Here is a 71181-nt window from a genome sequence, read left to right as displayed (position 1 = left end):
TATGCTCATCAAAATACTGTTTCATGTTGAAGTCTTTGCCACACCACTGGCACATGAACTGCTTGTGTCCAATGTGAATGCTCATGTGGGAGCGCAGCTGGTACTTGTACTGGAACCGCTCGTCACAGTTCTACAGCAGAGACAACAGAGGCATTCAGATAACATGTGCACACCAGGTCAGTACACAGGCATGCAAACAGAAACACAACCATAACTCCAGACACACATCAATATCTAAAACTTGAATTAGGCGAAACATCTTCCAAATACTCTTCTTACTTTAAAAGAGTCATTATGGGGTTTAAAAGACTAACAATTATGTAGATTCCCATTTCTTTTGAGGATTTAAAAAGTACAGATGTGTGTACACTGCTGTCATGCGACTGCTGTACATAGACTACTTTACATGCACAAAACAAACCAGGTTACCGGGACAAGTCAGGTTGGGCAGTAAAGTATGCAACACTTTTATGTGTATTTCAATTGAGACAATTTAGCTTTAGTCATACCTAACAACTGGATATAACCATTTTGCACACCAGGGAGCCCAGCCCAGGATACGTGTATACATGAGAAACAAGGTTACTGCAGCAAACCAACAATAACAGGATTATTTTTGTGTATGTGACCACACTGTATATTTGCAATATGAGGCTTTCTTTGTCAGGTATTTTCTTGAAATGTGTTATTTACAACCCCCAATGACCCCCCCCCCCCCAAAAAAAAAATAAAAAATAAAAAAATAAAAAAAAATCTAGCAGTTTCCATATGGCAATACGCTGAAAAACCACTCAGGAAGGTCTTTATATACACCCTTAATAAGCATATAATAACACGTTACAGTGTAGGATGACTTCAAACATTTGATTAGAGCAGCTCCACCCATACACATGTGCTCCCTGTGTGCTGTCCATTCAAGTGGTTGGACATTTAAAGACCTCGGGTGGGAGTAAAGCACCCCATCTGTCAACCTCCTCTGAATTAATGAGTCAGGACAGGGTAACGATATCAACTGCTACTGACTCTGTTACCAGAAATAAGCTTGGAAATCTTGATGCACAATGTGACAAAATTGAATCGATGAAAGAGATTGGTCAAAACTCCAAAACACAAACTTTTAGCTCTACATTTATTTTACGTTATAGTTAAATGGTGAACACTGTATGCGTGGTTTGACTTTAGCTTCTCTGTACAAGTCAGATAACAACAGTCAAATGAAGGTTCAAAATACATTACGATGGTATGCCCCCCGAAAGACATCAACTGAATATAACTGACTATTTTGGGTTGTTCACAAACCACAGGGCACATCTGCTCAAACTAATGACTGAAACTACCTTGAGGCTCCTTTTGAGGCACACAAGGGAAAATTCATCAAAACTATAACCTTCAGTCTTTCCACTCAAGACAGCCAGTCACTCCTTGAGTACTGAATTCAGCTAAAAATAAATACATTACAAAAGGACAAGGAAGAAAGACGATGACATTTATGTGTCTTTGTTTATGACAAACAACATCTAATGAATACCATTACTCCAGTATATCAACATTATATAGGTTCTAACATAATTGTACACAGGTATTTTGGGCAGGGCAGTAAATTACACTGGGACTGTGGGGAGAAAAACTCCTCATTCAAGTGTGGAATTTGGGCTGCATAGAAAGTGCAGTGTGTCTGGCTGGGAACTGTTGTGGTAAAAGGCTGAGTCATATGTCTTTCATGCTATGTGAATGACCTTCACAGGAAAACACATATTTCAACAGCAGCGGCATGCGAAAGGATGATGAAAAGAAAAAGACAAAACAAGACAAGCAAGCCCCATTCAGCTATACAGGCGTACCTCCAATAAGAAATAAATAAATAAATAAAAACAAAACAAAAACTAATAGAAGATAGTCTTTATCTGACGTTTAAAGCCAGGGATGTTATGTACTATGTTCATACTGAGTAGCTGAGTGTGAAAAAAATGCATCTGTGAACACACTGAAGGACAATTTGTACACAGCACAACAAACCTCCCAAATGTTGTTTTAGCTGCTTTTATCCCAAAAAAAAAAAAAAATTTTTTTAGTCCATGTCTAAGGTGAGGTAATCCTATTCCTCAACTGCATGGCCTAGCATAAATGTGTATTTTGTCCTTGTGGCACTGGCCTTAGTTTTAACAGATACAATCAAACGAAAACAAAAAGCAGGTATCTGATAACAAGCGGTCACTCTTGATGTAGTTGTGTCACATTTTGATGCCTGTTGTGAACTGAAATCTGTCTTAAATAGATTTCAGCCCAATCTGGATTTACCTGAACACAGGATATCATGTTTGTGCAGTGCCACAATGTGTGTATCTTACCTCACAACGGAAGGGTTTCTCTCCAGAATGCTGGAGTGAGTGAACTTTTAAAGACATGCTGCGTTTAAATGACTTCCCACATGTCTCACATGTGAATGGCATGTCCTTAGTGTGAGCTGGGTTTGGGGGAAGAGATGGATGAAAGAGAGAAAGAGGAAAAACAACACTTAGAAAACTGAATGGACCTGATTAGGTAACATCGAGGTTTCAAATAGGATAGCTGTGTATGATAGAAGACTACTACTAAAATTAAAGAAAGTTCATCTAATCATCGCATGAAAAAATGCCATATAAGCACCTTTTAAAAAAAGAAAAAAGGTAAGTGTAAAGTCACATGAAAAATATCTATAATATAAAACATTATTTGTTGTGGTTCAATTGTATTGGACTGAGAGCTATGTGGTGGCTCACACCACTAGTATGATATATTAAGGTGATGAAGCATAATAGGAACTGTGAAAAAAAGGCTCCCACTTACCAACCATGTGTTTACGGACGTGAGCCATAGTGTAGAACTTCTTCTCACAGATTTCACATGAGAACTTCTTCTCTGCATAGCCGTGCACAATCTTGATGTGCTCATGCAGTGACCACAGCTTCTTAAAAGACTTGTTGCAGGAGACACACTGAAGAAAACATAGAAGTAGGGCAAAAAAAAAAAGAAGAAAAAAAAAAAAGGGACTAAGCTTATTGTTGCTGATAGATATCATGAGTAACAAAACCTGAGGGCCATTACATGGTTCCATTTGCTTAAATTGTTTCCTTATACTCCAGCTCCCTCTGCTGGGGTAAATTCAGCATGATTTAATTTGCTTAAACCCCTATCTTCTGATGACAGTCGATAAACCAAACTGCTTAGATGCTGTTAGGGAAAAAAGACACAAAGGGAAAATATATGGATTTTATCAATGCTAATTTATCTAGCTTTGTTGATGTGATTCCTGATTAAATTATATCAGGATTTCTGCAGTGTTAACCAAAATAAATTTAAGACTTTTTAAGACTAATAGGATTCAAAAGTTCTTTCTACTTCTGCAACGAGCTAATGTCAGCTTGTCACAGATTTCTTTATATGGTCATCTGCTCCATGCACAGCTTGTTCTCCCAAAACAGTCTACCTGAGTAGTATTATAGGGATTTAATGTACTCCAGCACACAAATAATATACAGTGCAGGTTCACTAGTGACAGCAGAATAACATTTTACTAGCAACATTAGACTGTGTATTTCCTGACAGCAGTCAGCAGTTTTCCACTCAGTTGGCATTAGTGCATTTCCCACATGTGCAACTACTAACAGGGGCATACAGTTAAAAATGTTTATACAGAGATTGTGATTCAGAGACTAATTTCACTGTTTTCAAACAATAACCAGGTAATGGTCGTAATATTTACAGAATAGAGACTGCCATAATCTTTGTTGTTGGGTGGATGCTTGTGCTGACCACGCGCATACTCTGGATCAGATTCGGGCTTGAACATGTACGGATGGATTTGAGAAGTTGGCATTTCCAATCAATTGTGTTCTGTTACTTAGTTTCAGTTACTATTTACTTAGTTTTACAGTTTGCTTTAAGAACCTCCACACCAATAAGGGGATGAGGCGGTGCTCACAAGCGCTAGATGCGGCGCCCCTTGGCAGGCTTCTGGATGTTCGGCCAATCAGTGGGCTTTTAAGGGGGCCTGAGCTAATATTGCCTGTTTCAGTCAGAGGCTCAACTGAGGAGTTGCATTACAGGCAGTTAAAATATATCATTATTTATCTCTTTTTTTTAAATCATGCAAAGCTACTCTAGTGGAGTCCCAGAATAAAAATATAGAGCTAGAAATAAGCATAATAGGCCTCCTATAATACCATTAATTTTCTGATATTTCTAATCATATTTTTTGCAATGTTTGCTACTAGTCTGAGGGTGCAGATTGAAACTCCACAAGAAAGGATCGAAAAGCCTCCTGTAGCACAATCCACTGTCACACTTGTAGTGTTGCTCTGGAAAAGATCTCATGACAGCCCAAAACCACATACAAAAAAAGACTAATAACTACTGTTTCCAGACGAGCAAAAATGTTCAAGAACTCTGTAAATGAAATTTAAGACCTCTCAATACCTTCTAAAGAGGTATTAAGAAACTTAATTCAATGCTTTGTATGACTTTTCAAGACTTGCAGATACCCTTTATATAAACTACAATACAATGTGAGGCATCTCCCCTGTGTGGACCTTGTCATGTTTCTTTCTGTGAAACTGAATGACAGTCTGGATGAATGAAAGGCTTGAATTTCAAAGTAAACTGTATGATTTTTAAAAAAAACCTAATTGATTGCAGAAGTATTCATTCCCTTTATAATCAATGTTCAGGTTAGGCACCAATTAAGTCAGCAATTACAGGTGTAAGTCGTGTAGATCAATCTGTATCAGCTTGTATTTTTCTAAAATTTTCTTTGCAAAACTGTACAAATTCTCAACTTGCAAATACAGAACATTTATATAGCTGTTTTGGAGCAATTCCTGTCTATCTTTGGTTTTATGTTTGGTGTTGCTATCTTGTCGGAAAATAAATCCAGTTCTGTGATGGCAGTTATATCATAGACTGAGGGGCCTACTGCAGAGAAGCGCAAAAAAAAAAATCACATCACGCTGCCACCAAGAGGGAAACCACAACACTAAAGGAGTTTATATGAAGGCCAAAAAGTTTAATTGTGTTCTCATCTGATCAAAGAGACATCTTACAATTTGTTTCAGAATCTCCCACATGCCTTCTGGCAAATGCTGGCCAATTTATCATGTGATATTTTTCAACAGCGTCTTTCTCTTTTCTACTTCATAAAACTGGTGATAGAGTCGAGAAATAGTTGTGTGCACATCATCTTCCATCTCAGCCATGAACCCTAAAGCTCCATCACAGCTGCCATAGGCTTGTTGTCAGCCTGACTAGTGCTTTTATTACCCAGACATTCAGTTGCTGAAGTCACCCTATTCAAGGCAGACTTAAACTGAGCCAAAATTGGTTCTTTTCTCATTAGTTTTACTATTATCTTTTGTGTTAATGATATAATTTTGACCAGGAAATTGACAAACCAGTTGACAGATTTTCAAGATACAGTCACTTTTAACACTTTGATTCAATACAAGTGACAGCCATTCAGTATACTATGTAGATTCTAAAGTGATAGTTTTGATGGTTTAGGTGCATCAGAGTAGAACGGTGTGGATACCTATGCAATCGGTTATTTTGTGTGTTATATTTGCACTTAATTTAGATGAATTTGATCATTTTTTCTGTTGATTAGTGTTTAAAATCCTTTTTTATTGTTGTTATGAATATCAATGACCAAAAAAATGTGGCAGTGTCAAATGCTACACTAAAGACACTTCAGAGCCTTTAGTCCACAGTGTGTTGTGTATACAGTCTCTGTGTTTTCTGGAAGTCAATGACAGCGACACACTTGAAGGGATTGCATAGCGGTTTCCTAGTCTTATCACCTAATACAAGCGACACACACACACACAATTTATACAGTAAAACGACTGCAAAAGAAAAGCATTTCATTCGAGTGCTGCGTACTAGGCAGGAAAACTGTATTATCAGGTTCTGCATCGGTGAATGCAATTTTCACCTTCATGAGGCTCACTGATTATTAGAAAACTTGTATTTTCAGAACTTCACGTTTTCAACTGGTTTAACCAGCTGGACCAAGCTGACAATTCTTTCTTCACTAAAGATGCAAATCAAACTCCGTAAAACAGGGGGCTAAATTGAGCTATTCAAAAACATATTACCCTTGGGCATTAATATGCTAAAATCGATTTCTTTTTTAGTTTTAGAGAAGTGAAACCATATTGGACCCACTTTTATGAGAATATAAAGGTCGGCAGTTTCAGAGGGTGTGAATCTATTCTCACGACGCAGTCTATTAATATAATTATGTTTCAGTTTTCCTTCTCAAGTATTACAAATAATTCACAGCTGGAAAATATAAAATATCATTCATATTATTAAGCAGTATTTTGACTAGAGGCATTTGACTTGCATTTAAACTGCCCAGTAACAACTAAGTTGTTACTTTACTTCACTTTTTTCTTTTCTTTCTTTCTTGAAAACACCCTATAAATCTATTTTAAATATATTAAATAAATAAGCCGTGGCAAGTGCTTAATTCATCTAAATCTATCTAGGTATCTAAACATCTTAGTATCTAACAATATTGTAGACCATGAAAATACACTTCTATTAAGAATAACATTTGCAAGGTTAATTACGGAGATGGTATGAGACAGGAGAGGTTTGCTTTACCTGGATGTTCTTCTCACAGTCAGTCTGCTGGTGTAAGGCCAGCTCACTCTCCAGGACAAACTTTTTGCCACACTTGTCACAAATCTGCATTCGCCTGTGAGTGACATTCATGTGCTTCTCCAGGTACCAGCGTGTGTTGAAAACTCGAGGGCACTTTTCACAAGCCAGCATCTCCTTCTCCTCCACCTCTGCTTTCCCCCCTGTCGTCGTGGTCGTTGAACTTGCGGACGATGGGGCTGACCTAGCTGATCTTCGCATGTTCTTTGGAGGCTCCATGCGCTTCCGTCGCCCCCTGGTGGTCATCCCAGCAGTGGCAGTGCTCAGAGCTGTCCTGAGGCTTTTCCTCCGCGGCTGGCTGGGAGCTGCTGTGCTACTTGCCCCCCGACGGGCTCTCTTTGACCTCGTTCTTCGGCTTTCAATCTCATCTTCCTCGTCATCTTCCTCCTCTTCATCAGGGCTGTCCTCCTCCTCCTCCTCCTCCTCCTCTTCCTCCTCATCGTCGTCGTCATCATCGTCACTGCCAGCTCTCTCAGAGTCATCTGCTGTGGTTCCAGTTTTGTTGTCACCCTTGGACACATGAAGAGTCTGGTTGTTCAGGTTAACTTCAACAATGATCTGCTCACGCTTGAAGCCCTCCTCTTCCCCATCCTCATCCTCACCCTCTTCTTCCTCATCGTCGTCATCGTCTTCAGTGTCGTCAGAGGTGCCGTTGTTGCCAGCCTGCGACCCCTGTGTCCCCACCTCCTGTCCTGCTCCACCCTCTCTGAAATACTGCTGATGTTGCTGTGGAGTCACATGTTGTGTGGGCAACTGACCAATGTTCTGATCTCCCATGGATGTTTTGGCTGCCATTTTATTGTCCACTAACACAGAATAAGGCTTGCCACCAACCTCCCTCTTGTAAAGTTTGCCTGTCAGGTCCAGATCTGGGTTAGGGGAGTGAAAATAGGACTGGGACACTGGCGCCCTGCGTCCTTCCTCCTGTGACATCCCGCCAAGGCTAGGGACGGAAACCTCTTCCTTGAGGCTCTGGCAGGATTTCATGGAGAGGGAAAGGGAATGGAGGGATGGAGTTGGTAGGGCCACAAGGAAATGGAAAAGATACTGCTATGGTGCTTTGTTAGACTAGCGTATTCTACAAGGAGGGGCAGGGGACGCCACACCAATCCCCCACCTTCCTTCTACTGAGGAGAAAGGAAGGAGGGGATGAGGTGAGAGAAAGTCAACCTGATTCGAAGAGAGCATCCATGCTGTCCAAGGTAGGAAATGCAGTCGGAAAGACATACAATCTGTTCCAAGTTTTGTTTCATATGCTTAAAAGATCAGACTGCAAAATCAAAGGCTCAGTGTCTTTGATGCTGAACATTTGAAGCTAAATTCCTCTCCAGTTATTATGTGAGGTGTAGGCAGGATCCAGATTCAGTTTCTCTTAAGACTGGTGCTCTGCAGGGTGCCAGTGTCCTCAAATTGCAGAGCAGGTAAAGACAAGCTGAATGCCAGACATGGAACTGCTATAAGGACTTCTGTGTCTTGCTTGAAGAGCCATTTACAGTGCATTACCTGTGAGATAAGACAGAAGGAACGAGGAGAAATATAAATGAGATTAGAAAAGGTTCTCTTCCACTGTCTAGTCTCACTTCAGTCAAACCTGAAATTACAGCCATATTATTGTTGTTCAACACTGAGCGCCAACTTCCCCACAAATGTTTCAGTATTGTGTGTAGGAGTTGAAACCACAGACTTTGAAAATGAATGTAAGAGGCTTCAACTTAAAAAAAATTGAGCAGTCTAAATATTTCCAAACCACAAGCAAAACACCTCATTAGAAATTATTATGCAGAGATGGTTTGCTTTTTGAAATGACACACAATAATACATTTTGTAAATGTAAGAGTATATTTACATCAATTAAAACGGAAAGCTGCTACTACTTCCCTGCTATGGACAGAAAAGATGTAAATATCTTTTTCAAGATGATCAGATAAAAGTTATTTATATAAGCCTCTGAGCAAAAAAAAAAAAAAAAATTGTTGCTCCAATCAAAAATGTCTCTTGATCGTAGTTAGGTTTTATATCTTTTCAGTGTAACATTTGGTAAAATTAATATAACTAATTTGCATACTTTCCAGAAAAACAAACCAACACCAACTCGATAGCAGAGCACTGAAGAAAAAAAAAAAATCATCTTTAGTTTTAAACTACACACACCTCCCATTGACAGTTAAAGAGCATAGTGTAACCACAGCTCAAGAGCTACAACCACAGGAAAAGTGTATTTCAGTCTTTCAATAAAGCATATGCACTGCACAATTTCGTACCCACAGTAATATCATCATGTTTATGCAAGTTAAAGATGAAAACAACTATTAAAACAAATGAATTTATTTCCTAATGGACTCCTTGCTTTTATAGCATTTGTCAGATCCTGACCTTTGTGTACATCTATGCAGGGGTGTCCCTGGCTGACAGTTGGATGACCTCAAACAACCTTACACCCTACTTGCCAAAATGAGTGTGCACCAGGGTGGGTGGTTCTCTAGAAAACCTCCCTAAGCAAAAAACAAAAAACACATTTCCTTCCTTGGAGACAGCAAACATCCTCTCCTGTTTATACAAAAATCTTATGCTTTATTTCTTTTAACAACTGACGTACCCAAAAGAAAACATAAATAGGCCAAGAGGTACTTTCAAATTCAAACACTTCCCACCTGACCCATGAAGACTACTTTGTTTTAATTTACAGTCATGATTAAAATGAAGGCTTTGCAAGTGTGCTAGAAAAAGGAGCAAGAGCGTGCAAATGAGAGGATCAAATGTGACATGATGAGTGTGGAGCCACGCAAAAACAATAACTCTGATTATTTTGACAACTGTGAAAATTTATCAAAATTAGCTCTTTTAGGTTCAGCCACCAAAATAACCCACCTTTCTTTCTCTTACTTTTTCCAAGCAGCATTTGTCACCTAAAAAGTACTGTTTAAAATTTGCGGCGTCTTACTTTTACCACAGTCCTTACTACTTCTTTATAATTGAGAGTCAATTGCAACTCTAATTCAAACTGAACAGAAACTGTACCTGCTCAAAATGATCTGTAATAAAACCAGAATAATTCCAAATTACAGACCTACTTTTGAAAGCTAAAAAAAGGTGACTTGCAAGTATTTACTCTTCAACATTTTTTGAATTTGTTCATTGATTCATTTTTTAAAAGATGTTCTGTGTATCTCAATATTCAATCTGAATTTAAGTTCTGGTCAAAGTGATTCTCAATTAATTGCTACAATCTGTCATGGTAAATCCTAAACTGATCTTCCTCCTGTCACTTCATTTCAGCAGACTGTAACAAAAAGCATGCAAGAATGAAGGCAGATGTAAATCGAACTTCGTTATGATTCTTAGGTTTTTATTAAAGCCAAACATACATCAATCTGTTCTACCGGTTTGCAAGTACAAGTGAAAGCCATTTATGCAGAATTTCCTTATCCACACATACAAGACACACCTGTCTTCCTGTGCATGCTGTCTCTGATCCTTTCTGAGAATTGGACAGCAGCTCTGAGAGCATTAAGACCACAGGGGGAGGGTGAGCTCTGCACTAACAGCGCAACTCAACTCACATGGCTGTCTTAGACACAAAGCCTAATAGATTATCCTGCTTCTGGATGACAGAGGAGTATAAATATCATAAGAAACCATTGCCTGAACTTGACTTAAAATGAAATCAGCTGGTTCCATTCACTTTTAGACTCATGCATGTTTAAAATAATTTTTTATGGGCTTGAAAGAATGTATGACAGCTGACTTTCAGAATGTATTTAGATTTCCAATCACAATCTAAAACTAATTAAATGTGCTAATGTAACTGTCAAAAACTATCAAAAAACATACACGTGCAAGTAAACAAACACTGAACGTGTTATGGAACCCATATTGAGTAAAATCCTTCCACCCACTTATTATCAATGATGAGTCATTTCAGAGTTTCACTAACAGTGAAATAATGCAAGTCTTTGATGTGGGAATAAAGTAGATCGCAGACTTTCTCAATATCACTGGTAATTAGCCCACACAGCCACCTTGTCAGATTGGGAGGTCAAACCTACTGGAAAGATGATCATTTGTGACTGCCTTTCTTAGTTTGGATAGCTTTCAAAGATGAACTTTGCACCCTGATGCAAAAAACAAAAAGTGCATCACTGAATATCTGTCAGCCCATTCCAGTAATCCAAAGCGTTACTGATGTTCGGCAAAACTTGCCCAGAATTCAAAGTTTATTCAACAATAACCAATTTAAAGCCTTTCTTGATCATGCTTCAGAGACATAAGAGAAACAAAAAGTAATTTCGTATAGGTTAAGCCACAAAGCAAAACATATACCAGATAGATGCTATCGTGGCTTAAGATTTGAATAACACAGGATGGGAGCTGTATTGCAAAGGCACTATACAATACTTAAACCAACAAAACTAAACGGCCTGAGTGTTCTTAAGTGCTTGGCTGAACTGTGACAGTAAAGCAGATGAGACATCTGAAGCAGTCAAAATGTGTCACGTTTACCTCTTATTACGCAGCGCTCCTCAAATCCATGCTCCCTCTCAAGTCTAGACTTTAATGAGCTTTCCCTTTCGCAGCTTGTAGTGGACCGTGTGAGGGTTCACATTCCTCACTCTGTCCAAACTCATAAGACCTTAACCAGCTCACTGTGTGGTGCTCTGCAGGGGTGCTCCATGCGTCTCTAGGTATTTGGCCCTCAAGCACATAATCAGGTCATAGAGCAGTAACTAGTGTTTTTAGTCTAAGGTATCATATAAGAGTGGGAGGGTTATCATCTCAGCCATCTCAAGCTCTCCCATTTCATGTTTCTCTATTCTCATCACCACACAGAGAGACACTATCAAGCCTGACAGGAGACAGAGTCCACCCGATGTTACTACTTGGATATCTCTATTCTGAATAGGGAAAGATAACATGGAAATACTCAACATGACTTGTTTAAAATCTGATTCAGATTGTACTATGATACTGAAACATTACTAAATACAAACGGAAGGACTGAGTCCAACAAGACTACTGGCAAACGAAGTTAGATAGCGCGAAACCAACACTACAAAATTTTGGAAAGTATAACGAGATATGGTGCAACAGCTGCTTTCTGGTTTTATGGTGCCACAACTTGCAGAGGGTAATCTTTTCAGCAACAAGACTTGGAGTTGATGTTTCAGTGTGCATGAAGCAAAGAAAGGGTTATAACAAAAGGCAACATTATACACCGAGCAGCAGTAACACTGTGCAGGCCAGGCCAACTTAGGCTACTTAGCTAGCTAGCAATACTCCATAGGTACTAACCTGCACACATGACAAGCTAACTTGGCTACATTAGCTCAAGGTACAGTCATTAGATATTTTAGTGCAGTTGGGGTTACTCAGCTTGAAGAACAACCATATTACCTTGCACAAGCTATACCATCTAAAGGCTAGTATTTGCTGACAATCACGAGCTAACAACAGCTAGAGGACTTTCACTTTTTTAACCCAAAACCGCTCAGACTGGGGCTAGTTAGCTTAAAGCTAGCATTAACGTCGGATATTTAGCATTAACGTTCCACTTAATTTCGATGCCGCACTTTAATCGGGGAGAGTGACAGTTATCGGACCCACATGAAGCGAGATGAAAAGCCGATGTCACGCGTTGTTATCGACGGATCTTTCTTGTAGTGCAAGACGCAAAGCGCCGCTTTCCTAACAAAACCCAGACTGCTGTAACGTCTCTGACAAGCCCACTCAACTCGACACTGTCACAAAGTCACTGCTAGCTCCGCTCTCGGACATTTCTCACCGTAGCTTCGGCCACCGGCTACCGGCGACCTGCGTGTGCTTCTCCCAGCAGCTGCCATGCCTGTCACACACGCCAGCGCACAAATTTAAGTTATATAGCAACATTTTGTTGTCGGTTTGCTGGCTTACCTCCGTCAAGAGCGACCTCCCTCTTGCGCTCGTGCAATCAGAGTTGCACAGATTCTGGGTTGTACGCGCACTTTTCTCGCTCGCCTCCCGTCCACATTCGAGGATGTGCATTTAGAAATGACAGTGGTCTTTCGTTGTTTTTCTCCTCTGGTTTTCTTCTTTTCTTTTTAATTTTTTTTTTTTTTTTTTGCGGAAGATTATTTGTTGATGTGCGTTACGGACTGCGGAGGGTACCTGCGCTGGTGCGTCCTCAGCCCAGCTACGTGGCCCGGCCAAGCTCTCGCGCTACCACTGCCGTCCCGCGCTCATCCCAGGCAATTGAGGCCGCTGTCTGGGCAGGCGCGCGCGGCGGCGTGTCTGGGTCTCCCCTCCAAAACCAGACAGGGCACGGGGCGCGCGCACGCCGAGCTGAAATCACTGATTGATTAAATAATAATGAGCAGACCCTGAGGACCGTTTATCCTCTCAAAGGAAAATCCTGAAAGTGTAATTAATTTATTCTATTTGTACCATCAACTCTCGCTCCTCAATTTTAATATATATATTTTTTTAATTTATTGAGTTTTTATACGGTTTTAAAAAAGACTTGACATTTGGTTTAGAGCTGACAGGCATTCACACACAAAATAAACCTCAGTCCATGTCCATCTTTGTAGAAAAGGGTCCATCTTCATTTGCAATTGGGCTGTCATATTCAAAATTGGATTACAAACTGGGCAAAGCGGGCAAGTACTCAGGGGCCCAAATTTACTCCATAAAATCTGAGTCTAAGTAATTTTAATTTTCGCAAACTTGTTTAAAAAAAAGCACCACTTGAAGTATACTATCAACTAAGACGGCTCCTCCATCTTGTAGCCCTGGTCTTGTAGAGGGACTTGGGACTGTGTCAAAATTGTGAATACCTTTACTGATTTAGTTTATATTGTGCTCATTTGTTGCAATATTACATCATAGGGATTACATCATTGTTGTAATATTACATCATACGGGTAGTGTAAGGATGCAACCAAAAATAATTTTTATAATCAATTCATCTGATATTATTTTTACACAATAATTTTATTTAATAATCGGTTATACAGTGTATAAAATGTCAAAAAAATGGTCAAAATTGCCCATCATTATTCTCTGAAGCCCAAGGGAACATCATCTAATTGCAGCAATTAATCAGATTTGCAGAGGCTGGTACCAGAGAATTTTTGCTTAAAAAGAATCAACTTAAACAATGGATCAACTATAAACGTTGTTGACAGTAAATTTCCTGTCAATCCTCTAATCAATTGAGTCACTAATCAATTCAGCCCTTGAAGTACTGTTTGGCCATTTAACTTATGGGGGGGGGTCAGTAGTGGAGAAGCGAAAAACCCAGGGACCCCTCGGGGTTAATTCGACCATGGTTATATACTCCATTGTGTAGATTTGTTTTAGCCCTTGAGTCCATTGAGTTGTGTTTGGTGATAGCAAATTTAGTTTCAAGTTTATTGTTCTGTTTCCTACCAACCATTAACATAACGCGCAAGATATTCCTTGGTCTTGCTTGCTTACCTCATTAGTGGAGAATTTCAGGAAAATGACCAAATTAAAGATGAAAATATAAATAAAATACATCCATGACAATGCATAGGACAAGGGTTTAAAAATTAATGATGGATATAAGACATCTGATACCAGGAATGCATCCATTTTAATCACAACCATGCCTTCTTCAAAAATTTGTTTCATTAATCTGACATGATTTCCCCTTGAACTATGTCTCTGAAAACATTTAAACGGTTTTTCATTTTTCACAACACACCACCACAAAACTTAAAACTTTCACTCCGTCGCCAAAGCTACCAGTGACAGATAAAACTTTTATTAATTTTTGAAAGATAATGGAGCAGTTGTTACGGAAGCAACGGTGAACAGTGCAACTGACTCCTTCTCTGCTATTGTAATCAAAGAGATGGTGCAATTATGAAGCACCCTCATGCTGTGACAGTTATTACACTTAATAGGAAATGCTGAACAACTCCAGGCCTTGAACAAGAAGTCTGACCACTGGGAGGTAGAAAGACAATTTTATTGTTCAGTCGAGCCATTACTGAAACACGGGGCTTTTACTGTCTCCACACAAACCAAAGACACGGCGACAACAGTAGAGAATGAAGGATCATTATCTACTTTCTGACAGGCACATTCCAATTGAATGGGGGTGGCAATAATCATTTATGAAGACATAATTTGCTAGAAAGCAGAAATCTTATCCATCTAGCAAGTCAGAACACAGTATTTATTTCAAATGAATAAACCATCTTTATTCAGTTATGTCTTAAAGTGTGAATCCAAAGAAGAGCCTCTCTTTTGTTTCAGATTTGAGCACAACAATAACAGAGTAACAGCATTTATCGTTCACAATTTATCGGCTAATCTTTTGAAGGAATCAGACTGTTTTCTCTTGATGTAAAAAACACTGCTGCTTTCCACACATGTAGCGCTCATAATCTGAAACAATGTGGCAAAGACAAATCTTTAGAGAATTTACTGCATTGTCAATTCTATTGAAAACAAAGTACTAATATATATATGTATATGCGTGCGCTGGTGGAGCGATGGAGCTATTAACCCCTCTCCACTTCCATACACATGGGTGGACTTCATAAATGTAGCCACCTCAGACCTCTCACTTTGTCTCCCGCCACCCTACAATCAGCAGAGCCCAGTCCAGAGTTGGTTAGAGAAAGAGTGGGAGGAATGTGTGTGTGAAGTCGGGAGAGTCCTTTGTTGAATCCTCCAACCACCCCTTTCACGGCCCATGTAACGGGTGGAGACAGCACGAGTTGGGTGGACACGGTGTGAGATGTTATCACTGGGGCAACTGGAGCAGCGTGCCCTGTCCTGAGGGTAGGTAAGTGACATTGCGAGAGCGGGAGAGCTGGAAAGCGATGTCCTCGGCTGCCTCCAGCTTACGCAGCTCTACCAGACCATCGCCGGCCTCCATTAGGGAGTTGGCGATGAGCAAGGCAGCTTGAGAGTCTCCCTCTGCTGAGATGATGGCAGCCTGCTTTTGTTGCTCTGCCTAAAATGGATAAAAAAAATTACTCTGATTCAACCTTTGACTTTTTTTCCTCCCATAGAGATTGCATACAAAGTTTTAAATGCACAAGTACTATAGGGATGACGGGGATGATTTTTACATTAAAAATAATACCTTTTCTACAACAAAACGGGCCCTTTCAGCCTCCTGCTGAGCCACCTGCTTCATCTCAACAGCCTCAGTGAATTCCTTGCCAAAGGTCAAGTGTGTCTGGGAAAAAAAAAAAAAAACACAATATAATTATTTCCCCCAGTTAAGATCCAACCACAAACATAAAATGGACTTTGGTGCAAAATCTGCCAGCAGCTTCATACCAGTGAAACGTCATCCAAGATGAGGCCGAAGGTAGAGGCTCTTTCCGTAAGGTCCTCACTGACCTGGCGAGACACAAGCTCTCTCTGGGTGATTAGCTCACCAGCATCAAACCGAGCCTGTGAGAAGAAGACATGGTATTTTTTTGAGTTTATTTATCTGCTCATTCTCAACAAAAAAAAGTTTCATCTGTTTGTCATTTTGCTTTTTTGACTGATACGCACCACTACAGCCTTCAAGACCTCTGTGGTGATGGATGGTAGCACCCTCTCATCATAGTCCTCACCAATACTAGTGAAGATGCGTGGCAGCTGGCTGCTCACCGGCCGGAAGAGAATACGCAATGTGATGTTTACATTCTGCAGATCTGTGGGGCGAATGGTTCAAAAGTAACTCATAGTGCATACATTAGCCTACAGTAAAAAAGATTTTTTCATAGATTAATACTACCTTGTGTGTAGAGTATAAGTTTCAGTCTTAGTTAATGCTTACACAGTATATAGACAAAATGTAAACACATATAGAATTGTTAGATTTGGATCTTTGCCGTGTCAGCTTATAGATTTTTTATTATGAAATAAAACTAGGAAAATATCCTTAAACAACCCATACAGCCTACTGATTTTTGCGAGACAAAGAAAGTGTATAGACAGCAGTAGAAAATGGCAGAGCAACAGTTTTGTAGTTTATTGATGTACCTTTACTGCCTGTGATGACAGGCACGTTGCGTGGACGGGAGCGGCAGTCAAAAATAATAGGTTTCTGCACCCAGGGAATAAGGAAGTGGGTCCCTTCACCAACAACAGCCTCTTGCACTCCTCTAAACCTGTCAAATATCACAGCCCGGTGTCCTGCATCAACTGTGGAAACACAGATAATTATTAATCTCTCTGCCAAAAGGTTTGTGTATACAGCATACACATTTTTACAGTTTGTAGCTCTACAACTGTCCTATATTTTGTTGAGAACTTTTCAAATTATATAAATTAGATTGTTGAAGAGCTACATGGCTGCTGTGGAGTTTATAACTGACAAATTTTATGAAACACATTCATCAATTTTACCACTCTACCTCAGTATTTTTGAAACACTCTGCAAATACAGAAAACACAAATTGATAAACGCTGCAAAATTGTACATAACAGATTTGAGTTACAGCACAGTGGAGGTTTCCAGGGGACATTGAACACACCAGTAAATACTAATGTTAAATAACACCGAGTGTGTAGTCAATAACTAATTATGTCAGAAATACACAGAATGTTAAGGAAGGAAAAAAAAAAAAAAAAAAGTACGTTGTTTTGGATTTTGGGCGTTTCTGAGTTTAAAAACACGTTTTCTCTATTCTTTATGTGTTGTCCCATTTTTAATTTGCATGTGTTCATTTATTTGCAGCATTTTATCCAAATGCTGCTTATGTTTTGCAAAGTGGTAAACATATTTTCTTCGTTTGCTTGAGCTTTGTCTATTTGCATATGTTTTATTAAGTTGCAATGTGCTGAGCTCTCTTTACCACCATATGAAATTTTAAATGTACTGCCCTATTTTGAAGATGCAAAAAAAGGGTGGTACAACTTAATACAATAATATCCACAGAATGTGTCATTCAGCAGTCTTAATTAGCACGTTATGATCGCCCAGTCTTTTTGATTAAGTACTGCAGTGTTGATGTCAATGACATCAGAATCACTGTGGTAATAACTAGATAAATAGGCCCAAGTTGAAAATAGCCGCATTATGCTTGAAGACTGAATGGTAATGAGTTAATGTGCAGCCCAAGATAAAACAAAGATATTTAGTTTTCCATCAAATGAGGCTGCAACTAACTATTATTTTCATTATTTTTTAATATGCAGGTTTTTTTTTTTGGTTAATTGTTTGGTCTATGAAATATTAAAAAAAAAAATTGTTAAAAATAGTCTATATCAACTTTGCAGAACTGAAGGTGTCCTATGTCTTGTTTTGTTTGCCACACACTCCAAAACCTAAATATATTCAGTTTACTGTGATATATGACAAAGAAAATCAGCAAATCCTCTCTGGAATGAAGTATTTGGCACCGTTTCACTATTTTAGCCCAAAAAAGATGAAGAAAAACGATTGATTAATCAAAATAATTGTCTATTATTTCTCCGCCAATCATCTGATCGACTAATTGTTTCAGCTTCATAACTGCATAAGACAAAGAAAAGCAGATGTTTGGCATTTTCGCTTGAGAAACGAGTGAAAAATTAATTGATTGCTTAATTGATGTGTGAGGTGTTCAGTTGACCGGCACTCACCGTTGAAAAGGGCAGAGTTCACAACACCTCCGCCGATGGCGAGGGCCAGCCCCAGCTTCCCAATAGATTCAAACAGCTTGGCCATGACGGCAACCTGTCGGCGGTGAAGATGGGGCGAGAGGTTGAAACCATTAGCACACATTAACAACATTACGCCTACGCATTGTAAACCCTTTAAGCGTTAGTGGCGGTCTTTGTAAAGCCCGGTCAAATCCCTTCTCTGCAATAACATTTGGCTTCGGCCTTGAGCTGAGTGATGCCAAGGCTGAGGATGTTAGCTCACTAGTTAGCATTAGCTCACCAGCTAGCTGTGAACTGAGGCAGCTGGGAAGTTAAGATGAATAAACCGAGCACTGTAACGTATAACTTAGCACTATAACTTATTAAACTCCTTATAAAACGTGAGATATATTAAAACGACAATAAAGCTTGCGTCGGCCGAGTCCAAATAGCACGCCGGCTACGCATGTTACCTCTCGCTGATAAGACTTACTCAACACCCGTGATATAACGTTATTTGTGGATTACACATACAACTATAGTCTCCAGTTCGCTTTGTAATTATAGTTATACACACGTGTAACAATACAAGAAAGCCTTTTTCTCTCTGTGTCATAACTCACCTCGGTTTCTCTCAGATGTCTGTGACCTCCACCGGACGCGACGTACAACACATGAACTAGCTACTCCGCAGCGCCTGCGCACTGGATGAAGCAACGTATCCTCTGATTGGACAAGAGGCGGACCTCTTCTTCTACGGCCCGTGGCTAAGCGGTACGCATTTAACGTAACGGTGCGCTACTGTTACCTGCTGGCACTGACTGAACAAAAGAATCGTCAGAGGATCATAGCCCACAACCCACTCCGTATCCGCGCCTAGCCTACTGCGGGGCATTCAGATCAAACTCTTGCACTCAAACTTAGTGAACGAAAAGAGCGTGCGAGAGTTTAATTTCAGCTTGAATTTCGCACCTTCTGTCCCCTTATTTTTCTCCATCGTCTAAGTACGCTATTATGTCCCTGCTGTATGACCCTGTGAAATGTCAGAGAGCCATGTGGTAGAGGAAGTACTCTGATATTCTACTTGAGAAAAAAGTAGCAACACCACAGTGTAGAAATACTTAAGTATCTGAGTACTTGAGTACAAGTATTAGGATAAAAATACACCAAAGGAAAAACTACTCTTTATGCAGAATGACCCTTTTCAGAATGATATATATTACTGATGCATTAATGCATCATTCATGTTGCCGCTGATAAAGATGGGACTAATTTTTACTACTTTATGTACCGCTGGTTGGCTCAATCCATAATAATACATCTTAATTTATTAGTTGATTATATTTTGGATCAATAATCAGAATCTGCAAAGTAACTAAAGCTGTCAAATAAATGTAGTGGAGTAAAGAGTACAAAATTTCCGTCTGAAACGTAGTAGAAGTATAAAGTTACATAAAATGGAAATGCTCAATCACTTCAATATTGTACTTAAGTACAGTACTTGAGTAAATGTACTTAGTTACGTTCCATTACTGCAGAGAGCACTATCATTGCAGTTTACTGTGTGAACAAAATAACTGCATTATTGTCCATTACAATACCCACAGACAATAGCAATATACAGACTATGACAACTTCAATACCAGATACTGTGACTGAACCTGTCCCTCTGTGGAGTAACTTAGATAATTGTATGATCTTGTGTATTATCGGTTAAACTGATCAGAGAGTAGTATTTCTAAACCCACCTCGGTCCAACGCAGAGTGTGTGTATGACTGTGGTCTGTGTGCCTGCATGTGATAAGCAGGCACACAGACCACAGTCATACACACACTCTGCGTTGGACCGAGGTGGGTTAGAAATGCTACACTCTGTAGGTTATTTCGGTATTGATATGGCCGGGGGTGGAAGAAGTATTCAGACCTTTTACTTAAGTAAAAGTAGCAAAAGTGAGTATAGTAAAACTACTCTGCCCTTCAAAATCTTAGTTAAGTAAGAGTACAAAAGAATTAGCAGTAAAATATACTAAGTGGACCAAAAGTAAAAAATACTCATTACTTACCTGTTGGATTATAAGTAGTGATGCCGCATTCGAGCATCACTAATGTTGCAGCTGGTAACAGTGGGATTCAATTCAAGTACTTTATATGCGGTAAAAAGTAAAGTATTTTCCTATCAAATGTAAAGGAGTATAAGTATAAAGTAACATAAAATAGAATTTCTCAAGTACAGTAATTGAGTAAATGCACCATGACCAGAGAAACCAGCTCCTGCATATATATATATATATATATATATATATATATATATATATATATATATATATATATGTGTGTGTGTGTGTGTATGTGTGTGTGTGTGTGTGTGTGTGTATATATACACACACACACACTACGTATGTACGGTGAAGTAATGCCTTACAGTGTACAGGCTGCGCAATGGGACGGCATTCGGTCGCCCCCTCGCGCGGACCTGACGAATCACACAACGGTTTGTAGTTTCACTTTCTTCCAATGGCTCGCAAAGCGTGACGGTCTTTGAAAGATAGAGAGAGAAACCGCCCGTGAAACATTGGTAAGGTCAGTAATGTTTACAAATCTGAGAGATGGTTGACGTCCGATAATGGCAGCGTCGGGCCCGAACACACGTCCCGTCGATAGTGCGATAGGCAGAGTGTCACTTTAGATGAGTTTGATATTTTTCCACTTCCTTGACACTCGGCTCTGCAGTCCGTCTTTCTCTCTACGTCTGCGTGCATTACATTTTTTTTTTTTTTTTTTTTTTTTGACATCCTGTTCAAGTAAACATTCAACATTGTTCGCATATCTTGCTGGTCGGCTGCAGGTTGGACTCGAAGAGTTTAGAATTCCACATTATTGGTGATAGTGTCACAGCAACGAACACCCGTCGCGTGTGAGGGGGGAAAAAAAGCACCATCAAGTTACCACAAAAAAAAAAAAAAAAAATGCAGCTTTTGGAGCCGTTTATTCTTTCTCAGTTCGTTGAGAGCAAGACGGCGGCCAGGCTGTAGGGGGGAAGGAGGAAGAGGGCGGGGGCGTCACCTTCATCATATGTCACAGTCTGTCAGTCGATATTATTTACCATTTTCACGTGTGCACATCCAAATCGCACAAGGGGTTTTGCAACATGTCTTCTGCATCAACACAGAGTAAAATACCTCAGCGGCTATAGCATCAGGTCAACTCCGAGCCCGCCATTGACTTAAATAACCAGCTTCGGGGGAACTGGAGAAGACGCCTCAATAAATTTGAGTTTTACAAAAATATTTGCTCGGAGTTTCAATTAAAAATAAATAAATAAATAAATAAATAAAAAACTCATTGGTGATGGCAACTGGAATGGAAATTTTTGAGTGCGTTGGTGTAAGGTCCTAGTAACCCCCAGCAGAGGGTGTTATATTATCAAACATGTCTCCCCTCTTTATTTGCAAGGGTGGGGTCTTTGTGTGGTTGACTGATACAAACATCAACACCTCCTTAAAGACGCTTTGTGCCTCGGCTATTCTGTCAGCTCCGGGCTCGTGTTCGCGCTCACGGTTTCTGCTGCCTCGTGACGTGTGTGTGTGTGTGTGTGTGTGCGTGTGTCTGTGTGTGTGCGCGCGTGTGCGCGTCGCTGTCCTCTCGCAGCCCCGCCGCGAGTTTCTTCCCTCGCAGTCAGCTACCGTGTTTCTCCCAGCAGATGGCGGAGCGGGGCAGGACCGTGAGGGTGAGTGGTCTCCCCGCAGACATTGAGGATGACAGACTGAAGGACAAGCTAATTATCTATTTCCTGCGGGCCAAGAATGGAGGAGGGGAAATAGATTTTGTCACAATTGTCAAGGCAACGCCCGCCTCTGCCCTCATCACCTTCGAGAAAGGCGAAGGTTAGTGGGGTCAGGGCGTGTGTGCATGTCTGTGCATAGGAAGTGTGTGTGTGGGGGGGTGTCTGAATAAATAATTGACTCTATTACAGAGACATGTTGGTGTGCAGATACTAGTAACTATCTTAACTACATTAACACGCAGGTGTCGGGGTACAACATGAAAAGCTTCATTAACTTTCACTCCAAAGACTCCAAAATTTAGTCGCGATCATTTGCAGAGTATTAGTAAGGTATTGCACTGTGTTGGCTGTCACCAGTGATTTACACTGAGCTGCAAAGTTGGCATGCAAGTCAATGGAGTGGCCAGTTGTAAAAGCGCTTAGTCAGGATGCCTCACAGACTGAGATTGATTTCCCTCTGGTGACTCCTCTCACACAGTGGCACAGAGAGTTATTCAGCAGAGCCGACACATTCTGGAAGTGGATGGGAAGAAGTATAAACTCATTGTAACTGAGCATCACGAAAGCCAGGACCCAGACAAGGTATATTTAACTAGAATGTGTGAAAATATGTAAACAAATATTGAAGATACAATAAAATCTATGGATGTTTGTTGTCTCTCTTCTTCAATAATCATAGGTCATCTTAAGTTTATCAGCAACTGTCAACTGCAGCCAGCTTCCTGGGGGAATATTGGCATTGAAAAGCCTCCATAAAAGCCACCCCGATGTCCAGATAATCTATGATGCTGAGGAATTCTGTACATTGTGTGGCACCTACTCCAAAGTCCAGGCTGCCTTGGCTCGATTGCTTGGCCTTCCTGCAGGCCCACAATCAGAAGAAAACAAAGACTCATGTCAACCTGCCCCCAGTTCCTCCAGGTCTGTAAAGACAGCAAAGAAGTCTCATACTCAGGGGTCAGAAGATCAGTACAGGAAACCAGATAAACAAAGAGAGAACGTTCCCACTGGCAGGCCATCCGATGAGGACAACTCGAGCTCCCGTAGAGACCTGACACCTAGTGGATATGGTTGGGAACATACTGGCCAAACAGAGGGTGCAGATCTGCATTTTCCTGGGCCCCCTCCCACAACAGAGGAGGACTTCTCAATAATTATGGATGCAGACATGTTCCAGTATCTGCAGAAACACTGCTGGAAGGAATACCACCATATCCTTAGCCAGTACGGTGTTGAGGTGGTGGATATGACAAACCAGGGGTTGACAACTCTGTTTCTGCAGGTTACAACAGGAGTCGGGGAGGGTGGTCAGGAGCAGGAGCACCTGGAGTTGGCAAGAAAGGCGATAAGTAGGCTTTACCAGGAGAATGAGACCAAGATCCGTCGAGCTCAGCTCCCTAAGGGTATCCTGTCCCCCACGGGAGGACTGCAAAGGGAAATAGAAAACTTAAATGTCAGATTTCCCAAGCTTCTTCTGAATGAAGATGACAGAAATATTTACATTATTGGGAGCAGTAGTGACGTGTCTGAGGCCAAGCAGTTCCTTCTCCTGGGCCATGACAAAATGACGGGTAAAAAGGAGGATGTAGCCAGTCTTCTTAGATATCCTTCATATGATTCGAGTTCATTCACTCCTGCTGATGAGGTGAGAGTCCCCATCACCATGTCCTCCACTGAAGGGTCTCTGGATAATAGGATAGATCAGCTGCTGAGGTCAGAGGAGGATGAGAGGAGAGCTGAAGGAGCCAGAAAGTACAAACTGGCAGCTCGGTTTAAGGATTCAGGGCTGAGTGCATTAGGCAGTCGACCAACTGACCTCACCTTACGAAGGATCTCGTCTCCTAGTAGACAAACGCGCACTGGGCCAATGCTAGGGCATGACGTCCTGTTGGAAACGGCAGGAATTTCTGGTGAAAGAGTCTCCAGAGCAGTTCCCCAAAACACCGGAGGGGACATCTTGTTTAAAAGTGGAGATGCGTTGCATTCATTTGCCTCCATGCAGAATAAAACCTCCTCCAACTCAAATGTAATGGATACTCGACCCAAGAGTTTAACCTCCACTCTCGGCACTACTCAGCCCAATTTGTCAGTAAGTACTACACTTCCACCTACGGGGTCTGGATTCGCCTTGAAGCGAGCCAGTAGTTTTTCAGGAACACCTCAGCAGAAGGCTCAGGTTATGAGTCAGAAGAGTCACGATGACTCCAGCAAGTCCACAGTCAGAGCCAGGGGCAGGCCTTCTAGCTTCAGTACCCAAACGGGGAGGGACAAGCGGATAGCGTATAGTGCACAGATTACAGTTTCCTGGGTGATGTGGCAGCACGTAAAGGAAGCCTACAGCACCCTAGTGGATGACCTCACTTCCGATGTCCAGGTCAAAGAGAGCCGCCCAGAAGGCAGTAGTGATCTGACTGTCACCTTAAGAGGTGCAAACTCGTCCAAAGTAAGCTCATGTCAGCTAGGTTTACAGAAGCTGGTTGAGTCGGTTAGTGTAGACTTCTCTGTGCAGGAGCTGCTGTTGTCAGAGCTGGGTGTCACTGATCCAGCAGATGAAACTTTACAGGCTTGTTGTACTGAGGTGCGTAGCCGCTTCAAGAAGGTTACTATCCAGATTTTGAAGAAGAGCTTATTTCTTCTCGGTCCAAAACAGTTGTGTTCTAAGGTAGGTGCTACACTGCAGGAGGTATTTTCTGGAGATCTGGGCCAGATACCTGAACAACAGGACTTCCCTAGCCCCTCTACATCCAACTGGAATCCGTCCACTTCTTTACAAATGAATGTGGAGCAAAGTACAAGTCTGCACTGCAACAGTAATCCTCAGGGGATGCTAGAGAGCCACGCAGGCGAAGCCGATGGGACTGGTGGTGGCCAGGAAAGGAGAACAAACACTAGAAGTGACTTGTTTGAGACAGAGCTTGTGAATGGATCTGTTAGACATCCATCAGTGAGGCAAGACCCTGTCATTAAGGAGAAAGTGAAAATTATAGGTACAGTGGAGATGGATGGACAGAAGACCGAGACACTTGTCAACCACTCCACAGCAGGAAATGATAGAAATGTGAGACATGTGAATGGTGTCGGGTCAACAACAGCCCATACTGTTAAAGCCATGGCCCTTCCTAAGAAAGAGGGAACCATACATTCTACCCAAAAGGACAGTGTAGAGGGAAGACAATCAGAGGTGCAGGACAACCCCGAAGAATCCAGGTCAGGACAGGGAGACCCGGGGTGCATCTGCGTGTGTGGAGACAATGGGATGTCAGTGATGAGAACTGAGTGTGGGGCCACTATGTGCTCAAAATGTCTGGACACAGTCCACATTCACTGCCGAGTTTGTCCCAAGACAGATGCGACACCCCAGGGCATCCAGGGCAAAATGAGTTCCTGTAATCTACACATCAGCCTACCTGGTCACAACAAGGACTCTGCTATCAAGATCACATACTTCATTCCTGATGGTATCCAAGGGGTGAGTGGCATACTTTAAACATATTGTCAAAGAGAGCCGTTCCCCAAATGTTTCTTGGTCTGCTGTGAGCGGCAGTCACCAGGCAGCACGTGCTTGTTTATTGTCAAATGTCATTCAAAGTACAACAGACTGGAATAGCAAATTTTTATCCTCTGTGCAGGGGGACGCTATGTGATAAGTATCACACAGTGCTTTAATAATAGGATTTTGCTTTTAGCTTTTTTTATGCATGGTAATATCTATAGCCTTTGTTTATGACTATGTTCTTTGCTTTCTATCCTACTAGAAGGATCACCCATCTCCAGGAAAACCATTTCGAGGGGGGTTGTTTGAAGCCTTCCTTCCTGACAACGAGAGGACGAGGAAAATGCTGCCCAGGCTTGAGAAAGCCTTCAGGCAGGGACTTACCTTCACAGTGACGGACAAAGAGACAGGGGCCAAGGTCACCTGGGACTGCATCCCACATAAGACCAGCCTACAGGGAGGCAAATCAGGGTGAGTGATGCCGAAGGGAATGTCTTAACAGAGCTGCAGAATTAAAGGTCACAAACACTGGTCCATCTATCGGAGATGAGCACTTCTTGTTTTACTCTCTCTCAGGAATGGTTACCCGGATTCCACTTACTTGACTCGCTTGTCTCAGATCTTGACTGCCCATGGGATTGAAGAGCCACCAGCCAAATCTCAAGAATAATGTTTTAAAAAACAGCAGCGGAGGAGTTCTTATGTAGTTTTATACTCTTAATTAATTCACAATGTCTGATGATGTATATAGAAATGTATATATTTCTTAGATAATAGAGTTACAGTTATCAATGCAGCTATTTGGGGTTTTTAAATTTTATAACCTGCCTCATTGTTGCTTTCTTTAAGAGACAGACAATTCGAGTTATAATTTTTCAAAAATGTAAGTGACAGATGTGACCAACCACCATGTACTGTGGTCCATGTCTCTGGTATTTCAAATAACATTCCTGAACATTTTCTTACTGAACAGGTTGTTTTGTAAAAATGCATTTTGTACTGTATAGTGTGCATATTACTGTATAGATATACATTTTGTACAGTCCTGTGTGGTTTTAAGAATAAGAAGGAATCAGGGAGTAAAATGATTGACTTTGTAAAAACCTGTCCTTGCTTCTCTTCGGTTTTGTACAGAATGGGCACAGAAATAAAAAGCACATCTCATGATTTTTGTTATGCTTTTTTTATTAGTCCTGGAAAACATGTAAGGCATATGGTAACATTACACATTGAAGCGTTACAAGCTCTAGAGGCCATGTGGACAACATGGCACCACGCAGTTAACCCAGAGTCAAGCACAGAAGCAGCATCAAGTCAAAGGGTTTAAAAAACAAAGTCGAGACGAGAAGAGTGTTTGCAACCAGGAAAAAAACAACACGAGGAAGGACAGAGTAGAGGAGTACTAGAGCTTAGAAATCAACCTGTTGGGTATGCCTTGTAGAAAATTACCAGTGGTGACTGAAGTCTAGCACGAGGTGTGTAGCAGGATGGATGTGAAGTGAGTTTCTGAAGCATTCCCAGAGATCGGTATCATGTTGTATCGTGAATGTACCAGCTGGCCTTGACAGTACCCTACTGAAGGTGAGGACAGGGAGTCAGGTGGCACAGAGGGCAGTGGTTTGGCCTCAGTTGGCAACTTGATACAACTGGAAGGGCATTCTCTTCCCTGACACCACACCACTACATGACTACTAAACTAACGTGAAAAGAGAGACGGCGAACTGTATACACACACACACACACATGCTTTATTTTCTGGCTAAACATGCATCCTAGTACTGTACATGACAAGCCCAGCCAGGTTGTACTTTCTTAGCATCTCTTGCAATGTTGCTTTGATGTTGCGGCATTGCAAAACCTTTAAAATGACTGCTAAGGAAAGAATAGCTGCAGGCAGATGTGGTTGTTTGGGTTCTCAGTGTGGATGAGTGAACACTGTGGCGCTGCATGTGGAAATGACCCACTGACAGAGCCTCTCCTTTTGACTCGCAATACTAAAGCTCACATCAAACATGGATGGTGTGAAGGAAAATTGGTGTGACAGTTTGTGCAGTGAACTCAGTGAAACAGAAGGGTGTTGTGTTGGTTACTGAATGCAAAACATAAGAGGTTTTCTGACATGACAGAAACTGCTGTTTGAAATGACCTGAGAAACCATATAAAAGAGAAAGAAAATTCACCTCAGAGCTGAACGGTGGGTGCCTGTGAGAGACTTCAGCTACACAAGCCAAGACACACAGAAGAGTAACTGGAAATACTTCACTCAGTGTCTTAGTGTGTCTTTCAGACCTAAAACTACGAGTGTTGATTAGTAATCTCAAATCTAAAACTGCAAATGTTCAGAAAACTACCACTTGTTTAATTTTTACTTTGAAATGCTGTTTTTCTCAGGTGTATCTCTGAGTTGTTAAGTACTCTTGCATAAGTGTCTGGAATGACTGGGAAACCATTTCAAGATGACATACATTGCAGCTTCACCATGGTGGAAAGGCTCTCAGGCAGCAGGCCAAAGTAGAAAGGGGTGGGCTTGAGTTTAACCAACAGATCCAGTCAAACCCCAACCCCAGACACGAAACACCCGCCCCACTGATTGAGTTCATCTCAAAGGCATCTTAGCTCAAAAGAACCAAGCGGAAAATGTTGAAAGAAAAAAAAATATAATCTGTTTTCCACATGCTGATGAATGCATGCAATTTCAAAAGCCAGATGTCAGAGTAGTGTTTTATTTGCTACGAATGTGAATGGAGAGAGAAGGGGGTGATATGGAGAGGAGTTTCTGCTGGCTCCTGCTGGACTGAAACTCTTGCACCGGCCAAGAAGCTCTGCGGATGCAGCACAGGAAAAGAGGAATGACTCTAATAATCCTTGAGTGAACTGAGATCAGCTGTAAAGCGGAAATGTTGTGTCTGGAGCAGGCCAGGGCTGAGCTATGATCAGCCAATAAGCTGGGGTTTAGTGCAGCTGTGTTACAGTATTGGCATCCGTGCACAGCTGTGTGAAAACATCTGCTCCCTCACTTGCTATACAAGCCATTTAGAAAACAAACTGAACAGAAGTCCATAGAGCGGAATACCATGGAGCTTTGGATTTGGAGGAATTTCGCAATTTCTGTGAATCTGTATGTCTTTTGGCGGAGTTTTGAACCTTAAATGCACCTTGTCCAGTTCCTTCTCACTGTGATACTGACATTATGGTTGTAAACATGCAGGTAAAACACAGTGAAAAGGATATAAAGATGGAGGGAGGCGCCTCGGATTGAGGTAAACTGTGTGCAAGGAGAGAGGCACAGTGCAGACCTGCGCTTGAGCAAGACTCTGACCAATTAAAAACTACAAATTGTGTTAAAACCTTTTGTAAACTGCAGCAAAGATTCTGTCAGCACCCATGAGGATTTGGGAGACAAATCTGACACACTGACAACTCTTTTGTATTTTCATTTTTCTTCAAGGTTGATGGAAATGCATCCAAAAACAGAATTTTTTTCATATTTTTTATGCACTGTTAATATTCAAAGCATTGACAGAGGAATATACATACAATTTGGCACACATGGTTTGGACCAACAGAAAAACTTTATCACATTTAAATGGAGTGCAGGTTGGCAGGTCCCCACATAAAGAGTATGAGCTTTGAACTTTAAACCCTTGGATAACAAAACAAACAAACGAACAAAAATATAAAGGTAAATTAAAATAACATATTAAGTAAAACATCCTTTTTTTTTTTCTTTTTCTTTTTTTTTTTTTTTACTGAAGCGTTTGTTTCTCACATGGCACTCGGAACAGAAGCACCGTCCACAGGTTCACAAAGGGAGCCCAGCAGATTAGAACAGAACACTAACCAGAGGCTGACAGGACACAGTCACTCCCCACACCAGCGTGGCGGTCACCCTCCAGCCCAGTTCACTCCGTCCTGCTCCATATTTTACTTCCCACAGTCAAGGATGGATGAATGCTTTGAATTTAGCTGCCACCCGGGAGAAGTTGGCCTGGACAGGGACTGGCAAGCTGAAAACGATGGGACCGATACATGAGTGCGGTTTCTACGTGTGTGTGTGTGTGTGTGTGTGTGTGTGTGTGTGTGTGTGTGTGTGAGTGTGTGTGTGTGTGTGTGTGTGTGTGCCACCTGTGCCTTCAGTGAGCCTCAGCAGATACACTGGGAGTGGATGATGGGAAACAGGCTGCAAACCTGGAGCAGAATCAAAGCCTGCGTGGGACTGGAGTGAGACTGCCATGCTTGTAAGTGCATTAAGATCAGCGAGCAGAGTGCAAAATACTAATACCAACTGTCCTCATAACACAGGCCTCTTATCAGACAGGGAGAGAGATAGAGTAAGAAGGGAGGGTTGGGCTGGAGCTACATAATGCTGTAGCAGAGTAGAGTGAGGGGGAAATGTCGCCGGGGTAGGGTGGGTGCTTTTAAAACCTGACAAACGACCTGAGGACACACACATCTTCACACACAATGGCACACCACACACAGCACATGAGGGAGGCCACTCATGCTAACACAACAACTTTTTTCTTTCGTTTTTTTTTGTTTTTTTTTTTAAACATTTTGTATTTGTTTTTTTACAAAGTCACTAGTCACCATCCGAGTCTCAACGCTGAGGCCAGGCTCACAGACAGGCAGGCAGGTAGACACATGTCTAAGGTTTATGAGTTGATAACCACTTACATGAAAGATTTAGAGTCCACCCAGTGAGATTTGTGTAAACACTAAGGATTATACTTACAGACTTCTAAGATGACACCAGCCAGGCAAAATTCACACTGGCCATTAGGGGGAGCGTTGTGCTATTTTAGCCAGCGTACTGCTAATGGCACACATTGTCAATACTAGATTGAAATTTCAGACTGGTTCGAAAACAAACAAAAAAACCAGTTTGGTGGCGTAATAGTAACACCTTAAAATAAACTGCTTCACCTCCTCGTTTAATCATCGGAAATTCTTGATACATTTTACACCTGTTAAATTACTGGTCCACAGCACCGACTGTTGGCAAATGCAGAGTTGGGGAGGCAGAGAAGAGAGACACAGCGAGAGGGAGTCAGAGAAACAGACCACAGTGCCATCTCTGACGAGCCTGACGCCTGTTGCTATGCCGACCACAGAGAGGGAAATGGAAAGAGGAAGGAGAGAGAGACTAGGGAGAAGGAGGGGAGGCAAAGTATGGACGCCAGCTTGAACCGAATTCTCTTCTCTCAGGTCAGGGTGATCGACAGGCGAGCGGCCGCTGTGAAAGGAGCAGAATGCCGTGGAATGCCTCGAGGAGGATCAGGGAGGAAAAAAAAAGGCTGATCCCGAGGAAAAAGAACTGGTATTCACCTTCTTAACTTGCTCATTTCAGACGCTTCGCTGTCTCAGCATGACAGTGCCTCTTTCATCACATTCAGAGCGTGTATGTTTGTGTGTGTGTGTGTGCGTGTGTGTATTTGTGGCTTGTTTGAACAGAAACAAATTCTCTCTTAATTGGCACTGCGCACTTCTTGCCAACAGTTGGTCAGCTAGAAAAATCTGTAACTAAGGAGAAGGAAGCTGAGCAATGATTTCTGCCTGCCTATTCAACTCTGCACAGAAAGGCTCATTATGCGGGGAAATTCATATTCAGGCAAGTGCAAAACTTCAGCCACTATATGAACTTCACTGACATTTGGTGGGAACGCTTGCATTATGGAGCTGTTTCCCCCCTGCCACCAGTGAAGACTGATACAAGCCATATGCAAGCCACATAAAAAATAACCAATTTTAGGCCTTGCAGCATTAACACCATTGTCTGAGCAGCCGAACATCATGATCAAAACCATGATGCAAATATCTCCAGGGGAGGTGGGGTGCATGAGCCAATCGCAGGCATCTCTGACTCATTCTCAGTGACATAACTATAAGCGTTGGACACTAAGCGAGCAACGTGTGGGTGGGTGTGGTTCTTCGTTTGTCTGCCTGTCTTTGTGCCTGTCTGTGGGTCCGGCTCGTGGGTGGGGGGTTGGTGGGGGGGTGGGAGGTGAGGTTGAGACTCAGCATAGTGAGGGGTTGGGGATGGGGATGAGGGGTGGTTGGGAGGGTGGCAGGTGGAAGTCAGAGCAGAACAATTTAGCACAGTGGGAGTTGAGGTGCAGAGGGGCATGGGGGTCGAGGGTGGGGCCGGAGTGCGAGCGGGGATTATGGTTGTCAAGGAAACAGTAATTTGCCCCAAGCCTGGACCCTACCCACAGTCCTCCATGGCTCCCTTGTCTCTGTCATTCCAAATAAGAAAAATCTTTCAAGTGTTGCAGCTGTTTTCTTGATCTTTTGAGGCAACGGAAAAGAGTTTGGAGCTTGCAAGGTGGTAAAAGTGATTGGATTTTTTTTTTTTTGAGATAAAGGCTAGAAAATGGTATGGGAGGGGGAGGTGGGTGGAACCAGGCCTGAGTAATCACTGCCATTGTGGAATCAAGAGGGTGAAGCAGAAGAGATGAAAGACAGACAGCGGTGTGGTAATTTTGTAATCTACCCTTCCAACTCCTTCCCATCCTTCCCCCAACCCCACCATCCCACACCACACCCCCTGCTCCCAGGACACAAACTCCCTGTTGGTCTGCTTAACTATCCATCCCTCCCTCTCACTTCTCCTCCTTCTTGGCCTCTTCCTTCTTCTCTTCCTCCTTCTTCTCCTCCTTCTTGGGCTCTTCTTTCTTCTTGTCGTCCTTCTTCTCCTCCTTCTTGCCATCGTCCTTCTTCTTGTCATCCTTCTTCTTGTCATCCTTCTTCTTGTCCTCTTTCTTGTCCTCCTTCTTGGGCTCCTCTTTCTTCTCCTCCTCGGGCATCGGCTCTGTGGTGAGGATCACTTTGCCGATGTTGTTCCTTTCCTGCATCTTCCTCATGGCATCGCCCACCTGGAGGAAGGACGAAAGGAGAAAGACCGTTATATAAGGAGAGCTGAAAGCGTAAAGAAGGAGGGCAAGGAAGATTTAAATACACCTGTCATTGAGAAAAAATCTATTTAGGGTACACAGTACTAGCCAGTTTCTCCTCCACCAACACATTTCCACAGCACTATGATCTTCCTTGCATTCTGTGCTTATAATATTCTGTTTTGACACCACAGACTAGAAACCAATGCTCGAAGCGTACACCTCTCAAATATTACTTTAATATACAGTATATGTGAAATCACATTTGCCTGAACGTGACTTTAATAATCTTTGAAAGGAAATGAAATTGTTGCGGCAGCGTAAAGCAAAGAAACAGAGGGATGACATACTTTCAATATTAGAATTTATTAAGTATAAATATATAATGAAATTTCTTTTTCATTATTCAGGATTATAAGTAGGAAAGAAATAGAGACATGATGCAGAAAAAGTAACAGCTTGGTTTGAGGAAAACTGTAAAAGGGAAAAACAAACCACTACTTATCTTATTAAATGTCCAAATGCTGCTAAACGACACATTTGTTTCAGTTCTAGCTCATCTTTGCTCCAACTGCGTTGGATAACGGCAGGCTCACAGAGCTGTGGCTGCGGACTCCTGTGGGATGAATGACGGGGGTATTGTTGGTTCTGAGACCTGGTTCCAATCTTGTTCCTGGGTCACTTTTAGGTGCTGGATTTTTTAAGAATGACTCTAATTTGAATACTTATATCATGATTTCTGTAAAGTGATGTTGTGATGTTGTAACTCAGATTTAAGTGATTTAATTTCTTTTCACTGGGCAGACTCACTAATAAGGCCAATAAAATAATGTTTCTAATTGTATTAACTCGTTCTCCAGTGATGGAGGGGGCCATTGCAGATGAGTTCATCAATAAACCACTGCTGGAAGATAGTGTGTCATCGCTCGTAAATCCCCAGCACAAGTCACATAACTTACTGGGTTGAAATGGTGGTAAAAATCAGAAGCGGCTAATCCAACGTTTATCACAGAAGATGTTTGACCAAAGTCACAATTGTGTTGTTACAGTTGACACTGTCTTAAGAAAACTAGTCTAGGCACCAAAGCGCCGTGTCCTCGTTGTCACATAGAAGCTGAATTTAAAAGGACTCGGGGAATCATTTTACTCTTGCGGACAGACACTCGTGTGCTGTAATCAGCTAAAACCCCCCCAATCCAAAGATGGAATGATCCTACTGACTGTCAATCATAATGATGAGAGGAGAATCCCAGCCAGACGGGCCCCACCCTCCTCTTGACCACCGAGCTCTGTCCACTGTCTGTTCCTGTCTCCATCACTTCCCCCTCCCTCCTTCCTCCAATCCCCATGTTCGTGCGAGGCAGGCAGACCACCTGACGACCAATGCCACGGCAACGGGGCCATCTCCTAGCAACGTAAAGCCTGGCTGAAACGTGGCCCTGGCGACTCAGACACATGGGAAAGAGGGGGGAGTGTGGGAGTTCGAAGTGGAGGGGCGGGGGTCTAGGGGGACGAAGGGAGCAACTGGTGTCCTTCAGATGAGGAACACGCCTCGCTGAAACTGAAGGGGAGGGAGGGTTGAATCCGGGTATTATAAGAATCATCTTCAATGTGAATGAAAGTCACAGTGAGAGCGGCTGGGGCTCTTCTGACGACTCCACCCACTTACACCCTGCGCTCTCTAAGATCTATCAGCCTCTCTGGCTCCCAGGCATCTCCGACTCGAGTGCGCTTTTTGCAGCTACAGACATGACCATTATCCTCTTGGGTACCAGTGCAGATGCGGATAATGAACCGAGAGAAACTGCAGGGGGGAAGAGATAATACAAATTTCCAAATATTGCTCCAGCATGTGTATTGATTACTGCAGCAAAAACAAAGAGTGACAGTGGAAGAAAGGCTGTGACGGATGGGGTCAGGGCGTGGCATTGGTACGCGTGCTGTAAGAAGTGATCGAGTATTGGATTTACTATCGCACAACGCCTTTTTGTCTCTGATGCTACCACAGGCATCCATGTTTGCAGACATTCATGGAAAGCTTTACACACCAAGCCAGACTGAGATATACCTTGTTCTCCCCTCTGTTTTTCCACACTCCTTCAATCTCTCTCTCTCTCATACATTCAGGGCCCCTCCCTGAGACAGACACACACACACACACACACACACACACACACACACACACACACACACACACACACACACACACACACACACACACAGACTAAAGGATGTCACCATAGCAACAAGAGAGAAAGAGCAAAAAAGGTACACTGTGAGGAGGGAGAAGGAGAGAATGCAGCGGGATGGAGAGAGACAGAGAGGGAGTCAATAACCTAAAGACATAGAGAAAGAGTCTGGTATGAAGAGCAGGCAGATGGAGAGACAGAGAAAGAGCGTCAGATGGCGAAGAAAGACAGCGGGTGTTTCTCTCCGGCTGCGGTCGCACAGGCCAAAATACTGACCAGCTCTGACTTTGACAACAGAAGATGTCAGCCTCTGAATCCCTCTTTCTCTCAGTGTTTTTCACACTCTCTCTATTCATATCTGCTAGCAGTGTTAATTTTGTCGGCAACAATCTGACTCTGTCTGGCGGAGTGAGTTATGATAGTGGAGGCACAGTGCTTCTTGGGGACAAACTTTGCTTGTTGAATGTGAGTCTCATTGAATCCGGGCCACACCCAGCTCCTGCGGATCCTACTACCAAACACAGAGACCCACCTGGCATTCACGTTCATTCTGGGCGACTGGGTTGGAAGCACACGGTGTAAAAATGCATGTCATTCATGTTTAAATGCACTAATGGCACAATGAATCATCTGGTCATTCAAACTGAAGGTGCACGGGGATGCATTTAGTGGCACTAACAACCATGCATTAATGGATCTGAAATCCAAATACGGAGGCCGTCTATTGGAAATACACCTTTGAGTATGGATTCAACCTAGGTGGACATTAAATAGGCAGACATTAAATAAATGCTAGTTCAAATAGTCACATACAGATCAAAGAAAATGTATTGCTCAATATATATGTGGCTGGTAATCTAGCCACACGAGTTTTTCAGTAAGTAGGGAGGATGATGAGGGAAATATCTTCTGCTGGCATCTCTAATTTTTTTATTATGATAGAGATATATTTTGTGATATAAAAAATTTGCTGGTTGTTCAATTGAAAAATTGTTTTAAACAGACGAGATCTGTTTTCGGTTAAATTAAATATACTTTATATATATTATATTATGAGGGAAAATACTTGTAAATCCACTACTGCCAAAAAGCAGCCCTCCTCAGTGACTTGCAACACTGCCTGCAACGACCTGATACAAACAGAGACATCAAATGGACTGCTGAAATGGTAGAAACGATACAGTACAGTATTGTCTTGCGGTATATATCATCATATCCCCCCATCCCTGGTTAGAAAAAATGCAAATGTTGTATGAGATAATGTGATGTGCATTGTCTTTACAGGGCATGTACAGAATTGAATCAATCCAAACACAATCCACATACGAGACTATGGTGTAAATGGGGAGACCAGTAGACACAGACCTGCTCAAGATACCAAGTGGAGTCGATGCGGGGCTTGATCTTGCCCTGCTTGTAGAGATCCAGGATGGTGTTCATGGCCTGTGTGATGAGCTCCGTCTCCCCGTCCAGGTAGCCCAGGTGGAAGCCGCACACCGACTTGTTCCCCTGGATCAGGCTGAGCGTGTGGATGGAGAACTGGTGGTACCAGTTCTTGGCCACGGCGAGCAAGTTCTTCTTCTGGCCTGCCAGCATGTTGGCCGCACCTGACGGAGAAGGAGTTCGAAAGGAAGGAAAGGGCCTAAATCTCTACTGCCTCGAAGAGAAAGTCTATCAAAAGATGGTGTGTGCATGTGTCTCTGTGTAGGTAAATTCCTAAATCCCTGTCTATACATGAATCTCAAATGTGAGGATTTGCTGCCTTTGCTGTTTTATGTTATTATAAATGGGATGTCTTAGGATTTCGGAGTGTTGGCTTAAAAAAAACAAAAAACAAAAACAATTTAAAGACATCGACTTGGGCTCTGCTGAGGTCTCATCTTTTCCAATTGTATTACATTTTGTGGCCAAACAATTATTGAAAAAAAAATAGTAGAGTGAATAATGTCAGATCAACATTAAGTCCTGTCAGGTGCCTCTACTCATTAGTTCTGGTCTATTTTTTTGTTCCACCCCTTTTCCCCTGTACACTCACACTCCCGCCTACACCTTTCACCCTGAAAACCTCTTCAGCACTTCAGCTCTGACTGTCACCACATCACCTTCCTATTCCCTCCTTGTGTGTTCACACGGCCTCTGATGCTCTCACTGTGTATGCCTCTCTCTCTCTCTCTCTCTCGGGGGAAAACAGGGGACACAAAGCATGCTCTGAGAGAAGAGAGGGACCCAGCCCGCTACATTCAGACACATTCCAGGTTTCGTGTGCATAGAACGCCCATTGTTCCGCCATGCATACTTCTGATAAGCTGGAAGAGAAGCAACCAGCACAGAGGGTCCGGGCGGGTGGGGTTGGGCTGGGGGGGCTGGGGGGGGTTCTGTAGGGGTGAAAGAGGGTGAATGGGCGAGGGTGGGGGGCACCATGCCGGGTAGTGGGTTTTTGTGCAACATGCAAAGGCAAAGCCCTGTTCTCCATGGATGCCGACCCCGCCCACTGTTGCATGCATGCTGGTTCCAGATTGGCATTGCAACAGAGCGAGCGTAAAGGCCTTCCCACGGATGACACGCAGCACACTGAGGACACGGACCTCTACAGATAGGTCACACTGCCCACCAGGAAGCAGCTTTAATCTACGGCAAGAGTGGAAACCCATGACTGTTTTATGCACTGTACTGATTTGCTCAATATTCTTCAGCTGGAGAGCTTTTTAGTGACTATTTCAGTCCAAAATGACTAAATTTGCAGCTGCGTTTCCAAAAGTGCTCCAAATGCTTGCGTTATCTTGCAGTAAATGGCAGCAATGTTTAAAAAAAAAAAATATCACATGAAAGCCTAAAGAAAATGTATATGAGTAAAAAACTTGAACTCCAGTAAGGCACATCCTATTCATGGGCATTTCTGTCGATAACGGCTAGCTTGTGCAGGTAACTTTTACAGTAACTTTAGTGCTTCCTGCTTCCTCTGCAGCACTCAAGAATCTTAATAAACCACATGTTTGGCTTTAGGCATTACATAAAAATTAAAAATCTGGAGAAGCTTGGTTGGAGAGGTACATTCAGCCTGGGGGGCAAGTGCTGCGTGAGAAGACTTTTCAGTTCGCTTGTGGAAGTTGAAATTTTTATTTGACTTTGCCACATAAAAGCGCTTCTGAATCTGATTATGTTGTGTGGAAAACTGTGGGGATTGGTGAAATAGGCAAACATTCTTCCTGACTGACCATGTTAACCAAAGTTATTGTTTGTTAACTCTTGCCTATCCTTACCTAGCGAGCCCCTTGTATCAGTGCTGGTTACTGGAAACTACTGTTTGACTCTCAGGTAGACAATATATATATATATATATATATATATATATATATATATATATATATATATAATTTATTTTTTTTACTTACCATAGGTAATAAGTTTTCCCATAGGCTTCAGCAGGTTGTAGGCCTTATGGGTGTCTGATCCTCCGAGAGGGTCCAGTATTATGTCCAGCCCTGGAGCAGGAGAGATAGGAAGGGGACAGTTATCACTGGTGTGAATTCAGGGAGAGCAGCTTGCCAAGTCTCCTCAGCAGCCCCCTCCGCATGCCAGAGTTCACTAGGAGTAGTGAGTGTAGCCAAGTTGTGCCATGTTTACGTGAAGAGGAACCCATACTATGCCAAGAGAGACGGAGGGGAGAGCAGGGTGAGATCCTACTTGTTTTACGTTTTTTCATTCTTGACACTTATTAGTCAAAAGGGATAAAATATCTCTCCATCACTGTTCATTCCATTCCTGGGTGGATCAAATAACAAACCAGTCTCTGAGCAGATGGTAAAGCATGGTAACCTAACTGTGAAGGTTTCTCTGTGGCTTATTAATGTCTGGCCATGTAGGCTCATCCGTAATGGACGTTCCTTTGTGCCAGAGGGGGCTCCTCAAATTGGGCTACCCCTCCTTGCTCCGTGAAACCCTGGTTCTATTTATCGCGGGAGGCTCACAGCAGGACTCTGCCTTGACCACAGCACAGATAAATTGACGGAGGGCCAAAGACAGAGGGAAAGGTAGCAAGCAGGGCGGCACATTGATCCAGGGTTCTAATTAGATACATTCTGTCTAAAGTGTCAGTTCTCGCTCTCTTCCTATCTGTCTCTGTCTGTCTCTCTCTATGCTACAAAGAACAGAGACGGGTTTGCGAAAGGGGACTATGAAATGAGCCTCCAGCATAATAAGCGTCTCCATCCTGCTAGGAACACAGCAGTAGGCAAAAGAAGAAACAGGAACTGGACATTGTCTCATTTTGTTGAAAAGCGGCGTCTTTTGTGCGCTCTTAGTGAGTCGAGGGCCACATCTACATAAAACTCTGCAGATACATTATCGAAGGCGATGAGAATACAGTTACTGCCTAGTGCAATGAGTTTGCTTGGTAGGGAAAATGACTCCCTTTATGCTGTCAGTCTAGTTTACATGGCAGCCAGCGCTGCTGAGGATTGTGTCATGAGAAAAAAACCCCCAAAAAAACGCAAAGTGTATGAAAACGGATCATCTCACTGTCTGCGCTTTGTTCCGCACTGTTCAACAAATGCTGCAGTCACACAGTATTGCTTTGTGCCAATGGGAATATATTGATCTGGACTATTCGTCTTATTAAACAATCTCAGCGCATATTACTGTAAACCCTGATTTATAGATTGTTTACACTGGGCAGTTAATTTAACAATATTACCAATCGCACATCCCTCCACCCTCAAACTCCATATTAAGAGCGCTTTTCCCAGTGCAGATGTTCGAGAGTGTCACCTTTCGGACTGATCTTGCGGACTTCCTCCACGTAGTCCTTGGTGCGGTAGTCGATGGGATGCGTGACTCCACCCTGGCTGATGGTCTCATGCTTGCTGGCCGATGCCGTGCCAAACACAGTCACATCCTTCACTGTCTTGCACAGCTGGGTGGCTGCGATACCCACGCCACCTGTAGGAAGAAGAGAAGGGGTTATCAAATAGCTACGATTTGGTGAAAAAATATCAATGCCCGGGCAGGACTTGTGATGGATTTCTACTGCAGAGACTACTGACAAGGATTCAAGATGAACTGAGTGCGGCTGTTCAAGGCAACACAGAGAATTCCCATTCCACACGTATTTTCCATGGCAGGTAAATGTGATTTACATGATTTATTATCCCAAAACAAGACAGTCAATAACAGCGTGGATGTGTTTTGCTCAGGGGTATGTAAAGAGCGCAGTGAACACAATCACATTACCCCAGCTGGCCTGGGGAGGATAGACACCCACACACAGATGCAGAGACACAAACATCCAACTCCGAAGAAAGTAGCCATTGTAGCTCAAATGACACATCTAATTCTTTTGCTTCCCTTATTCAAAAAAAAAAAAACCTACCTAAAATTCCACGGGAGGAAAAAAAAAAAATGTAGCTGAGGTGTCTGTTTTGTTAGGAAAGGAGAACTGGGTGACATTCTATCGCAAATTGCATAAACACAGCTCCTTATAACCACGCCAACTGGAAACAAAATGTGCCACGTTGTCCAAGATAACTTTTAAAGAAAAAGTGCTGCCAGACCGTGTGCTTCAGTGGCTGTTTGGGATATCTGTGTTTGTGTTCACTGTATTTGAAAGTGTGTACATAGTTGTGGAAAATGCCTCAGCCAGTGTTTGCTAAGGCGTCCAGAGCAAGAAGTAATAGGTTACTGATAAGCAGTGGCTTGTTTGAAATGGAGGCTGATTCGAGGACTTGAAATGAAAGGCATCCATAAAGGTCATTTATGCCTGACCAAGTAAAGAGCACGTCTTATCTGATGCCAGAGAATAAAGCAGCACAAAGCAACATATGCATTTAAATAACATCCATTTGTAATGGCATAGCTGGGCTGCTGGACAGGTTTGGACAAAATGAATGATACAAATCAAGAAGGCCTTTGCAAATTTCATTAGACTTGTGAAAAAAGCGACCAAAGAGGATGATATTTTTTTCATTTGGTCCGTTTGTGATTTTATCACGTGAAGTCAATGGAAAACTCTTGTTCCTTTATCTTTATAAACTGAGAACAGACACACAGAAATTACACATTTTACAACAGGTTGTAAAGTAATTACTCGATTACTCAATTTCTTTCATGATGTTTGATCATGTATATCTACTAAATATCTTAATGTCAGTAGTATCATGTCTTTATATCTGCTGTATGAGCACAACGTTGTGCATTAGATGACAGTGATACACCTCTGGTCCCTTCATCTCTGGGTAAAAATTATATGGAGTGAGTAAACCGGCCGAATAGCACAATTTCCTCAGTGATATCCTGGCGGTTGCTCTCTGAGGCTGCATTATCACATAAAACCAGCACTGACACAGGCAAAAAGCAAACAAACTGAGATCCAATGATTAAGGCCAATTCAAACGATCTCCTTTATTAATCTCTGACCAGGAGTCACTCGGTGCGAATATGCGAAAAGATTTCTATCAGATCCTTTTATTTCAGCTAAGAAAAGTTGTCACAAAAACTTGTTCCAAAGAAAAAAAAAAAAAAAATGTAGGAAATTAATTGAATAGACTTATTCACTATCCTCAATTTCAGTGTAAAGACCAAAAACCATTTCTGATTGGTGGTTCTCATCTAAGAGCCACAAGAGTCCATGTGAGATGAAGAGGCCACTCTTCACTGCTATAATCACGCGTGCTGACACAGAGGGGAGAACTGATGAAAAAACAAAGTCAAGGCTGTTGCTGCTGGATGTGAGTGCCGTTGCCGCTGCGTTACAACAGCACCATCTCTCCCTGTCCTCAGTGAGAAAAAACCAGGTTTGCGTTGCCAAGGAAACCTCGGGCCAAATTGCAAGCAATGACTGAGCAGAGGGAGCCATTTTGTTTCGTTGACTGCTCTTCCCTTGAACATGTAAGAGTCATTTGATGGCAATAACAAGTTTGTCATTAGTATATATTTCACAGACTGGGTTCAGTCTTTCCTCCTAGTAGCCACCAAACTTTGGACAGTCGGCCCCCCTGTGAATATGTGTCAGGGCTTTTGTATATTACTAACTTAGAGGAAACTTAATGAGCAGTGTATTTACAATGACACGTGATATACCCATAATGTATTTGCATAAATATATTTACACATACAAACACTGCAAGCAAAGTTCGCCTTTGATCCACGGGGTTTTGACTCATGTGCATGGGTGACTGTTTCTGGGAGACATGAAGGAAGATAGAGAAAAGTGAAAAAATGCTGAATATGCATTTAAGAGTCGTTTTTACTAAATGGCTCTGTCACATAGTAGGACCCCTCAGATACAGGTGTGAAGAAGTGTCCAGAAGGCTGATGCATCCATTAAGCCCGGCACTCACATATTAATATTTAACTAACGCTGCTGTCATAAAATCAGTGGTTCCCCCTCTGTGTTTCCTTGATGAGGCCGGTGAGCATTATGGAAACAACCATTTATTCTTATCATATTGCTTTCTTTTCTACCGAAGGAAACAGAGAGTTACTTTCCAATCAAGCCTTAAATCGTTAGGTGGATGACAACAGGACAAAACACGTCATTTATATAATTAGATATTTTGGGGTGCGTAAAAAAGTTTTTCCCAAAGAGAGAAGACGAAGAAAATTCGTGTTTCTGAATCCCCTGAGAGCAATCTCCTGATCTCCCATCACAAGATTGCTAAGCCGTGCCAAGAACCCCTTACTGCACCCCACCTCATCTGACACACACACACACACACACACACACACACACACACACACACACACACACACACACACACACACACACACACACACACACACACACACACACACATCCATACATACATACACAGATCAAAAAAAGAGAGAGGAGTGGAGCTAAAGCCTTGAACAGTCCTGAATAGCTGCTGGTATCTGCTAATCTTCACAAATATGCACAGAGATTAACATATTCACTTTTTTATCAACCAAGTGCTTTAGTTTCTGATGCTTCCCTGGTTTCCTGATTTATAGTTTCCCCCTCTACATCTATTTCCTCAGACTAGAATCATCTCTCTTGGTAGGGGTATAGCCTGATTTAAGACCATCCACAAACACTTATCCATTGCTCAGGGTAGAGAACGCATCTTAGGCAAATTCTTGCTGCTAATTGCATTTGTTCTCCTCAAGATTAAATTGAATTGTTTACACTTGTAAATAAGGAAACGTCAAAAAAGCGTCCACCTATCTATTTTGTTTTCCTCTGCCTGGGGAGAAACAGGATACACAGTAGCGTTTTGTCTTTCCCTGAATCCTTACGTACTCACATTTTGGCAGAAATTGCACTTGGCTTCCATAGCATGACTGTTACCAGCAAAGAGGAATTTTCCCCAAAACACAGTGGAATCCAGATTGACACTGAGGCCACTGTTATTGCTCCACACCCAGAGTTCAACAGCAGGGGCGGATGGGGACATCAGAAATGTTTTTCAAATTCATAAAAAAACAATGGGATGGATACCACGTCTGTGTCGTCCCGATTAATACATCTCTCAATCTACTTTCCAGCTACGACCTCGAGTTTTTTGTCTAAATAAAGGCGATGTCTCGTCACAGCATTTCTCAACCGCATGAGCCGGTCACTGATCTCAAGTGGGGGACGCGTGGTCGCCATGTGGCTACTGTCAACAGCAGAGAGATGACTGGTCCCTTGTCTCTCAGCTATGTGTCTGTGTCTTGTGTGATTTCTCTTGCATTCATTTCCACATTTCCTGAAGGTCTCTCGTCTTTCTCAACCTATCATTAGCTTGTGGTGTTAGCGGCTGACAAAGTATGAAATACAAATGTGGACCCAAGCATCTCTTTTTACCCAAACTCGCTGTGGCGGTGTTACGACATCAACAAACTCAACCAAATAAATGAACATTTTATTGCCACTGTCTGCAGCTCTATAAGAGATTTCAGATATGTGTCCTGTTACGGTGATAGGAGCTGCGTTTTGGTGTTTGTGAACGTGTACACTTGAGGTATTACTCTGCATTATGTAACCCTGGTGTTTTTCTGGGAGGACTGTGTAAAGCCTGTGTGTATATGTGTGTGCGCTCGCACTGTGGGGCTACAAGAGCAGCGTAATGTGCTCTCTCTGATGGTAAATTTCTCTCCATGCCGCATAAAGGAAGCCCAATTTTAGTTTCTGAGTGAGTGAATTAAAAAAAAACAAAAAAAACAAACATCCTTTGCTTGTGTGTGAAGGGGGTCCCTGTGATTTCCTGAGTAAGGATTCTCAGACTTCTAGCTAACGCAAACACAGCACACAGAAAAACACATGATAAAATGTATTTTGACTATATAACACTTTCTTTCCTCCCATGAACCCGTCTGCAGAATGGAATATGGAATATGAACTGGTGCACACGCATCCTGTCATGCCACACACACACACACACACACACACACACACACACACGAACAGGTGTCCTGACACGGGTTTCACATACACCTGCAACTGTATGCGGTGGTTAGGGTGGGGGTGGATGGGGTCATTTTTTCACTGCAGCGATGAGAGCGCGAGCGAGCAATGGGATTGGCAGGTTAGGTTGGAGGTTGCCCTGGTTTCCCTCTCCTATCAGTGCAGCTGATCTGCCGCCGGCGATGCCAGGCCCGGGGAACACAGAGACAGTTCAACCACACAGCCCAGACTCCCGCTTAGTGGTCAGAGTGAATTAGCATTCTCTAAACTAGGGTAAGACCTCCCAAGCAGACTGATGTTGGGGGGGGGGGCATTCTCAAGGCACATCAGACTTTTATCATGGCTCCCAGGAACGATGGATCTATAAAATTGAGAGATGTAACTACACTTTACATCATACTTAAATAGCAAGTGGCTTTGTCAGCTGGTGAATAATCAATGAGAAAAATAATCTAGGGGGAAGTCTTGGGAGAAATACGATACATAGAAATCTTTCTTTCCTCATAGCTCACAAGTTTTTTTGCAATAATCCTTCTTCGTAAACATTTTTTTTGCTTCTTATTTTTCAGTCCAATCTGCAATCTGCGGCGCACTGAGGCTCATAAGGCCTGAGGCGCTGCCTACAGGTCTGACAGCAGTCATGAAGATCTACACCAGGACGGGGCTCTCATTCACCAAACCCAAGAGATCCAGCCACCTGTTCCGCTTGCTTTAAGCATTTACAGTAAACTTACAAAAACACACACTTCTCTAGGATCGAGGCACAGATATGTTTAAGGCCAGAAATTCACCTTCACTGTCAGACTAAGTTAATAGAGTTACAAACTGGGAGGAGTCATTTCGGGCATCCAGGGTTCAAGATGTTCATGTTCGGCATAGACAATGACAGATGACAAAAAGAGGTATTTGATAAAAATACGAAGGTCCAAGCTTGTGTAAAAACCTCAAGAGAAAAGACACATACAAGTCCCAGGAATCATTTCAGCAAGAAACATCCACTCACAAAGTTTTCAAATTCTGTTGTTTTTGCCAGTACCTGTACTCATGGCGGAATTTGGCAACTATGGCTCGGTGTTTTGTTACCAACTGCAACGACAAAGTGCCTTAAATTTGCTCAGATATTCTCAGATACTAAATTGAAATAATAAACACTGATGGCCTTAACATAAATCTGTAATAAAATTAAATTATCCGGGAAAGTCCCTTAATTTGACGTTGAAGGAACCTAAGCATATCACAGAGATATATAAAAAAGCTTTAAAACTTAAATTTATAGCTGTAAAATGACTTGCAGAATCAGTAGCCCAACTGCATAGATTACCGTTAACAGGGTCTCAACCCCTGCACTGTGGCTGCTGTCATCCATCACTCTCCAGGTTGTACTGCACCCACATGCAGCAGCTGGAAGCCTCTAACATCAAGCATTCCCAGATAATCCTCAGTGTAACCTGGTGTAACCCAGTCCCGCACACAGACACTCCAACAAGAGGCAGCTGCAAAAGTATTGGAGCCACCGTAATTGGCTGTTGGGGAAAATAAAGGGTTTGACCAGGGCCAGCTTGAACAGCGCTGAGCATGTGTGGAAACTAACACACAAGTCTCAAATGCATTGCTGTGGCGTTTTATGAGAGGAGATAACATCTTTTATTTAGTAGACCAAAGCACCTTATAGCGAGTATGTTTTTCTACAGTATGAGAAGCTCCAGTTGGAATTTAAACCATGAACTCCGGCAGCGTTGGTGCCAAAATGTCATAAAGTCTTGACCTGCACATGGAGGCAAATGAAGCCATGAAGCACATCCATCAGATAGGTTGATGACACAGGCTCCTGCAGCTCCACCTAATTCATATTTTGCATTCCACAGCTGCAACACAATGCGTAGCACTTGACGTTGGCCTGCAGACACTCAAGATCTCATAAATAAAACAGAGGGGGACGTCATCATTGGAAGCAGCGGAGCCCCATATGCATGAAGGAATGTGTAGCGTGGGTGTGGTGGCCGGGGTGGCTGGCCACGGTTCATAAACATTAGGACCAGTTCAGGGAGAGGTCAGAGGAAAAGCTGTTGACGGGGCACAGTGGAAGACCCATGAGATACATCCAAATGTCGCTGAACTTCCCCCCACCCAAGCCCTCAGGGGAAAACAAAGGGGGAAGCGTGCGCACGTTCCCCGATGACGAGGACTCGAGCACGGATATGGCGAGGTCACGCAGAGGGAGCGGAGGTCACAGAGGGCTGGAGGGGTTGGAAGAGAACGGAGGATGCAGATGTGTGATGAAGAAGAGAGACACGATGGGAGGAAATACAACAGGCTATTGTTTGAAGAGAGAGGACAGGAGCGGACCCACGAGAGGCAGCTGAGGACTATTTACACACACACACACACACACACACACACACGCACACACGCACGCACACTACCACACACAAAACACACTCGCACACACACACACACACACAAAAAAGCATGACCGACTAGAGTCAGAGCACCAGTCACACACTCTGCACTGGTCCTCTGATCCTGACAGGTAAAGTTCACCACACTTTCAGGGAAATAATATTCAGACGTGAGAACGCTATCTGAGAATCTTCTCATCTAACTCTTGGCCACTTGTATATACTGTGTGCATACAGCACCTTTTGCATTGCTGTCTATCCTGGTAGAAGGTCTGTTGCTCTGCCAGTTTTTTTTTTTTTCAATTTTTCCCAATTAAAGGATTTTTTTTAGATTTTGTGGATTTTGTTTTCTATTTTGGGCTGTTCTGAGCTTCTTTTTATGTTTTATTATATAGAAAAATAAACAGGGCCACTTGACAGAAACTTCAATACCTGTTGAAGATGATCATGTTACGAGAATATTACTACATTTTCTAATTAATTAGAATGAATTAACTGTTTATCCGCAAGTTCCAGGACTTTGGGAACAAGGTAATCTGAAGGAAGGCTGGTTATTTTTCTAGAGTGATTAAATCAGTGGATTATTATGAGAATAAACAGGTCAACCTTGAGACCGGTCAGTGAGGATGAGCCCCTCAAGCATTTACTAGAAAGATGCACTAATGAAGAGATTTAGGACGGTAGAAGAAAAGAACTTTCTCCTCAAACACAGAGTATATGGCTACTGCAATAAGAAGCTGTAGATCTTATATGGGCCAACAATAAAAATCACAGTGGTTTAAATCATAATTTCCTAACCATACCCTGTGATTGAGGGACTCTGTTCTGTGCCACCGCTACATCTCGGCTGTGCAAATAGGCCCAGTTAATCTCATTCGAAAGCTCACTATTTTATCTTTGCTCAACACAAACTGATCTAGCAGGAATGCAGTGTTGTGCAGGAATGTCTGGCACACCAAATTACTGCTGTGTAGTTGGATACACCACTTCATATGCAATTGTCAGCTGCAAAGCCTTATGAAAAACAGTCTGACGATGTGAAGTAAAGCCATTTAACCACATACTAATACTGAATGTGGTAAAATGGGGTGTTCACTGAGCTGTGGGCAGGGTTGAGCAGTACCAGACTACTGATTAATAACTGTTTCATAATCAAAATACAAAACATGCTCTGTATTCTGATGTGTTACTTAGAATCGATTCTGACTCCAAATACTTTTGAAAAAAAAAAAAAGAGATCAATTCTTGAGAGCTTTTAAAAGTGGAACAGGGAATCTAAATTGATGCACAAATGGTGGTGTCCCACATCTTCAAGTGACGCATTACGGCCAAAGAAATGACGGCTGAGTGGGTTATAATCACAATTTGTTGCTGAACATGGAAGGTCCCTTACATTAGCGGTTCAAAGCAACAGGGTCAGGATCCCCAGGACGGGTAGTAAGACAAATCTGAGGAGTCACGACTAGGAAATCAGGACTAGGAAAGAAGAAAAAATAGAAGATCATGTTCAGAACTGTTTGTTTTGTTTGCTTGTTTCTTATGAAATACTGGAAAGCTCCTCTAGCTTCTAAAAGCTGTTCAAAATAAATATGGTACACATAGCTTCATGTTAAGTCAAAAATTGAACCACGCCCTTAGGTTACATTTCTGCACAAGTGCAACTAACAATTATTTTTATTATCGACTAATTGATTAATCTATAATATGTCAGAAAATACTGATCAAATGCCCATTACAATTTCCCAGAGCCAGTTAAAGACTTCAAATTGCTTGCGTTGTCTGACCTACAGTCCAAAATGCAAAGATATTCAAATCGACAAGGATATGAAACTGAGAAGATCAGCAAAACCTCCTATTTGCAATTTTGAAATGTTTGTGAATGTTTGACATTTTTGCTTGATCAAAAAACTTTTAAATTGATTATCAAAATTGTTCATCGTTAAAAATAATTTTCGGTTGATCAGCTAATGGATTTATAGATTCAGCGCTACATTGCTATATAAATATTGATAAAATAAAAAGTTCCAGTGTGGGAATACATTTAGCAAGTAATATGTAACCTTGGCTATAATTTTCTTCATAATCAAAAGAAATATCACACTTGAGAAGAACACAGATAACACACAATCACACTCTTGCTTTCTCTCTTGCTCTCTCTCTCTGGCCCAGTCACAGCAGATACCTTTGATCTCTCTAATCGGAGAACAACAGGAACAATTTTTGACAGACCCACACCCACACACACACACACACACACACACACACACACACACACACACACACACACACACACACACACTTACACACACAGCATCCGGCACCATATGAGCCATGCAGCCCCACGACACAGGGAGATGGTGTTTAGAGAACAATGTGCACATCGCACTCACTGGTAACACCGTTTTCACAAAAGGTGTTTCTATCCTGCACACCGCTGTTACAGAGCTTCAAGGTCTCAACAGAGCTGCGCTGTAGAGCATACAGTGTGATAATTATTTACACAGGCAAACAAATGACAGAGTGCAGGCAAGCAAACAGTTAAGCAACTGTTTTTGTCATAGCCTCAGTAATGTACTTTAACAATCCTGATGTCCGGACAGCTGGAGAGCCAAGACTGGCAGCCTGCCCTGAGAAACCAGAGACGCCGCCTCAACCGAAGCAGCAGCAGAGAAAAGTGTCCTACATGACACTTCCACAGCATTCCTCCTATAACAAACACACTCTGCACAGCAAAACCTCTGACACACTGTGCGCGTGCTCACAGGGATGAGCGACATCGGCGGGATGATATCGTCTACGCCAGCATTTGGGATTCCTCTGTGACCACCAGTCCCACAGCAATGAGTCTGTTAGCTGTCACTCAGCTCTGGGAAAATACAGTTTAATGTTGGTCTCGCAAATTCATTCATTTTCAGCATCACTGTGCTAATCCCAAGGGATACATCCACCTGGGTTGGCAGTCTCCCAGAGCTCTCTGTCATTTTTTTTTTTTTTTTTTTTGTCTCCCAGAGAGAAAACAGGCTCAGGTTTCATTTTGTGCTCACATCCCTTACCCATCTGTACCCGCACACTGTCGCAAATGTCGAGGGATCCCTTTCAGACTGCCTTTGTACAGGAAGAGTGGGAACCAGAGGAAAAGTGAGAGCTGTACACCGGCAGATAGCGAGAGAGAAACTAATTTTTTCCTTTCGGTTAATTCAGTCTCGTTCTCTCCAGCTGGCCTGATTGTGTAAACACAGAAAAATTAAATACTCTCAGGGTCTTTTCAACACACCCCAAAACAGGTGCTTTTACTCCCTCAATCCCCATCTTTTTCCCACCCACTCACTCTGAACTTTGACCTCACAGTCCAGGTGGCAGGTGCTCCAGTATTAGTGCAGTACTGGGGAGTGCACTCACGGAGCCATATCTCGCACTAATGAACAGTGGGACCTTCTCCTATGGCCATAATTTGTATCGAAAAGAAAGGCATTAAACAGGATGCACAGAGAAGGAGGGAGTCTGGCAAGTATTACAGGATGTTTCCTCAACACAATAGCACAAGCTTTGCGTCTTTGTGTTGCACTTCTGCAGAGGACTTGAGTAGATCTACTGTGTGCCTACTTACTACAGAACAGTTAGCAGAGTTCACTGCAGGATTGCTCGGCTGACAGCGAGATGAAGCTGATTAAATGTGGTTTTCAGCTGCAGGATTACAACATAAACTTATATTGGAACTTTGAGCTACTGACAGTTAGTCGTAGCTCTGAAAGCAAACAGGAAAACAATGTTTGTTTTCATTTGAGAATGAATTATTAATCAATTTATATTGAATTCAATATCACTGAAATTAATGACCATTCATGGGGAGTTATGCACCCCTTCCCAACCTAAGACTGACATGAAAAAAAAGGGTTTATGTGTCCCCTTATGTGCATGTATGCTGTGTATCCTTCTCCATATTTGTATTTGTCTCAGCACCTGCAGCAGCATGGATGAGTACACTCTGGTTGGGCCGAAGGTTGCCGAAGTCAAACAGCATCATGTATGCAGTGATGTAGTTGACAGGAAGGGCTGCTGCCTCCTCGAAGCTCATGCCCTCTGGGATGAGGAAGGTGTGGCTTGCCGGCACCACCGCCATCTCCTGCCAGAGCCCAAAGCGGCTCAGCACCATCACCTTATCACCGACCTGGAACAGAAAGCAGAGGAGGACACGGGCTGAAAAGAAGGCGAAGCAAAGGGCTCTCAATCTGCACCTTTTTCCATTTAATGAAAACTGTGTGTGCTAATGCCAGCAGATAAAATGGAAATGTTAAATTGGATTTAAAAAAATATGTCCAAATATTGAGTCAGTGAAAACACCTAAACAACACAAGGTGTGAGTAAAAGAGTCGGAGAAAAAACAGCTATCAATCGAGTAGAGAAGCAAAGAGAAATGGTTTGTTAATACTAATGGATAAATGGTTGCAATAGTTCATTAAAAGTGATGAATAAATGATGGAAATGTCCAGCTTTTGCCGATCCAAGGTGTAGCACTAAAAATGCAAACTTAACCAAACTCATCTAAACCTAAAACCGACAGTTCAACTTATGTAAAAATTAATTAATTGTATCCACTATTATATCAGTAATAGTTCAAAAAGGATCAGTTGAAAATGACTTGAAACAAACGCATTTGTCTCATTGATTGGTGGCATCAATGACGGGGTACTTGAGTTCATCTGACCGGGAGAATGGCAGCGCTACGTCTGACACAAAAGGGTTGGGAACCACTGCTCTAATGCACCGGAGGAGCAGTGAGAGATATCGGACTGTTCTGCAGTTATCCTTCTCTAAACAGCTGAGATTTGTATGAACAACATGACGCGGACACTTGAGGCATTACTAAGCCGAGGCTAAAACTTTGCTTTCTTTCACTATTTGTTTTTGGAAGAAAGAACCAAAAGAAAGAATTCTCTCGGAGGGGAATCCGAGTCTATAATCACTTTTTGAAACCATTTTATTAAACTAAACCTAAATTCTACAATATCTAACTTAATAAGCGAAGAGGATCCACTGACAGCCCAGTACCCCAGGAGGTTTCGACACCAGAGCCTGATGTAGTTTGGAGGATCCTGCCATCTGCGGCCTCACGGTTTCTTTGTCGCAGTGGAAATCACGTGATTGTGGTTTGTTGTTCTGCTCACAACACTGGGAGACATGCAAACATGCGGCCACCTTGTCCAACAAACCCCAAAGAGTTTGCTCTTAAAGGGTGCAAGCAAACAAGGGAAGCGATAAATCACTGCAAAGTAAGAGTAATAACCAAACTGTGTCGACGTTATGGAGGAAAATAGTGAAACTAATGTGCTAAATATCCAGTGTCGTGTAGTATTATTCTCTCAGCTGAAGTTTGACCATAGGGTAAATGTCAGAATCTTTCCTTATATGGTAAATATGTGATTATCATTTAAGATTTAGCCATTTCAGTCCTTCGGAACCCCTGTGCTGAGGAAGTGAGGAAGCCACAGGTGTGGTTTAACACGCTGCGTGTCCTGATCACCATCTTGTGATTTTTCTGCTCCCAAACTGTCCTTGAAAAACAACTGTCTCTTTCCAGAAGGACAAGCCCCGATGTAAACTTCCCCCCGGCGCCCTCACCAACCAATCAGGAAAGCCTACTCGAGGGACACAGGAAACAGAGATGACTGCAGCATTATAACTCTCTTCCTGTCCCCCCCCCATCCACCTCTCTCGACACAGCTCTATCTCCCGCCCCCTCTCCATTCTCCTCGCTTTTTCTCCTCCCTCCTTTCTCTTTCACTTCCTGACTCCTTTTCCTCTTACAACTTTAGAACGTCTTCCTTCCCCTTCTCCAGTCCCCCGTCTCATCCTGTCTGTGTCTCCGTCTTGCCGGCTTCTTTGACGCCTCCCCCCCGTTTCTTCATCCTCCGCTGTCTCACTCTGTCTTCACCGTCCCCTTTCTCTCTTTCCCTTGCGAGGAGTGTCCTATATCGCCTCTTCCTCATCAGCGAGACAGGACAATGGGGCCCATCTTCTCCCCTGGCTTCTCTCCACTCATCAGAGTCCCTGCCAGATTCTTCCCCATGGCTGAGCATAAGACAAGCTCTCTCCTCCTGGGAACAAACCCTCTCTACCCGGGCCTCTCTAATGGTCTGGAGGGAGCCATGCGCCTCACTGTCTATCCACTCCAATTAGAGAGATCTCCCTCTCTCTTTCTCTTTCATACCCGCATCTTTCTTTCTGAGGCCAAGTCATTTGGTTTATTTTCAAACTATACTTTCACTTTTTCCCTGTGGCCTGCTTCTCTTTCTTTCCCTTTGTTATTCATGCTGACTCGCTCTCTCCCATCTCCATCTCCCTTTTTTTTTTTTTTTTTTACTCTTGGAGTCTTCAAACTCATCAGCCTTGCTGGTTTAATTGGGGGTACAGCAAGGCACAAATCAATAGAGAGGGGAGTTCAGGCTTTTAAAGGAAACACACACAAACATGACTCACACATCACATTCAAATGCATCTGCAGCTTTTCTTCCGTGCCCACGTAAAGGATGTGAGTTACTGTCAGTCACACAGAAACCGGTTCGGAACGTTCAAGGCCAAGCGATCGAGCCTTGTGACACTTTTGTTACAACATCTTCACAGTGTGACACAGAAATACATACAGGCGCTTCTCGCATTTCCTCTCCCAGCCTTCATGCAAATGCATCAAATGTAGACACAGTTGGGGTCACGGGTGCAGGGCGCTGAACAAAGACACTTCCAGTTAACTGTATATGAATGGACTTAATCAGATGGTGATTCACTCTTGGGGTATGTGGGCCTCCGAGTCAGCTGCTTGCAGCTTTGATGAGCTCAGCAAAAAATTATCGGGGAAAAAAAAAAAAAAAAAAAAAAAGGACAAGCAAAAAATTCAGATACAGTTTTACTGAGTCAGGTCGAGGCATAAGATGAAGGTTAAATGTAACCCCCCCACACCCCTCGTGGCTCCTGTAAATGTACTTAGAAGGAAACGTAATATCACACTGGGTGTTATTGTGCTCTATTACGGTTTATATGATGGTAAGATAAAAAGCCACGCCCTGCTGACATACAGCAAAATCTGTGACAGGAGGGCCTACACGCTGCTTTTTGCACTTGACTGCACCCACTTGTGCAAATCACCTTATCACGCCTACAAAAAATACCATTATTCGTCATCTTGCTTGTACAGCTCGATTAATATTAGAAGCCCCGATGCAAATCTACACTTTCAATCTCAGAAATTTCCAGAATTTATGGAAAACCACACGGGACAATCTTAAGGGGGGAGCAAAATAAAAAACATCTGATTTTCTTCTTTAACCCAGCAGTTCATGGCCAACTGTCAACAGGCCGTGTAGAGTGTGAAAGCAAGCTCTGAGTGTTGTGATCAGGGCTAGAGGTAGATGTAGGATAGAGGAGCATGACAGGGAGGAGGGTATAGATGTCCCGAAGGATAGACTGGTGTAAAAGAAGGGAAGGAGAGTCAATGGCCTAAAGGGAGGGCAGCATGTTAGAGGGATTCACCGACAATACAACTGATGGAGGAAGAATCAAGAGCTTCTAAGAAGGAAGGAGAGATGGGTAGAGGGAGAGAAGGAGGGATGGAGGAAATACCAGACTGACAATGTGGGCCAAAGGGAGGTAATTGAGAACATATGGGTCAGATCCTACCAAAACTCACCAAGGGAGAGAATAAAAAATGAAGAAAAAAAAAAAAAAGTAGGTCTGCAGAAAGAAGTGCTGATGTTTAGTGTCACGGGAGCTTTGGCGTGATTTGTGATATTTCCCCTCATCCCTCGCTAACTCACTGTTATGCTTTTCCCCGCACTCCCTCGCGGGTCATATGGGGTGAGCTCACTGTAGTATTACTTCACTCAACTTTACTGTCCTTCCAGGGCACACTTGCCTGGCAGCAGTAATTAAAACAAAAAACATGGGGCACGCAGTGGCTAATAAATGCATATACAAACATTAGTGCCGGCCAGCAATGAAAAAATAAACCAACCAAAGAGAGAGAGACTAGGGGACAAAAATGGTGCAAATGCTGCATTTTTCAGCATTGCGTGTTCATATTACAGCACAGGATAGAAAGGCATTTGGATTACAGAGAAACAACCTTATATCTAGGGGCCGGCTATGGGTTCAATACTCATAATATAAGAAATATAACAATATTTTTCTTCAAAAGCTCACTTTTAAATGAACAAAAGCCTCTCAAATTACTCTTATATCTGTGTGGACAAGCAGGCACTGACATTTTGAGAACATAAGGTTCAGGACGACATAAATGTTGCAAAGATTAAATTAAAAACCAAATCACACTTTACTTAGCCAGCGATGTTTAAGTCGCTTTACCTAATTAAATCACATCAGTGTATTCACAGCTCCGTGTACACTGAATGGGGAGCAAACACCCAGACACGCCCATTATCGTACGTCTTTGTGCGCATATTTGTGTGTGTGTGTGTGTGTGTGTGTGCGCGTGTGTGTGTGTGTGTGTGTGTTTGAGGGAAACAGAGATTGACAGCCAGACTGATAAGGCTGCAGCGAGTCATTTGCCTCCCAAAGATTCAGCGCCATCGGGGTCAGCACATTCCCCCTGAGTTAGCTGCCAAAAGATCTGAGAGATCTCCATCCATTAGGAGGATTGGCTCTTAATTTTATAAGCTACAAAGGGGGATGTGGAAGTGTGAGGCCTTGATGACAAGCTGTGTGTGTGTGTGTGTGTGTGTGTGTGTGTGTGTGTGTGTGTGTGTGTGTGTGTGTCGAGCACGACCTTTAAATCCAATCTACATTATTGACAGTGTGGAAAGAAGCAATTAAGTGTTTCAGAAACACCCGGGTCTCAACCTTCCGCGGGTCCCGGCTGAGACTGGCTGACCCATCGCCAATCACATTCCCATTACTCCGCACGGGTCGCCCCATCCACATGGACCTACGCTTGTGAGACATCGCGTGCCACTCCCAGCCAGATGCACCGATTCTGCACTCGCGTCACACACGCGTGTACGGGGCTATCCGCGGCTCCTAAGCGGCTGATGTGAGAAAATATTTCGCTCACACATCAGTGAGCGTGAGTCAACATTGGCTTATGTGTAACATTTATTTTATTTTATTTATTTCTTTTTGGGTGGCTTATCCGTCTTTGCAAAGGCGTTACCGTGGTGATGCGATGCAGCCGGGGAGAAAGACGCGCAGGCCCTGTGACTCATCATGCAACGCAAGACGGCGGCAAATAATCCCCCCTTCGATCGCCACATCGCCCCTCGCGGCTGCACGTTACGGGGAAAAAAAGGGGCTTCGTTGTCCCGAGAGCGCGCGGGGTTTGAACTTTAATCGTGACACGGCGATGACCGAGGGATATTTTATGAACACAACTGGGGCGACGGGCCCCTCCGTTGGCGGGGAGGGCGACCGATCCCATTTCTCGTAGCACGCCGTCCGTTGCGTCGCGCCTCGCCCTTTCCGCGCGGTGCGTCTGTGCGCCACCGTCGCTCCCGGCAACAAAAGGCGTCGGTGACTCCGGTCCGGCCACCGGTGTCAAGTCAGCCACATTAACAACTGCGGCTCCTCTAAGTCTCCACAATAAAGCCCCGTGTTAATTCACTTATTGAAAGCTAAGTAACGGCAGTAATTGGTGTAATATGAACCGAAGTGGAATTTTATTTTCTGTCATACAAATTGCTATTTTTACAGTTGTCTTTAGCGCCACTTAGAGCCTAAGCAGCATTATGTACAACTGCAGACTTATAGCTTGTATATGCGCTGCACGTGACCACATTTAGCAGTAGGCCATATTATTAGTCAGGATTTGTTAAGATAGTCACCGTCCCTTCTTGTGCCCTGGTTTTTATATTCTCGCGTTCGCTTCGGCTCGGCTGAGACGCAAAGCCTTAATTTTGAAGTCGAAACGGTCCCATTTCCGGTCTCATCCTGGCTACCTCCGGCTCGCTTGACACAGCTCTCCGCGCCTTGGCGCACGGCAGAGCGCACAGCGTAGGTGCAGCCGGGTGGGTGCGAAGCATCCCACGGGCTTGCGTGTGTTTGTTTAGACCTTAGACTTACGGCACACATGTTGCGTGCGACCGCCGAGGCCACGTCCCCCCCAAGCAGCCCCTGTGTCTCGGAAGCTTGCACGAAGTTGCTCGCTGGTGCGCAAAATGTGAAAACCGGGCCGAAAAGAGGGGCGACGCCTGCTGCTGGTTTCATTGTGCTCAACTCGTGTCATTTTCACACTTTGGTTTTCCTTCTGGAGACATCAAATGCATCGTGAACACACCGCCAGGCTCTAACGCTTCCCATTTTGAGACGACAAGTGCTGTCTCTTTCCGACGCACGAGTGAACGAATGGATGAAGCAGACATCAAACGTGAACCCTAAGCCAGTTTGGGTTATTAGCCTGTTTGTGCGTGGACTACCTGACCTAATAGCCTTGAATGAATGAAATGGTGAAACCGTTTCTTGGCGTGTACAGCACAAGCGCCGCTGCCTGAGCAGCGAGCAAAGCCCTGACACGCCCATATCCAGATGTAGCTGTTCGGCACCGAAACGCAGCGAGACCAGAATTCGTAATTTAAAACAGTAAAACGCGCAGTAAAACGTGACTTCAAGTGGCAAGAAAAGAAAAAGCAGAGAGTCGTGTGTGCTTACTTTTCTGTCTGTCACTTCGTCCCCTACAGCCTCCACCAACCCGGAGCACTCCATTCCTGGGGTGACCGGCGGGGACGGCAGCCGGTCGTACAGCCCCTGCCTGGCCATCAAGTCGGCGAAGTTCAGCCCGGAAGCCTTGACCCGCACCAGGACCTCGCCAGCCTTGAGCGCCGGCTTGCCCTTCTTCACCTGCAGCTTGACTTTATCATAGCCGCCGTAGCCGGTGAGCACCAGGGCGCGATAGGTGAACGCGTCCTCTTCGGGGACCTTCTCGGTGGTCGCCGCCGGGGTGGCCGCTGCTTCGGCGGCGCCGGCGGGGGGAGACTCCGTCTTGGGCGACTCGGTTTTGGGCTCCTCCGTTGGTTTGTTCTCCTGCTTCTGGTCCACGGCGTTTTGCTGCTGGGCAGGTGCGTCCTCTCCAGACATTGTGCAGGGAGCTGTGAGACACTGATGGGTCTAGAAAAAAAAATACTCAGAGGCTTTTCACTTCTTGTGCTTTTGTTGCCGTGGTCGGGCTTGTTGCTTGGCTGCGAACGCTTGCCTTGCAAATAAAAGAAAATGCGAGAGTCAGAGCTTCTTTTTCAGCAGTCTTGCATGGAGACACAAATCCCGACAAAGTGGGCTGATCGGTGGCCAGTGGCTGTCAACGCTGCGCTCTGACAGACTGTGAGTGGGACGAGACAGAGGCAGGCTGGAAAACACGGAGAGCCGACGAGGCTCGGGGATTGGCGTGTGGGATTGGGTGGGCTGGGCTCTTTGGGTAGGGCCATAAGATGAGCCTATATTGCATCAAGCAGAGGGGTGATTTGCAAAAAATGTCCATTAAGGCTAAAAGGCAAATAAAGTTGAAACCAGCCCTTGCAGCATCTGTTGATTGCTGCAGGTCTCCATTAGGTTATTAAGTTGATGTGGGCAGAGGAAATGAATTGCTTGTCAAATACAGAGAAGCTTCTAATAAATCCACAGACAAGGACCGGTACAGGAGAGATATCCCGAGAGACAAAAGATGCCACTATCGAGTGAATATTGCGCGTGAATTTTTCTTTTTGCGTCCGCGTTTTGTGACACATGTGGGTTCAGAGCACGGCGCACTTCTGGCCCCTCAGATGTCATTGATGGACTGCCATTTCTCCCAGCAGGCGTTTGCTTGTTTCTGGTTGTTTACTGCCGCGTGTTCAGCAGCGAGGTCTGTGCTGCTGGAACAGGAGGACCCAGAGGAAACGTCTGTTTATGCTGCCTGCTCTACAATGGGATTTGCAGGAACTTTGGGCCTGCGTACGGCTCATTGTTGCAACTTCCCCGGAAAGGCAGCTCAGAAAAATATGAGCCCGCGTTGAAGTCACGCCAGTTTTTGATCAAACTCTATAACCTGTCCCTGTACTGTTCAGCTTCAGCCGGAGCCACAGGGGGGCGGGATGACTTCTCCATCAAGAGCTAATACACACGTGTCATGACCACTCGTAGGATTCGCAGGTGTGATATGAGTATTATGGCGTGGGCCTTGGGGGCTTGTGCGAAAGACACACTCATTTTGCGATCGTAGGGGCTCCCAGTGTCTCCCGTATGTGCCACAAAAACGAAACCAGGGTCTGTTCACATTTTCCAGGCCTGCGCCTTGAGAGCCGAGAGACACCAGCCCGCTGTCAATCCAGAGGGATGGGGCCACAAGCGGAGTGGCGAGACACCTTGTGGTCGTAAAGTGCCACTCGGCACCTCTGAGGCCCAACGTCCCAATCAATACCCCAACGGGGACCTGACGGTGTAGGATGCAGGCGTTATTGATCTGCTGCTTTGGTCCAGGCGAAATGCGACGAGGCAGACTGTCTGTTCGTCCCCGCCACTCTGAATATACATCAGTATGCTGTGGGTGCTTGCAGGGTGGCTCTTCTCCTCATTAGCCCCGACGAGGCCGGTATGGTGACGTACCGGCAAGGCACAGTCAGGAAAATGACTCGGACCGCAGGTCGGCATCTGGAAAAGGGGCGAGAGGAGAAGCCTAGTGCAAAAGCTGTGTTTACTAGTTTCACGGTGGGGAAAAAGAAGAACATTTCGGAACGTGTCCCAGCGAAATGTATCCGTCGAGGGAAATGGCTGTGGTGACAGGAACACAGGGATAGGATGCAGAAACAGAGATGTAGTGCCTTGGACACCTGGTGTAGTCTGGAGACGTCCTCTATTGTCTAAGTAGGTTACTGAATGCATAATGTTGCTCAGTGGTGTAATTTGGCCTGGATAGAGTACTGTGTCACCACTCTGCCAGGCAAAGGGACTGAGTGTGCAGCCGGTCTGGATGGTCTCTGACGGTGTGCGCGTCTCAACTACAAAAAAAAAATCACACACAGATATTTTCGTTTCCATTAAAACTGGGCAAATACTGGGACTTACAACAAATCTAGGAAAAGGAACAGTGACAAGCCGTGCGAATCCCGCACATGCTGTCGGCATGAATTATTACTACTGGTGTAAGAAATATTAATACCTTCAGCTTTAGTGGCTGTGGTGAGTTATCTGCTTATTACTGAAAGTATTACGGTGCCACAATGGTTTATTGGTCCGTTCAGTCCGGTTAGCGGTTCTGAATACACAAAAGGTAAATGTTGTTCTTTCGGGTTTTATCCCAGTATCCTTGAGCAGGCTGCTGAATCACGCTCACTGCTGCTTGTGCCCCCCCTCCCTATGTCTACGGGTTTGGCCAAGATCAAAAGGTATGATAGATTATACGCTATCTGGTTGGTCATCTTGCGATGCCTAAAATCTTTCTCACGACTGCCTGGGAGGTCCAGAACCTTAGGTTGGGATCCACTGTGCTAAACCTATGCTTCGACTCCCTTGACAGGAGGCAAAGGCCGAAGCCCAAAGGTTACTGAAATGTGTTCGCGTGTTCCCTTTCTACCTCAGATTTGGTTTCTCGACCGCCGAACTTGTCCCTCGTGGGCGGGAATTGGAAGAAATCGCAGGGGTCGGCCTCAGGGTTGCCGTCTACGCGGTTGCTCCTTTGTTCACTTTGCACACACCGGAAATAATGTGTTCAGTTTGAAAGGTTAAGCACATATTCTAATGTTACACTCTTTTGTAGATCTGAAAGTGAATTACGGAGTTTGGAAGAACTTCACTTAATTTCTCGGTGAAGTCTATAGGAGCAATCAATTCCGCTTGGCAGGTTTACAGAAACCGAGAGCTTAGAAAACCAGAAATCACTGCATATTGGCCCTTAACCAATTCAATCTGGCCCTATATTCACCCCCTCCCCCCCCTTTTAATTTACCCTCCTCTCTACTGGCACTGTCGCCCCGGCTCTACTCAGGCACCGGTGCAATGAGTTTACTGGTTGAGTATTACATCCATCATTGCCTCTGGTAGCACAAAACCATTCAGCACGGTCATTCCGAGATGCGGGCGATGGGAATGCGGTACGCTACACCCACCTGCTGGCAGGTGCACCAGACTGTGTTGAATAGTCAGAATGAGAGTGTAATCCACCCACCGCTGACTGCCTATCGTTTATACATTTAAATACATGCTTTTGGAAATATGTGAAGTGTCACTGGTCTTTGGAGTCCGCAGGACGCCCAACACCGTCTCCTTGAGCCATACGGGCCTTTTTTTTTTTTTTTTTTGGTCCCTTATGTTCCGCTTAATAGTCCAGGACCTTCAGCAAGATGAACCAACTCACCTGAAGTAGGAGATGCAGGCGGGTGGAGATTCTTATGGCCATTAAATGAAATAAATTTTAATGGATATAGGAAATGTCTTCTGTATTCAAGAACAAAATGGGGAACTCGCACAGTTTCCTATGCAAATCTCCAGATTCCTGCTCAGTTCACTTATGAAAAAAACAAACAAAACCCAAAAACATACTTTAGTCTGTGTCTCACGAGGTCTGTGGGGTGGGGGGGTCCTGGGCTAAAATATACCAAAGCCTGCTCTAGTAATGAATACATAGTGCCACCTGCTGTTCCACTGACTCCATGACAGAGCACTGACTGACTCTAAAGGGTCAGTTCCCCCAAAATCGCAAACCGTCATATCTCCTAACTCAACCCAACCGGCATCAAGTGCAGACAGGTCTGATGTCGTTTACCCAGGTTTGGCGATGTCAGCCTCTGAACCCCATTAAAGTGGCGGTGAACGGAATTTTGTTTTTGGCAGCCTTGAACGTTGAAAACTTGAAACCGCCAAACTCAGCAGCAACACATGTCACTCCGGTAACAAGGCACAGAAAGAATAAAACCGTGGATTGACGCACATATGAACTCTGACAAATTACTTAATTGATATTAACATTCATATGAGGACTCATATTGTATCTGTGATACTCACAGTATTGTTATCTTACAAATGTCAATTTCTTGTCTTTCCGTTTAGTCTCCACTGGCATTATACACAGTAATTATAACCTTTTTTTTTTTTTAATATATCTGCAAATATACTCTCTTAATCTCACAGGCTGCACTGGGTGGAAATAAGTGGTGGACACAAACAGCAGTTTTTGGACGGCCTGTAAGTAAGCAGGTAGTTTATTTTTACATTTAAGTTGTCAGGGTTACAGAGACAGACACCATTACGAGACATGGTGTAGGGAATAAAAAAAACAAGTGGCAAAAGTGAGAGACCCGCTGCACAATTAAATGAAAAGAAAACCAGTTACAGGTCTTTGGCTTTGCTTGAAAATTAAATGGGGACTCCATTGATTTTTGGCCCCAAAAAAAGTCCAAACAAGGGCCTAGAAGGCAGTCTCATCATCCAAACTAGCTTTTAATCTACTAAGCATAAATTCTCAGGATGCAGTCTATGGCACTGCGTCTACCCATTCTTTCAAACCAGGGACTACCTCAAAATAGTTGTAAAGGCTGTAAGCATACCCACCCTAGTAATTGAAAATATACACTGTGAATATTCAGACGATTTGCTATGACGCTTGAAATTTAGCTCAGGTGCCTCCCATTTCTCTTGATCATCTCTGAGATGTTTCTACACCTCGATGGGAGTCCACAAGTGGTAAATTCAATTGATGACTTAGAGACACACACACACACCTGTCTACACAAAGGTCTCACAGCTGACGAGGCATATCGGAGCAGCAACCAAGCCATGAGGTCGAAGGAACTGCCTGCAGAGCTCAGAGACAGGATTGTGCCGAGGCACAGATCTGGGGAAGGCTACAAAACCATTTCTGCTGCATTGAAGGCTCCCAAGAGCACAGTGGCCTCAATAATTCTTAAATGGGAGAAGTCTGGACCAATCAGGACTCTTCTTAGAGCTGCCAAACTGAGCAATCGGGGGGGGGCCCTGGTAAGAGAGGTGATTAAGAACTGAACGGTCAGTCTGGTTGAGCTCCAGGGATCCTGTGGGAGAAACTTCCAGAAGGACAGCCATCCCTGCAGCACTCCGCCGGTCTGGGCTTTATGGCAGAGTGGCTGGATTGAATCCTCTCCTCAGTGAAAAAAACGTGAAGGCCGCTTGGATTTTGCAAAAAAGCACCCCAAGGACTCTCAGACTGTGAGAAACAAGGTTCTCGAGTCTGATGAAGCCAAGATTGAACTGCTTGGCCTCAATTCAAGTAACATGTCTGGAGGAAACCAGGCACCTGCCCATTACCGTCCCACAGGTGAAGCGTGGTGGTGGCAGCATTATGCTGTGGGGGTGTTTTTCAGCGGCAGGGAGACTGGTCAGGGTTTAGGGAAAGCTGAACGGAGCAAAATACAGAGAGATTCTTAACAAAAACCTGGTCCAGAGCGCTCACACAGCCAAGACAATAGAGGACTGCCTCGGGGACAACTCTGTTCATGTCCCTGAGTGGAACCAGTCAGAGCCCTGACTTGAACCCAATCGAACATCCTTTAGAGAGGCCTGAAAATGGCTGTTGACCGACGGTCCCCATCCAACCTGACAGAGCTTGAGAGCACCTGCTGAGAAGAAGGGCAGAGACACTCCAGATCCAGGTGTGCAAAGCTTGTCGAGACATACCCAAGAAGAAAAAGGTGCTTCAACTAGGTACTGAGTGAAGGGGCCAATTTATTTTCATTATTATTTCAGTTTTTCCTTTTTTTAATAGACTTGCAAAAATTTCTAATTCTATTTTTTGCTTTGTCAGTATGGCATATTGAGTGTAGATTGATGAGGGTGGGAAAAAGTTTAAATGATTTTAGCATAAGGCTGCAACATAACAAAATGTTATGGGGGGGGGTGAAGGGGCCTGAGGACTTTCTGACTGCACTGTTCAGAGCAGGAAGGTTCCCACTTTTCACTCCGCACTTCCAGCACAAATTTCCCTGCGTCGGTTTTAATTCTGTGGACTCTCACTCGAGTATGATACTATCTACTGCGCACAGTACCCCACGCTGCGTAAACCTGCCCCCTGCTTCCTTTACACCGGGGGAGGGAGAGGAGCACTATATTCTAACGGTACCATTTGTGTCCAGAGGGAGGCAGTGTCGGTCTTCAGGGGGGAAAGAGATGACTCAACAGTGTTGGCTTGTCCTGGTACGTGGTATCCCGCCATTCAATTATCTCATTCACAAAACTAATAATTCCTCCGTGGGGCACTTCCACGGAATATCAGCTAAATTCAGCGCGGCGAGGCCCATAAAGAAAACCCAGTCACGTCTAAATACTTAATTTGATGGACTATTTTTTTATCTAGGCACGCTACATTTATTGTATCTCCATTAAGGAGCCGTGTTGGCACTAAATCAAGAGGCGCGTATTGTGCAGAGTACGGCGCTTTCTCAGCAGTGGCGGGGGGGGGATAGGTCTCCAGTCAGTGATTATCGCTCCGACAACTGCCACAGCACTTTATTTAAAATATTTAGGCCTCTAATTAGAAATCAAAGCTACCTATAAGCCTGGCCACTTATCCATTTATTGAGTACGTCAAACACCTGAGCTGCAGGAGCCGAGGCGACTGATTTGAACAAGAAATCCGCCCAGTGCTGCGCTGAACTGGTTTCAGTACGTTTTTTAAGCTGCTCGCGTGACAGTGCGTTGCTGAACGGTTAGTGGGGTTTTTTTTTTTGTTTTGTGGTCACACTAATAGAAATATATCAGGGGCAAAAGTGCAAAAAAAAAAAAAAATGTGCATGAAGATAGCCGGAGTTGTTGCTGGCCACCGGGTATTTAAAAATAAAGAGAGAGAGAGAAAATCACACTAGTGGTGACATAGGGTGTAAAATACAAGGCGTGACAGGTCTCGTTCTTGTATTTGAAGCTCCAGCAGCAGGGACTCAGTAAGTTAGTGCACAGACTGTTTCCTCTGCCCCCCCCAAATGCTTTAACTCACCATGTAAAGATGTCCCCAGATGTCAGGTTCCTTAGCTGATAGGCTAAGAAATGGGGATATCATAAGGCCAGGGCTGGAGGCACAATCGTCTCCATTAACCCTTAAGTCCCGCTGATGTAATAAACCCCTTTAATTGTATTATCGACGTGTTACGCCACAGGAAGCGAAAACCGAGAGGATAAGGTCACTATGAACGATTAGTCCCACGGATCCTTTACTCCCCATAAGAGCAGCCTATTAAATTTGAGTGATGCGACTCAGACCTGAACGTTAGGAAGGCGTGGCCTGTAATCAAAGTAGCGGAGTTTCCACGGAGGGCTGTGCGGGTCCTGGCTGTGGTTTGGGTAGGCGACCGGGCTCTCTCTCTCTCGCGCGCGCGCGCACACACACACACACACGCGCGCACTCCGTCAGCGAGACCGGAGGGCTGCGCGTCGGACAGCGAGAGCCGGATAAAGCGCACCTGGTCGGCGCATGTATTTGCTGCCTTTTTTCCTCTCCAGTCCTCGATTCCGCCGCGTCTCGCATCGGACGCTGGATGCCATCCGTCCCGGCGTCAAGAACACACCTCTGACGGACAAAGCATGGACAGCCTAGGCAGCCGCTGTAAGATTGTGGTGGTTGGGGACACGCAATGTGGGAAAACGGCACTGCTGCACGTTTTCGCCAAGGACTGCTATCCAGAGGTAAGTCCGCCAAAAGTCTGCACTCAGTGTATTTTTTTGTTTTGTTATTCTGCAGAGGAAGGAGACAGTTTTATGATTGAGGGACGAGCCCTGCCATTGAAATGTGTTGTTGGACAGGTCAACTTCGGCACATGTTCAGCAGGTTACATACACCTGCCTAAAGACAGTGATGTTAAAACAAGAGAGAGACAGAGAGAGAGAAAGGACTGGTGGAGAGGAAACTATAACGAATGCCTGTAAAGTCACAATAACAGTTCTCACTTAGATTGACTTTTTGTTGTGTCTGCAGTGCTGCCCATAAAACTTTGAGGCGTTGTCTTCATGTCTATGATATCCCCAAATGGGTTTTTTGCAGTACTAGCTTTGGTGTGAAACGTTCAAACCTGCCAGTGCTTTACTTTCCAGCTGCATTATTTCAAATGATACTGTTTTCCCCACTAGTTTAGCCTCCTGAAGCCCGTGGCCGTATAAACACAGGCGTACCTTGTCCCTCTTAACCGGAGAACTAAAATGAATCCCTTATTTTCAGAACTACGTGCCCACGGTGTTTGAAAACTACACGGCCAGTTTTGAGATAGACAAGCAACGGATTGAGCTGAATATGTGGGACACGTCAGGTAAGACAATTTCATACGTCCGTCTGCACCGTCTCTTAGAGGCTGACATCAAATCAATCCACTCCCAGCCCTGCCACGGAGCTTGTCCCCGGCTGTGACCGTGGGAGGACTGCCTCCAACTCCCCTCTCCAACTTTTCCAGCAGTCATCTGGTTGACAAATTGCTTTGACCTAGCCAGCTTCACATTAATGTCTTTTGTATTTAGGGGTTGGTTTTGTTTTGTTTTTGTTTGGTTTTTTTTTTTTAGCTCGGGGCATCTGCTATTTGTGATTGTTGTCTTTACCAGAACCTTCGGTGCCAGCCGTGTCTCTCTGTGTCTTGCGTTTGCATTCCATCCTGTGCTGTCCACTGTGTGTGTGTGTGTGTGTGTGTGTGTGTGTGTGTGTGTGTGTGTGTGTGGCTGGCTCTTCCCATGCTCTGGCTGGTCAGGCGACTGGGGGTGGGAGAGAGAGAGGGGTGAGGGCGTGGATAATTCAGACAGGATGTGCCTGAAGGGAACAGTGACTAACTGTTTAAGTGTTTTATCCATGAAAGACAAATAAATTGGGCCTGATAAGAGACATGCTGTCTGCTAATGCGTTGAAGATTCCTCCTCTGCTGCTCGTTCAGAGGAGCAGACAGTCAACTCTGATATCCAGGTTTGTTTCTGTCGTGAATTCTATTTAGTCATTTATGAAAGAATTATTAATGTAAGGAGAGAGTAATGTTTCCAGAGTTTACGCAGCTGGCCACCACACCTGTCTCCCTCAGCCCTGAAAGAAATTCATTCATCAACGTTTCTTCAGATCCTTCACCAAGGTTTCAACTGAGAGTTTCAGTGACTTGTGATTTTTGTAAATGCTGTTCCAGGGGCTTTTCCACGCCGAATAAAATTCTTGAGGCATTAAAAGTGCCAAATTTAATCATGCTGACGTGCTCTGAATAACAACCACTGGTGACGTCAGTGCAAAGAAACATAGTTATTGCGTAGAAAGGAATCCATGTCAGCGGTGTCGTGCCATCGGCCGAGGACCTTATCTGAAAGCATATCATCCTTTGCCTGGTCAGTGTTCTTTTTCTGTGATCGGCCCTCGGTGTGTGACTCTGCAACTTGCTGGGGAAGTAGTCTTGGCTACCGGGCAGCAAGTGGCATCAGTTTAGAACCCTGCATGGAAATCCTTGCTCTACTTTCATCCCGGTCTTGTCAGCGTGGATGGATTTACTGAGCTACTCTGAGACCCTGCATCTCATCATAGTCATCTCAGGCCAGCAATCTAAACCGGTGACATGGCTGACCAGTCAGAGGGCAGATTATGGGATCCTCCCAGGGGGAATTTCTACTTTTACCATAAAAAAATTCCTAAACCTAAAACAATTTTTCGGGAGAGATGAGAATTTTTTATGTTACATCGTTAGTCAACGGTTACTGGAAGAATGTTATTTTTCCTTGGACCTCATGTCAACCCAGAGAGTAAATCAGCTTGAGCCTGTCAGTCAGGGGTCGGGGACCTCTGGGGCTCGGGGCCACAACTCAGAGGAGTTCCTTATCTCTGTAACGGCCTAATGAAGTAGTGGGAATGTTGTACTTCTGTCCATCTTTTAAAACCCTAAACCACCTTTGGCAGTCTTTAATCTTTAACCAGGAGCCGCCCACCCCACAAACAAACATGACGTCACCTAACCCATAGGGCAAGTGTAAGTGTGTGTGTGTGTGTGTGTGTGTGTGTGTGTGTGTTCACCGGTCCTTGTGCGGTGTGGCATTATTCACTGATTCACAGCAAACACAGATGTTCATATTTTCTTTCAACAAGCAAAATAATTGGCTCGTGCTTACATGAAAAAGGCTTTCATGTGAAGAAAATAGCATGTCTCCCATCATTCCTTTTTTTAGAATCAGATTATTTTCACTGCTTCAACCCCTCTCCTCTTTCAGCTCCCCTTTTCCAGCTCTTTTTTTTTTTTTTTTTGTTACTTTCTTTCATGTACCCGAGCAGCAGCAGTACGAGTTCAGTGCCCAGGCTCTTAGGGCTAGTTCACACCGTCATTCACACCGACGGAGACATTTCTGGAAATCGCTTAAATCGGGTCATTTCAGTGGAATCGCTGCAATCACTGGCTTTGGCATGGAGTTAAACCTCGGTAGAACTTGACCAGTGAGTTCACTCTGTGGGCCACGTGCAAACTGTCTTGACAGTGCTTACTTTTGAGGGAACAGAGGATCCCGAGAGTCCAAAATGGAATAGTTGTGTCAAATGAGAAGCGACGCCAGCAGAGCTTTCCTCTTCATTTTCAATTTGCTGTTAACGAAGCTTTCCACAACCAACAGTAACCGCTGGATGACCTGCAAGTGCGTCACCAAGTCTCCAGTACCTGCTATTTTCAGAGCATGAATTTCACCGTGCCACTTTCTGGTGGCACAACTAAAGTCCACTAAACGTTTAATTTCGACTTGACATTTGCATCAGTCAATCCCCCACTTGCTCTTCCTCAGCCACAAGCCTTTCCACCCCAGATACACAGCTGGGGTGTATATCTGGGTTTGTTTTTGTTTTTTTTTTTCTCGGACAACTAAGCTTTCAGCTTCTTCGCATAAACTATTGGCTCCCTTTTTAATTGCTGGTGAAGTCTGCCTGCTGTGGTCTGGTGATGTTCACAAAGCATTATTGATCATTATCCGAGGCGAGGCTATTTAAACAGCTTGTGTCTCGCCTGGTTCACATTTCTCCGGCATGGTTAGAATGTGTATTGCCATTAAAAATGCTCTCAGCATTCATTCTTGCTGCATGGAAGTTGCACCATTGATTATTTTGGTTTCATTAATTCTTGTTCTTCCACAAAGTCTAGTCCTTGCGGTATGTGTGAGAACAGGGGTGAGGTGTTTATCCAAATGAGGTCATTGCTGTGCTTAGATTTGCATGTTTGTGCACACGCGCGTTTGTGTTGCATTCCCTGAAAAAAAGGAGTATTTCAAGAAACATTAAACAGCAACAGGAAGGTCTTATGGCCAGGGGGCAACTTTTGGCTGTGCTTTGTATTCTGCCTTGCTTTCAGTCCAGACCATCTGGAGAATTAAGTCAATTAGAAAGTGATTGAATGGAATCCAAATGAGAGAAACCAACAAGAATGCATCTGCACCTACAGTGCGTTACAGCAATGAGCAGCCGCGTACTGATAGGTGGCGTAGTCTGTTTTCGGCATAGCACGTCTTAACTGACTGTTTTTTTTTTTTTAAAGCAACCCAAGTGGTCAAAATGTCAGTGCGGCTGGGCGACAACTTGTCCAAGGGCCATTAGATATTGCTGTCGATCCTCTTGGGGCCCATTGGTAGTCAGCCAGTCTGGGTTTTTACCGAGCCTGAGGCATTAATGCACTCTTCCTCTCTTCCCGGTATGGCAAGGTTGTTTGGGAAAGATTCCCTGTAGCCTTGGCCTGAGACTAAAAAACGCACTAAGAGGTGTGTGTGCTGTTTCTTTACAAGTCCAAGTCATGACAGGTCAGGTTTCCCCAAAGTTCGTACAGCAGTACCTTCACGTCTCTTTTTTTCTCTCCACTCTGCTGCCACTCTAAAGTGATTTTCACATGAAAACTGGAACTCTTACATTCTGTTTAGTCATCCTAGAGCATGCTTTCAAGTGGCAGTCCACAGGAATCTTGTTTTTCTTTCTTCTTTTGCTGACATCTTTGCACTAATCTCTCATGCGGGCTTTTTTTTTTTTGCACTGTACTTCCCAGAAAACACTTGTCATTCAAACCATGTGCCCCATCACTTTTATCCCATGAAGTTCTGTGGATGGAATTTGAGTTTCTATGGAGCGTCTTTGTCTGAGTGGCGATGTTGGCTATTGCTTCCCATTCTAACCACCCAGTTTTTACTCTGTTTATTTCCCAACAAAGTGCTGTTTTGCTGCTGGGAACATGAAACGCATCACTTGCTGTGCCTTGCAGTATTTTTCCTGCAATAGACCTGCCTGACACCGACTGTTCACAACAATAAATATAAAAGCTTTCATGAACTGGCTACAATTTGAAGCACAGTTAGTTATAAAAAGCAGAAAAATATTCACTTATCTGAAAAATATCAGATTCTTAGATAGAATTACAACTCACATGAATTTCAAAGCCTTTTTTTCTGTTGAGTCTTCGTCTGTTAGAGAAGTTTTTAATGTTTTTTTTTTTTTGGTGACTCATTTCTCATGACAAAGCCGTCTTGTGTTTTCCCAGTCAGAGGTGGGATTGTTTTTGACTAGAGAGACGATAACAAGACACTGCAAGTGTGTAACGCCACTCCCAGCGCCAGCACAGAGTCACAGTCTCTGGGTGTCTTCCTCCTCTCATGCAGACTTCCCAACATTCCTGGTGCCTTTATGCTCTTTTAGCTCCACATTCTCAACGCGCTGGACCAGTAGGGCATCCAGAGGGCCTGTAAAAACACGCCGAGTTCAGTGGGCCCTCTGTTCCTCAACACTTTCCGCTTGATTAATCTTTAATAGAGAATGAGTGAACTACAACCACCACACAGAGCAGGTTAAAATCAACACCCCCCCCCAACAACCTACAGCTCACTGGAGCCGGGGGATGCTCAGAAAATGCTTTCAGATCTGTTTTGATCTGAGTAGCCAGCATGTTGATCACAGGACATAATCTGCTCTTGGCTCCTACTGTTGGTCTGTTTGGCCTCTCTGAATCACTACTGTAATGTTAGACTCAAAAGTTAAATGATGAAAAACCCAAATTCTCAAGTTCCTTCACTTTCCTCTGAACAATTTCCAATTTGCAAATAAGATACTGTTCAGGTGGTTGCAACCTGCTGGGCAGGCTGCCACATTTAACCACAGACTGTAAATATATATATAATATATATATTTTATGTTTTTTTTTGGGTCAGCATCCTGAAGGGAGGGTGACGACATCCTTTCACCTGCTATTCACAAGCCTGAATGTATGCACCGAGCCGAAAGCCCTGAGACTTATTCTTACTCTTTGCCTAACCAGCCCAGGGCAATAACTGCCTAAACGAAACCTGTTTTGATGATGCATAGCGGGCTGGAAGGCAACTCCTGCACTGGGAGAGAGCGCATGCATGACAGTTTCGGGTATATGAGTAAACAGAAGAGCAAGGTTGGTGAAATGCTGTGTCTGTCCCAGAAACAACTCGCACACTGAAAAAGTTCGGAAAGTCTCTCCTCACCCGCCAGTGCATCGTGTGATGTAATATAGTAATGGTTCTCAGGCCTGCAACTACTGATTAGTTTCATTATTGATTCATTTGAAGATTATTGAATGTGTTTAGTGCTAATTAGCCATTGTTAGCATGCCTAAATGCCAAACTAAGATGGTGCGCATGGCAAACGTTATACCTGCTAAACACCGGCATGTTAGCATGCGGACGTTGGCATTTAGCCGCAAGCCCTGCTGTGCCTAAGTACAGCGTCACAGAGCCGCTAAAAACTTGCGTCCTTGTGCCAAGACTCCGATCTCCATTCTTCGACAGCAGAATCGCAGACAATACCTTCCGCCCCCTCCGTGACTCTCT

General features: G+C 43.7%; 5 protein-coding genes across 5 annotated transcripts in view; 2 read left to right on the top strand and 3 right to left on the bottom strand.

Annotated features, from left to right (window-relative positions):
* The window catches only part of znf652 (zinc finger protein 652), an 18566-nt gene extending 5702 nt beyond the window's left edge, over positions 1-12864 (bottom strand). Inside the window, exons 1-5 of the mRNA XM_040124229.1 lie at positions 12607-12864; positions 6643-8202; positions 2827-2974; positions 2349-2464; positions 1-130 (exon numbers count right to left, since the gene is read on the bottom strand). The exon at positions 1-130 is cut by the window's left edge and continues 15 nt beyond it. Coding sequence (XP_039980163.1) covers positions 1-130; positions 2349-2464; positions 2827-2974; positions 6643-7686 — 1438 coding nt within the window. The 5' untranslated portion in view covers positions 7687-8202; positions 12607-12864. The remainder of the gene's footprint in view (positions 131-2348; positions 2465-2826; positions 2975-6642; positions 8203-12606) is intronic.
* Positions 12865-14651: 1787 nt separating this feature from the next.
* Positions 14652-19030, bottom strand: phb (prohibitin). The gene is made up of 7 exons (XM_040119985.1): positions 18900-19030; positions 18277-18370; positions 16693-16854; positions 16219-16361; positions 15997-16113; positions 15797-15892; positions 14652-15664 (listed from the first exon to the last, which is right to left on the bottom strand). Exons 2-7 carry the CDS (start codon positions 18359-18361, stop codon positions 15452-15454), a joined length of 816 nt encoding a protein of 271 aa, XP_039975919.1. The 5' UTR covers positions 18362-18370; positions 18900-19030; the 3' UTR covers positions 14652-15451.
* si:busm1-163l24.3 lies at positions 19029-26698 on the top strand. Its single transcript, XM_040119973.1, has 6 exons — positions 19029-19050; positions 21925-22160; positions 22539-22642; positions 22740-25529; positions 25816-26024; positions 26130-26698. The coding sequence occupies exons 2-6, from the start codon at positions 21977-21979 to the stop codon at positions 26221-26223; spliced, it is 3381 nt and encodes a 1126-aa protein (XP_039975907.1). The 5' UTR covers positions 19029-19050; positions 21925-21976; the 3' UTR covers positions 26224-26698.
* A 4877-nt stretch (positions 26699-31575) lies between these two features.
* vat1 (vesicle amine transport 1) lies at positions 31576-57723 on the bottom strand. The gene is made up of 6 exons (XM_040159510.1): positions 57088-57723; positions 50398-50605; positions 39403-39573; positions 38028-38117; positions 36001-36242; positions 31576-32428 (listed from the first exon to the last, which is right to left on the bottom strand). The coding sequence occupies exons 1-6, from the start codon at positions 57511-57513 to the stop codon at positions 32156-32158; spliced, it is 1410 nt and encodes a 469-aa protein (XP_040015444.1). The 5' UTR covers positions 57514-57723; the 3' UTR covers positions 31576-32155.
* Positions 57724-64833: 7110 nt separating this feature from the next.
* rnd2 (Rho family GTPase 2) overlaps positions 64834-71181 on the top strand; it is a 25692-nt gene continuing 19344 nt past the window's right edge. Inside the window, exons 1-2 of the mRNA XM_040159524.1 lie at positions 64834-65052; positions 65582-65669. Of these exons, the coding sequence (XP_040015458.1) occupies positions 64951-65052; positions 65582-65669 (190 nt within the window). The 5' untranslated portion in view covers positions 64834-64950. The remainder of the gene's footprint in view (positions 65053-65581; positions 65670-71181) is intronic.

This window comes from Xiphias gladius, chromosome 3 (assembly GCF_016859285.1).
Source record: "Xiphias gladius isolate SHS-SW01 ecotype Sanya breed wild chromosome 3, ASM1685928v1, whole genome shotgun sequence".
Taxonomy (NCBI): domain Eukaryota; kingdom Metazoa; phylum Chordata; class Actinopteri; order Istiophoriformes; family Xiphiidae; genus Xiphias; species Xiphias gladius.
Note: the sequence above shows the minus strand (reverse complement) of the source record. Positions and strands in the feature narration are given on the sequence as shown.

Bases quoted from the DNA above. Each gene is read 5' to 3' on its own strand.
- phb (XM_040119985.1), bottom strand. From the start codon at position 18,361: ATGGCCAAGCTGTTTGAATCTATTGGGAAGCTGGGGCTGGCCCTCGCC. The intron at 16,855-18,276 runs GTGAGTGCCGGT...GTGTTTCCACAG, and splicing joins GAACTCTGCCCTTTTCAACG to TTGATGCAGGACACCGGGCT. The intron at 15,665-15,796 runs GTATTATTTTTA...TATCCATTTTAG, and splicing joins CCCGTTTTGTTGTAGAAAAG to GCAGAGCAACAAAAGCAGGC.
- si:busm1-163l24.3 (XM_040119973.1), top strand. From the start codon at position 21,977: ATGGCGGAGCGGGGCAGGACCGTGAGGGTGAGTGGTCTCCCCGCAGAC. The intron at 22,161-22,538 runs GTTAGTGGGGTC...CCTCTCACACAG, and splicing joins CACCTTCGAGAAAGGCGAAG to TGGCACAGAGAGTTATTCAG. The intron at 26,025-26,129 runs GTGAGTGATGCC...ACTCTCTCTCAG, and splicing joins CTACAGGGAGGCAAATCAGG to GAATGGTTACCCGGATTCCA.
- vat1 (XM_040159510.1), bottom strand. From the start codon at position 57,513: ATGTCTGGAGAGGACGCACCTGCCCAGCAGCAAAACGCCGTGGACCAG. The intron at 38,118-39,402 runs GTGACACTCTCG...CTCCTGCTCCAG, and splicing joins CCGCAAGATCAGTCCGAAAG to GGCTGGACATAATACTGGAC. The intron at 36,243-38,027 runs GTAAGTAAAAAA...CTTCTCCGTCAG, and splicing joins GGGAAAACTTATTACCTATG to GTGCGGCCAACATGCTGGCA.